This window comes from Catharus ustulatus, chromosome 3, assembly GCF_009819885.2.
Source record: "Catharus ustulatus isolate bCatUst1 chromosome 3, bCatUst1.pri.v2, whole genome shotgun sequence".
Lineage (NCBI taxonomy): Eukaryota > Metazoa > Chordata > Aves > Passeriformes > Turdidae > Catharus > Catharus ustulatus.
This window is the reverse complement of record NC_046223.1, coordinates 116,903,514-116,973,769: the sequence shown is the minus strand read 5'-3', so window position 1 is coordinate 116,973,769 and position 70,256 is coordinate 116,903,514. Positions and strand designations below refer to the sequence as shown.

The window sequence follows — 70,256 nt, the reverse complement described above, 5'->3', positions numbered from 1 at the left end:
TTCTCCACATCACCACTGGAGCTCCGGAGGGAAACTGCACCTTGTACAGGAGCACTGCTCCAACTGAGCCACATCTGTCACTGCAGGAGGATGCAGCCACCATGGAATGGGACTGCTGCCAACACCCTGCCTGATGGGTGTCAGGTTGTACTCTGACTGTGTCAGGGTTTGGGGTTTGTTCTTTGTAGTGCTGTATTTCTATTTTAATTTCCCTAGTAAAGAACTGTTATTCCTAATTCCCATATCTTTGCCTGAGAGCCCCTTGATTTCAAAATTCTAATAATTTGGAGGGAGGGGGTTTCCATTCTCCATTTCACAGAGAAGCTCCTGCCTTTCTCAGCAGACACCTGTCCTCCAAACTAAAACAGCAACTTTTCATTCTTTGTCCATATATAAGCCACACCTGATTATAAGCCGCACTTCGGGTTTGGACCAAAATTTTAGTCAAAATGGTGCGGCTTTTAATAGTGAAATTACTGTACTTGAAGGGCTCTGCAGTGTTGAAGTGCAGCCCACAAGAGGAGGGTGATCAAAGCTGTACAAGGTTTAAAAAATATCTATTTTAAAAATCCAGTTTGTACAACCTCAGTGATGAACCATTTCCCCCCTCTGACCTGGCTGGTTCTTAGATCTGGCTCTGAAAGGTGGAAGTTGTGTTGTGTTAACTGGAGAAGTGGTTGGGGCTTCATAAAATGCAGGGAGAAGGGATTTGTGGGGTAGATTTTGGATTTCAGGGAAGAGAACAGCCTTGGTGTGGTCTCAAATTCCTGCAGATGTCCCATGGTTGTCTTTTTTCATGAAATCACAGAATCAGTAAGGTTTAGAAAAGACCTCCAAGGTCATCAAGTCCCACCTGTTTTGGAAATGCTTTGGTGAAACACAAGAGGCTCCAGAAAGACCTTCTGGCACCGGTGGGATTTCCTCCTTGATGTGGCTGTGGGGATATTGGGGTCTCCATGAAACACCCTTTACCTTCCACAGTATAAATCCTCTGGGGAGATCTTTATCTGCAGGGAAATGCAGAGTGTTTGTTCTCCTGGCTCTCTCATCCTAAAATATTGGGATGGGATCCGACTGAAAATTCCAGGAGCCTAAATTCAGGGTTGAAGATGGTTTTCCTCACTGAAGATGCACCAGAGCAGCCAAGAAGCCCTGATGGGGCTGGAAGGCAAAGGGAACACAGGTGATTTACACTTTTCTGTCCAGCAAGCAGAGACTGGGTGGAATATGGACTCAGTGATCTTTGTGAGTCTCTTCCAACACAGGATATTCCATGATTTTATTCTATCCCAAGGCTGGAACACGTTTGGGAGAGGAGCTATGAGGATAAACCCTGGAGAGGGCAGCTGGGGTGGTGCAGACAGATGTGGAGAGGCAGGATCCCACCCTTAGGGGATCCTCACCCTTTTTCAGGAGAGACAGAGACCTCTGAGTTTCTGCTGGGGAAGGAAAATACAGTCTGGCACTGAACCCTTGAAAGGTTTCCGGCCCTTGGATTAGGTGACCTCAGAATGCCTTTTCCATATCTGCTACCACAGATATAAGGCTTACTTGAGTCTGCTGGGAGTTCTTGGACAGAACTACTCTTTTTTTTCTATTTTTTTAATAGGGAAAACCTATTTGTTTAGTTGTTATTATTCCTATTATTACAGTTGCAGTGAATTCATTGCAGTGAATCCTGTAAAAATTACCAGTGCTAAATGGAATTTCTACTCAAAATTATCATGTTTCTCATCCAATAGCTTTGAAAACATTTACAGTCCCAATCAGGCATTTAATTCTCCATTTATCAATACAAAATCAGTTTTGACTCTTTGGACATCTCATTTTACTCTTTCTCCATGACAGTCTGGGGTTAGGCACAAGGCTTGTGGCTTGTTGCTTACAATCAAATGTCACATTATCATCTCCCCTCTCCAAACCCCTTGCAGGTCAATGGTCCTGGCATCCTGTGCACCACCAGGGCCCCTGAAGGAGATATGGGAAAGGAGGACAGCTGTGGTTTGGATTAAACTCTGGTGTGATCCCAGCTTTCCCCCCTCAATGACCAAAAAAATTCAGACAGGAATCAGTTTTCTTCAGAGCAAAGGTGCTGTCCCTTGCAGGTGATGCCTTTCCATCACCTCTCCCTGAAAAAGTGTGAATGCAGATCTGTTTTGATGCTCTGTAATGCCAGGTTTCCATAATATTCATTATGAAATCTGGAATTGGATTTTTTATGGAAAACACCTCGCTTAGGAAGGTGACTTTGTTTTGGAAGTGACCAGCTTGGCATGCCTTGAAATCATCTTGATTTCACACAGCACCAAACTCATTCATGGAATCCTGGAGCCACAGAATGGTTTGGAAACCTAAAGCTGACCCCATCCCACCCCTGCCATGGGTAGGGACATCTTCCACTATCCCAGGTTGCTCCAAACCCCATCCAACCTGGCCTTGGACACTTCCAGGGATCCAGGGGCAGCCACAGCTTCTCTGGGAATTCTATTCCAGGGTCTCAGCACCTTCAGAATAAAAAAACTCACAATGTTCTATCTGAACAAATTGAAAGGTTCAGGCTGATTTAGCTTGTTTTGCTTTTCAGGAAGGGAAAAGGGTTTCGTTTTCAGTCTCAGTCTTGATGCCAAAATTTGGAGTTGTAAGGACAACTTGTGGCTTGAATCAGTTTGCAGCTGAGGTGAAAGGAAATGGTGCACCCAAAGAAATTCTGAATCAGGTGTGTTTGTTCTGAAAATGCATTTTGAAGAAAAGCAACGACTCTCAGAGTGTCTTTCCATGGGAACAGAAAGGTTTATATGCTCTTGGGAAATATTACTGCTGAACTCCCATTTTTTGGTCCCCAAAATCCCATCCCCACTGCAGAAAAAAATAAAGGGGACACAGAATGGGACAACTACAGCATCCCTTTGGGTTGTTCCATCACCCTAATGGGAATTTCATCCTCCCCTTCCCGTGCTGCTCATGGGAAAGGTCCCAGAGCTGGAGGTCCTGCCATGGAAGGAGACCAGGGAAAGGACTCAAAAGGAGGGGGGATGAGGCTGGAAGGGGCAAAAGGAGGGGGATGAGGATGAAAAGGGCAAGGGGAGAGGTGAGGTGTATCGATTGGTGTGTGAAAGGCTTCCCGGGAGCCCCGTTGCTGAGAGACAGCCCTGGGAGATGCAAGGCTGGAATTAATAACTGCTCCATTGGGGCCCTGTTTGCTCTCCTTGCCCAGAGCCGGAGGACTTTGGTCGCAGCTTATCGCCCCGCAGAAAGCCCCAGGAATGCAGTCACAGGCAAATGTGCTCGTTCACACGACATCTATTAATCAAGCTGCTCCCCCACCCTTTAACCCTTCGCAGCCCAGGGAGGGGGAGGAGGTGAGCATGGCTCTGCTTTGTCTAAAATCAGGGTCCCAGGAGTCTCTTCAGAGCAACCAGGGATAGGGGTAAATTACTCCAGTTTAGATTTTGTCCCCTTACTCTGCATCTAGGCTTTTCCTGAATTCTTACAGAATTTGTTTTGGTAGTTGCACCTGAAGACATCCAGTTGGGGACAAGCATCTAATCACTCCAAAAAAGCCTTGAAAGCCCCAAATATTGGCACTAAAAAACCACCACAGCCTTTTCTTCCTCTTGCCTCTGTTTCATGCTGGAGGTGCTGCTTGCTCTCACACCACCGTGGTTCTGCAGCTCCCCTGAGCTCTGCAGCTGCACACATCTGTAATGGGATTCTGGCTGCCCTGAACAGCACACAGCCCATCAGACACAGAACACCACAGAAAAATGCCTCTGCTGCTGCTTGGAGCAAGTAGGATCTCCCCCAACTTCACAGAATCAAAGAATATCCTGAGCTGGAACTTGGCATCTCCACAGTAACACTAACCACACTAGAATTATGGAATCATTAAGGTTGGAGAAGATCTTTAAGATTATCAACTCCAACCATTAATCCAGCACGTCCTGAAGTGCCATGTCCCTCTTGTTTTGCTGCCAGGTGTTTTAGTCTCTGAAATGTGCAGAGAAGTGTGTTCCTGCCTTCAGACACGAGGCTGGGGAAGATTTTCAGGCTCTTGACCTGTAAGCAGCTCTTCAGTCAGTTTAATTAACCAGAGAGGCTCTCCATGGTGAGGAAAGAGGCAGTGGCACCCCCTGAGGACAATTTAGTGCCCCAAAATTAGGCTCCTGCTCTGTAACATCCCCTGGAATTCCTCACCTGCTGAATTAAGTGTTGTAAACTGGCTGCAGTGGTTACCCTGAGATGTCACCTCATCCTTGTCCACACCCTGAAATCCTGGGCTTGGATCAAAAACATCCTTCAGGGAGGTAGCAGGGATGCTCCAGTGCTGGGGAATGCCACTTGTACAGAGGGTCTGGAATAACATCCCAGGAGAAGCAGCTGGGACAAGAATCAAACCCACCCTAGGAATGGGTGAGCAGCACAATGAGCAGCCTCTGGTGTGGTGACCCAGAGTGGAGGCTGATGCTGCTCCTCCCTGTCCTCTGTCCCTTTTTCCTGGACAAACAGTGCCCAGAGATAAGGTGACCATTTGTGAAAGGGGTGGGGACTCAGCAGCCTCAACAAGCGTGGTCAGCTCTCCGTCACCTCGAGTTTTCCACCCTGGGGACCCAGCAGCCTCAACAAGCGTGGTCAGCTCTCCATCACCTCGAGTTTTCCACCCTGGGGACCCAGCAGCCTCAACAAGCGTGGTCAGCTCTCCATCACCTCGAGTTTTCCACCCTGGGGACCCAGCAGCCTCAACAAGCGTGGTCAGCTCTCCATCACCTCGAGTTTTCCACCCTGGGGACTCAGCAGCCTCAACAAGCGTGGTCAGCTCTCCATCGCCTCGAGTTTTCCACCCTGCTGCCATCTCCTCATCCAGTGCCACCCCAGGAGCCCTGCTGGGTGACAGGGTGAGGCTCTGGATTTTGCCCCAGGCTGGAGGATGGCGTGGGTGACTTTTAACCTTCCCCCACCAGGAAGGAAAGATGGATTTTTGTGCGTCATGTCCTGAGAAGTTTTTAGCCCTGGGTCCAGTCTTGTTGGCTTTGTGTCAGGAAGGAGGAGCATGAGCTCAAGGATTTTGAAGGAAGGTAGAAGGCACCACACCAGAAGTGGGATCTGGGGTATTTTTACCTGCTTTGGGGTTCCTTGACTAATTAATGGAACCTCACAAGGCAAAGGTGCCAGGATCACAACCCCCTTCTTGCCAGAGCAGGTTACACCTGCTTATGTGAGAAAAAAACAACATTTTTATGGTCTGGCAAAGTTTGGGGTTTTTTCTAGCTGCCAAAGAATGAAGCACATCTTTTGAGATTGAACCAGTTCATTTCTGATGCATCACCACATCTCAACCTCTGTTTTAAGCCTTCAACATTTTCCCCTCCAGATCCAACTGTACCTAAAATAACAGATTTCTTGTGGATTAAATCAACCCAAAAGATGCACTACAGCTTCCCATGGGTCTGTTTTCTATGGGATCAGAGTAAACCCTTTCTGAACCATCTGCAGTGGGGACATCACGTGCTCAAGGCCAATATTTTGGCTGTTTTGTCCTACTCCTACATGGCCACCTCTCCTGCTGCTTTTCCACAACATATTGAGTAGGATTTGCCACCTGTCTGTGCATCAAAGGGACCTGGTGGGGTCCCTGCATGAAAGGCAAGCACTGATCAGAACTGATTCCTCATCCCATTTCTTATTCCTGATGCCTCAGTGAACAGAGAAAAATAAATACAAGCAGGAAAAATAAAAATATTACAAATTCTGCAGCTCAAACAACCTCCAGCAAACCAGGTATTGAGAGGGAAGAGGGAGAAGAAATAACCCACAAAGCAATTTGACACTTTTACCTGTAAATAATTATTCATCCAAACTCCAGTGATAAGGATATGACACTCTCCAAGCAGATTAAGACTTCACTGGAGTAGAAAACCCTTCTTGCTTCCCCTCTCCCCATATTGTTCCCAAAGAGTTAACAGCAGAGCAGGTCTACAATTACCCGGGAAAAATGGGGTGTGATTGGGGCACTAAAGAGGTGGAATTGATTTTTTAAAATTTTTTTTTTCCAGGCTTTCAGCTCTGGAAGCCCCTCCCTGACTTCCTGGTAACTCATGACCAGCAGGGTCAATAGAGCAGAAATCCTTCTAAAGGGCCAATCTGTATTTGAATTATTTAAACAATGTAGTACAGCCAAGTTAAATGGGGCTTATCAAACGTTACACCTCTCCAGGCACAATTGGAGACAGAAGGATATTAACAGCTGAGCACTCCAGAGATGGCATGGAGAGAGCTGGAAAAAAAGGGGAAAAAAAAGGGGAACCAAACCAAGCTGAATTGGACAAGAGGAGAAGCAGGTGCCTGCCCAGAAATGTGGTTTTCGTTTTTTTTTTTTTTAATTTGGAGAGCCTCCATTCTGATCCTGGATATTGGCATTACCATCCTAACAAAACTCCCCCAGTTTGGGGGTATTTAACTCCTTAATCTGCATCATCTCTTCCCTTTAGGATGAGAGCACCTGGAGGATACAGGTTTTTTCTTCACCCTTCTGGAAAGGAAAATAAGGAAGGAGCTGTTTCCATGTCACACAGGCTGGGGTTTATTATCCCCAAGTGTGCACTTTGCCCAGGGGGGGCTGGGACACGGAGCTGCCTGCAGGGCACAGTGGAAAAAGAAACAGGAAAATAATAATAGTGAGAGTAATAATAGTAATAATAGTAATAATTGTGACAGTAATAATAATAATATTAATAATAAATTACATACTATCATTATTATCATAATCATCATTATAGTTATTACTATTATTATATTTTCCTTCAAATTTGACAACAAATTTTCATCAGCTGAGAGAGGTTAAGGACCTTGCCAAGCAGCCCCAAAAGGTGACTAAGAGCATTTTTTTCCCATAAAATCATAGTTTGCTTAGGTTTGGGAGCTGAGAATACATCCAGAAAAACAGTTCTTGATTTTCTTATGAATGTGGAAGTAAACAAGAATCCACCTGGGTGTTTTCCTGGCCATTTATCCTGCTTTACCCAAAAACTTTCTTGGTGTTTCACCGGATGTGCTTTGGGAAGCTCAGGGGGTCCCAGGTGGATGCAGGGGGTAAATAGTTCACAGGTAATTCATGCCCTGACATTTTCACATGACTTATTTGACCTGGAGAGAAAACAAATGTGTTTGCAAGTAAGAAACAAACTGCAAACAGAGCCCGAAGGAGCCTAAATTCACTAGATGATGTATGGATGGGTGAGAAATAATTCACCCACATACAGCTCTGTGCTAAGGAGAGAGGGGGAAAGGATTTGTAAGGATTCATGGATCAAAAATGTATAAATATTGGTTAAGTGAGCCACAAAGGTTTCAGCAGAAAGCCTCAAGTTTATATCAAATGAGAAAAGATGGGGGAAAAAGATTAATAACACTGGCTTAGGGACACACATCCCTCACTCACACAGCTACTGTGCTACCTCTGAGTTAATTAACCCTGTTAATTAATGGGGGTCCACCCCCTGAGAGCTGATTTTTGTGCCTGATCTGAGCTGTCATGGCCAGGCTGGACCTTCAGCTGGAACGTGCAGCCAGAGCTGGCCAGGAAAACCCAGAGGGAAACATTTCCTGCTGTGAAAGGCTCTCCCATCCAAACTGGAACATTTCAGGAGTCATTGCTGATTTCACTGAGGTTGGGTTTTTTTTTTTAAGAAAAATAATGAGGGGAAGGAGAGGAAAGTTTTCCTGACTCTGTTCCATCCTTTTTATCAGAAGTTAGGACTATAAGAAGGTGCCTCGCGGCTCAAATCCAGCCCGGTGCTATCTCAGTATTTGACATTATTTGTCATTTGGGGAAGAATTTCAAAATGTTTAGATTTCGTTACGGTTCAAAATGAAGCCCCAAACTCAACCTTTCCTCCCCCTCCTCGCCAAGCAGCGTTTGCCACCCTTCCCCAGCCACATTTTCAGGGACTGCAAATCCCAAAACGGATTTTTTGGGGACAACATCCAAAACACAACTGGGCTCACTCGGATCCCTCCCCAGGCAACTTCTGGCTCCTTTCCATGGGGGAGTTCTGTCCCTGCCAGCTCTGGATGTCACATTTCCAGCGGGTTCCTCCACCTTGGATGTTTTGGTGAAGGTCACCCTTCCCCAGCCGCGTTTCCAGGGACTGCAAATCCCAAAACGGATTTTTTGGGGACAACATCCAAAACACAACCGGGCTCACTCAGATCCAGCCCCAGGCAACCTCTGCCTCCCCTCCACAGGGGAGTTCTGTCCCTGCCAGCTCTGGATGTCACATTTCCAGCGGGTTCCTCCACCTTGGATGATTTGGTGAAGGTCACCGCGGCTTTCGCACGCTGCCTGAGCCGGGCGATGCTGGGAGGGGACGGGACGGTCACAATATTGGGAAAGCTCAGCCCAAGCAAGCTCAGGGTTTATAAACTCCTGGCCTACCCTGCAGGCTGCAAGGTCGCCCCTTATCTGAGTTTGCAGAGGGTTTGCAAAGTGCTGGCGGCCCTCCAAATATGTTTGGGAGTTTTTTACTCGAACCTAAGGCTGCCGGACTCCCATGTTTGACATTTTCCAAGTGCCGCGGGACGGCGAGGGAACAAAGTGTGATTATGGCAGGCGGCTGGGATGGGGACAGCGCTGCCTGAGGCTTTCCAAGAGCCACAGCAAGTGTGACAGCTCAGCAGCCCCACTGAGCCACCTTCCTCAGGGACGCTGCAGGGTGGAGGGGGTGTTGGGCAAAACCAGTGCTCGCCCCTTGGAAGGTTTTAAATGATAATGGAATAATAAAGTTTTGCAAAGTGAAGTTGTCTCTCTGCCTGGTCACCTCTGCTTTGCTTGCACCATCATTTTGTGAGACCCTGCAAGACCCCATGTGCTGCTCAGCCTCGTTGCACAAAGAAATGAGACCAAAAGTGGCCACGTGGATGATTTGGAGACCTAAAGGAGCTCGTGGATTTGAACCAGGGTTTATCCAGGTCTGCATTACCCCTGCATTGGCTTAATTAATCCATCAGTAACAAGGGTTCACCGTAATTCACTAATGGGTGTGCTCAATATTGCACAATAATGTAAATGAGTTGAGGTGTCCTAATTCTCAGCTGGGAATATTTTGTTATTTGGGGGGAAAAGGGAAGAGAGGAAAACTGCACTGAAGACAGATAAAAAGGCAAACTCACTCGTTGTTTTATTTCCCCTTTTTCTTCCTTTTATCTCACTGGAAAACTGAGTGTGCAGGACAGGGAGTAAAGGAAAACAAAAGAAAGAGGAAGGAAAACCAAAAAACAAAAGTGAGTGTTTCTCCTCCTTTCTCAAAAAACAAGTCCAGAACATTTCTTCCAAAACTGTTTTTCACCCAACAGCTGCCTGCTCTTAAAAATAAAAATTTTTGGGAGGAGGAATGAAAGGAGAGGCATGGCTGGGGAGAAACAGGATGTGCTCAAATACAAATTGCACTGGAAGTGCAGAGGGGGTTATTAGTCAGAGAGGGAGGATTATTTTACATCTCGACCACCTCCACAACCACGCGTGCAAGCGCCTGCATGAAATGTTGCCTTAATCATCCTGGTCAAAGTCCTTTGGCTACAAGCAAGGCCTTGTTGGACTGGGGATTAACAGCAGGGAAAAATAATAAGGGATTCTATATATACAATTTTCTGGCTTTGGTTGGAAACCCCAGGGTCAGAGCAAAGCTCTGATTTCAAACAACTGCATTTTGAGTGATCCTGTTTATTCCAAGTGTCTGCTGAGGCTTTGACTCCGAGCTATTAATACAAAATAAATAATTTTCGCACGAGCTGTTTTTACCTCCCTTGGCAGAAAAACGAAGCGGAGGCGACACGTGCGAGCGGCAGAGAGGCAGCGAGGTGGGGCCGCGGGTTTCTGGGGTTTTTTTGGCTGTTCAATGACACATGGAGCACTGCTGGCTGAGGATGCTGAGGAAAGCCATCAGCCAGCCCAGTTAAAGATGTTTCTGAACACGTATGGGATGGAGGGGGGTTCCCAAGGTGTGTTTGGTTTTATGGCATTTTAACTGCTGCTGTGCGCAGTGTGTGAGCCCAGAGGATGCAGATGTGCTGGTACAAAACCCTGGGGTGTTGCAGATGCATCCACAGGATTGTATTTCTGTGGGACTCCATGAAATTTTTTTTTTTTGGGAAACAGCATCCCTCCACAGGGATCCCTTTAAGAGTCTCACTCCCTGTGACTGGAATTGGACCCAGAGCATTTGGATGCTCAGAGCTGGGAGCAGGAGGTCAGGAGATAAAGGCAGTGGATCCCTGCTCAGCTGTGCTCCCTGCAGATGCCAGGGATGAGCTGTATTTGAGCCCCCTCCCATGCCCATGGTTGTGCATCCCAATCACACCCCACTTCCCTTCTCCAGCAGCTCCTTCTCTGCTCCCCTTTCTTGCAGGTTGATGTCCTGAGCTCACCAGATCTCTGCAGCTGGGTGCAGGACTTTAGGTCTGTGATGGAGTGAAATGGGAGGGATTGTTTCCCCATGGACAGGAAATAATCCTGCAAAGCCTCTGCAGAGGCCACTTGGCTTCCTGGGATGTACCTGAAGGGCAGTCTCCTGCTATTGTTCCCCAAAAAGCACTTTAAAGTCTTTGTCACCTGTTGTGCACCTCGTAATGAAGGGGTTTTGTGAGGGTTTAGGGGTTCAGAAATGAGAGTGGGTTTGGGGGCAAGGTGAGGAAAAGGCAGCTGGTGAAATGCCAAACCACTGCCCCTCAAAATCCCAGCCCTCAGGAAGGAATTGTTCCTTGTGAGGATGGAGAGGCACAGGGTGCCCAGAGAAGCTGGGGCTGCCCCTGGATCCCTGGAAGTGTCCAAGGAAAGGCTGGACAGGGCTTGGAGCAACCTGGGATAGAGGAAGGTGTCCTTCCCCATGGCAGGGGGTGGAACTGGGTGAGTTTTGAGATCCCTTCCAACCCAAACCATTCATGATTCTGTGATTAACCTGTGTCCATGTCAGGAATTCAAATCAGCCTGGGAAAAGAGGGAATCCTGCTCCCACATGGCCTCTCCATCAAAATAAGCCCCAGAGCTCTCCCATCTCTGCTGGCTGTGGATCAGGGAGGGATGCACTGACCCTGGGGTGTTTTCCACGCTCAGACTCACACAGGTACAAGGAAGGACCTTCAAAGCTGCTGGGCCAAGGCGCTGGTGTCCAAGGCTCCTCCAGAGCAGGGGAGGGAATTGGCTCTGCAGAGATGGGGGAGGCACTCACTGGAGTCTGGGAGTCTGCAGGGAGAGCAAGCAGCTGGAAAACTGCCTGGCATTCATGGCTGGGTCCTGTCCCTTTGCTGCTGGGTTTGAAGGGTCTGTTGAACTGTGTGCTGATCAACAGAGAAAACTACCTTAAATTAGCAGGTTATGGAAAAAATATAATTTTTTTTTTAAGATGTATGGTCTCCAAGACAGGACTGTGTCCCACAGGGTGTAAAATCTCTGTTAAACTACTGGGATGCAGAAGCAGACAAAGCTTTAGATACCCAGGTGCTAGTTAAGTGGAAAAAAAAAAATTAAGATAAAGATTTAAACACATTCATATCAATTCTGGTTCTGGATACCCATCACTAATAACTTTTTATAGGCAGGGAAAGTTCACCAGGGGAAAATCACTGCAAGATCAACTCTGTCTCTTCTTTTTCCACCTATAACTCTTTCCAGTTTGGAGGAAGGAAGTATGAGCACAGTTCATCACTGTCACAAGTCACACATTTCAGTTTCCCATGTTTGGCAAAGTCAGGGCTTGGCTTAACCCTGGTGCAAAGCACCAGTTTGATTTCCTTGTCACCCTTGGAGATTCCAGCTGTCATGTTAATAAGGTCTGGATCTCAAACACAGCACCTGGACACACAGTAATGTAACTAAATACCAATAAAATCACGTGGATCCTGCCCATCATTCCTGACACAGCTCAGGATCTCCAGTGTGCCAAAGGAAATTCAGGAATAACCCAAACCTGGGGTCCCACCAGCACCCAGGCAGGAGAGCAGAGGGGCCAGCTGCCTTCCCATGAGCCACAGGCAGCTATTAAAAACCAGATTTGGGGCTCCTCTAAGTGTGCTCAGGCTGCCTTGGTTTTATTGGCATCACCCATCTGCCAGTAAACGTGATAAGAGAGGCTGATTAGGCATGGCCATCAGACTGGGCTCAGAACAAGTCTCCAGCAGGGCTGTCTGAAGGCTCCTGGCCACATGTGCTTCCCATGCCACACTTCCAGCCCAGGAGGCTCTAATGAACATTGTCCCTAGACCTCACTGTTTACTTTTAGGCCAGCATCAGAATTAAGACCAATTTAGCTGCCCCTTCTTTTCCTTTGGTTTTTTTCTCCCGGCTCAGTCTAAACATGCATCTCGAGAAAGAGACTTTTTTATTGCCAAGACAACATGTGATAAGGAAAGATCATCTGTCTGCAGGAAAATGACTTCTGTGGGGTTCAGCAAGTGGTCCCAAGGGGCTGATTCCAGCACTGCAACAGCCCCTGGGGAACATTAAGGATAAGGCACTTTTCTTTTATAGTTTTTTATTTCATAGCAATAGTCACAGCTTAAAGATAAGGGCAACATACATTTTGTTTGACCAGGCTCTTGTTCCTTGGTGTGGGGCTCAGAGTGAACTGGCATCCATCAAACTCTTTTGTGATTTACATGAATACCTGATGCTTCTGATAAGGGAAAGTGTAAGTCAACACAGTTCTGTTGTAATTGGGTGTTACCTGTTTAGATACTGAGCTGCTATCTTGGCATCAGCTCACAGCCAGCTCCACTTTACCTTTCCTTGCTAGGTGCACAGAGAATGTCTCCTGCTTCTGCACTGGCCCCAGGTGTTGCAAGAAGCTGCCTGGGTGTTTTCAGTCTCCTGGAGGTGTCCACAGGATGCTGAGGCTGCTAAAAGTCTGTGAGCATCCAAACAGTGACCAGAAAAAAATGGCAAAATTAAAATCCCCATTCAACCCCCCAAATCCCCACTTCTGGTGCAGCACAACCCTTGGCACCTCTCTGTGTGTTCTTCCAAAGATGTGTTACCACATTCTTATTTTTTCTGATGTAATTATTTACCTTAATGAGCAATATTTCACGTTTATAGTATAAAATAAATATTCCTAAAGTTTGTGTGACTGCAGCAATCTCTGCCCTTCAGCACACCAGGACTCCTTTGCAGCAGAAGATTGGGATTCTAAGACAACTCAAAGCTTTAGAAATCTGCAACCTAAAATCAAACCAGAAACAAATCCCAATAAAGGACTTGATGACTTCCACAACCCAGAACTTCTCAGAGGAGAGACTGTAGCTCCTACCCCCTTTAATTATATGTCAACTCCCCAGGAGAAAACTGCTTTACTTCAACGAGCACCTGGACTTCCATACCAAGCATAACTTGAAAAAAAACAAGGTAGGGAAGACCACAAACAGCCTGAGTCTCCTATCTAAAGCCTCTGAGGGCCAGAGGATTGAAGAAATTCAATGTAAATCACTAATCAAACCCACTCATTTTGGATAAGGAATGACCAGAGGCTGCCCAGGGTTTTCTTTCTTCCTGACATCTTTAGGAGAGCTGAGCTCAGGAGCCTGAAATAGAGGAACAGTGTGGAATTTGGTCAGGTTTTAATCCCAGCCTGCCACAATTCTGATCTCCCTGGCCTAAGTGACACAAAGCCCAAAGCTGCAGGGCCCTCTCAGCAGCTGCTGGTGAGGGGTCAGGACACCACATCCCAGTGAGATGCAGACTGGGCAGACCCCCAGGGCTGTGAATGGATATTTGGATGCTCCTCCCTCCCCAAATCCAAAAATTAATCTGAGTGATTTGCCAGCTCCCAATTGGAAGGATACAGGAACACCCAAAGGTCTTTTATTAAACCAAATTTTCCTCCTGGTGTAGCAGCATCTCCTTGCCAAGAATGGGCTGCTCATGGCAGATCTCCCCAACCCCAGTGAGAGTTCATGTGTAAATTCTTCATGGCAGATCTTCCCTATCCTCAGTGAGAGTCCATGTGTAAATTCTTCATGGCACATCTCCCAAATCCAGTGAGAGTCCATGTGTCAGTTCTTCATGGCGGATCTCCCAACCCCAGTGAGAGTCCATGTGTAAATTCTCCATGGCAGATCTCCCCAAATCCCAATGAGAGTCCATCTGTAAATTCTTCATGGCAGATCTCCCCAAACCCCAGTGAGAGTCCATGTGTAAATTCTTCATGGCACATCTCCCCAAATCCCAATGAGAGTCCATGTGTAAATTCTTCATGGCACATCTCCCAAACCCAGTGAGAGTCCATGTGTGAATTCTTCATGGCACATCTCCCAAACCCAGTGAGAGTCCATGTGTAAATTCTTCATGGCAGATCTCCCAAACCCAGTGAGAGTCCATGTGTAAATTCTCCATGGCAGATCTCCCCAAACCCCAGTGAGAGTCCATGTGTAAATTCTCCATGGCAGATCTCCCCAAACCCCAGTGAGAGTCCATGTGTAAATTCTCCATGGCAGATCTCCCCAAACCCCAATGACATCCCTGTGCTCATCCTACACATCCACATGGTAGCAAAATTATTTTCTGCCAGCCAACCCAGGGCTGGATAAATGAGAGGAGAGGCAGATCTTCCTTCCCTGACATGGATCCAGGTGTCCAACAAGAGTCAGACTCAAAGCCTGACCCCTCCTCAGCCTCCCCAAAAGCTCCTGCTCAATGCAAAGCCTCGATGGTTCCTCCTCTGGGGTATTCATCATTGAAAACACCATTGTGGGCACCCCTTGGCAAGGGGAGATCCTGGCTCTGCTGCCTTCAGGTGTCCTTGGAGGCTGGGGATTTTCTACACTGCTGAAATTCTGCAGCCCATGCAGCTGAAAAGGTTGTATGGCTTGGGTTTATGAGTTTAAAAGAATTTCTCGGCCGCTCTGCTAAGAGCAGGATTTTATGGTGGCACTGAGAAAGGCAGATGTGTAGATATGTATTTATATAAAATGCTGACTGTGCCAGCACAGGAGAGCTCAGGTTTAAGAGGCAATTTCCTGGCTTAGTCTAATTCTCCTATTAGATGTTTTCCTTCACACTAAGTGAAATTCTGACTGAATTAAAGACCCGCTATTCCTCTTATCTGCTGCTGCTCTTATCTAACTCTGAGGAAAGGCTGGGAGCAGAGACAGCCTGGGCTTGCCATTTTACAGCTCTCCTTCCCACTTTTCCCCTGGGCTCACATCAAATGCTTGGAAGATTTGTTAAAAACCAGCCTGTTATGCTCAACACAACCATACAAAGGGAACAGCAATGGAAAAACCACAAAGTAGATCCATTTCCTGAATATATTTTTTTTCTTGGGTTGGTTTGGTTTTGTTTTTTATTTTTTTTTCCTAGGGGCATCTCCCAAAATCTCCTACAAACCCCAGTGAAATTGTCTTCCTGGAGCAGGGACCATCTTTTCCATTAAAAGATCCAGATCTCTTTACTTGAGTGAGTCTCCAAGGGTGTCCTGAAAAGGGAAAGAGTAAAAAACACCAACCCTGCTCATTATTTGTTGTCACTGTTCTGTCTGAGTCCTGAGCCAGGTTGGTACATCCAGCAGGACCAAGACATTCCCTGACTCCAGCACTGACTCACTGCTTAGCCCTGGGCAAGTCCCTTCACTAATTCTCATAAAATCATGAAATAATGTGGGTTGGAAGGGGCTTTTGAAAGGTTTTACCCCTTTCTCAGCAAAGTCAGTCTTGATTATAGAGTTTGCCAGTTTTAGGGGAGCAGGATGTGTTGGTCCAGCACCAAACACAGCTCATCACAATTCCAGCTGATCCTCTTCATGAAGCAATGCTTGTGCTTAATTAGGGTAGCCCTTAATGAAGAACCATATTTTATCCTTGGGTTTTTCACCAGAGTCTTGTCCTGCTGTTTTTCAGTTTAACCCAGTTTTCCTCTAAGTCCTCCCTTGTCCCAAGCCACCCTCTGTGCTGGAGTGTCCCAGGCTTTGCAGTGGGGCTGGCTCTGCACTTCTCACCCAGCGTTATCAGGGCTGCATTTCCACCGTGTGACGTGGCTGTTCCCAAAATTCCCAACACACTTCCAGGCACAGCAGTTTTTAGAGCCCTTGAAACCAAATGAGCCACTCTCCATTCTGCTCACATGCACTTTTTTATATTTATCCCTAATTCAAGGTTCTGGCAGCCCAACTCCCTGCAGCACCCTGCTGACAAATAAAATATTGTCTGTCAAATAAAATGCACTCCCAAAATGGCTCGTTCCTCACTGGATGTGGACATCCAGCTCGTTGGTCAGCTGGGAATTGCAGCAAACTTTGGAAAAGAAGGATCCAGGGAGAGTTCAGAGCCCCTTAAAGGGAATCCAGGGGAGCTGGAGAGGGACTGGGGACAAGGGATGGAGGGACAGGACACAGGGAATGGCTGCACACCCCACAGGGATGGATGGGATATTCTGCTTGTCCTCCCAGCTCTTCTCTCACCTCCTGAGGGAAAACCCAAGAGAAATCTGCATCCCCTGAGACTGTAGTGAAAAGGGATGTACAGCATCATGAAATGGTGGTTCCTGGATGGACATGGCTCTTCCCACTTGGAACAGATATAGATCTGGCCCAAAAATTCCACCAAAAAAAAAAAAATCTGAATCTCTTTAATGCACTGATCTGATTTAAAAAGAAACAGAAACCTGGAGTCAAAAAGCAGGTGGGTTTTATCACCTCTTTCATTATTTAATTTGGCTGGAATGTCCTTTTCTTTTAAGATGAATGAACCTTCTTGCTGACAGCAACTCCCTTGCTTTTTACTTACAAACTAAAATTGACGGGATTTTAGGGGATTTTCAGCTTGGAAAAAATAAAACATCTTCCTCATTAGAAAGTGTGCTCACCTGTGGTCATGAAAAACTCTGGAAAACCAGAATACCCTTCTGGGGAAGTTACACCATGTAGAGAAGAATCATGGAATGGGTTGGGCTGGAAAAGAGCTCAAAGATCATCTTGTTCCAATGACAAGGACAGTTTTAGGATCCTGGCATTGGCTGAGCATCCCTGCAGCTACATCAGGGCTTGGAGCTCTATAAAGTTCTGGTGGGTCAGATTATGGGCACTTTGGTCAGTGCCACCCCCGTGTTGGATCATCACAAACATCACCTCAGTGACAGTTGAGCAGGGAGAAATCTCTGCATTCCTGGTATTTGCTTAATAAAATTCTTTTTTTTAAGCAGGAAATTAGTGGTTTAATCTCTACACAAATATCCTTCCAAGAACAGGGGTAAGGGCTCAAAATCCTCCATCCAGCACAGCATGAGTTGGAGATCTTCAGAACTTTCCTGAACAAACTTAGATAGTTTTATTAGAAAATAAAATTTGCATTTCTTCTAGTTTCATCACACAGACCTGAATAAAGAAATACAGAAGCCAACCATATATTTTCTTTAGACAAGGCTTATCCCATACAGCTTTATTTCCTCCCATCCTGTGGAATATTAAGATTTTTTTCTTGCCCCAGCAATAGCCTGTGCTTGCTGGAAGTCACCTCTGCATTTCATGGGCTCTGCCCAGCCCACAGGAAATTAATGAAGTTTAAATGAGGAGCTGCTCCCTCTTGCAGCCCTCTGAGCCTTTTTTTGATTCAGTAAAACCCTGGCAGAGCCCTCCTGATCTAATCACGGGAGCTTGCACTGGGTGATCCAATCACTGCCAAGTTTCTGGAAGTTGGTTTCTCCTCTGATGAAACATTTAAAGGTGTGAACTTTTCAGGGGCTGGCTGATGGCTCTGGGATCTCATTTGGGGAAGGCAGGAATAAAATGCTGTGATTTTCTACAGATTTGAGCTGTCTTCAGCCCCTCTGTGAATCCTGATAGCCTGTGCTTATTTCTGCTCTTACCTACAGGTCTGCACCTCTCTGCCAAGCCTGGCTTGAAGGAATCAGTCAATGCAAATCATCTGGAGGGATGTGCAGCCAGCACATTTTTAAAATCTGTTATCTGCAGACAGATAACACCCAGACTCTTCTCCAACACCTTCCCCAGCCCAGATGTGCACAAATTTACAAAAAGCAGTGGCCATAAACTAAAACACAAGAAGTTCCACCTCGACATGAGGAAAAAATTCTTCATGTTGAGGGTGGGAGAGCACAGAAACAGCTGCCCAGGGAGGGTGTGGAGTTTCCCTCTCTGGACACGTTCCTGTGTCACCTGCTCCTGGCTGGGGTGTTGGACCAGTGATCCCCAGAGGTCCTTCCAACCCTAAAAATTCCATGATTCTGTGGAAGTTGGGCTGAGAACTGATGATTTCACTTCATGGGAGAGTGCAGGCCTTCTGCTCTGCCCACTGTTTTTCCAGCACTGTTGCCCAAACACGTTGTACCCTCAGTCTTTCACATCCCAAGGTTACTGCACCATCCCACCGTGCAGGGAAGAGGCTCCCAGCAGATAACATCACCCCAGTGACTCCCAGAGCTTCTTGAGGTGCTGCTGCCCAGTGTTTGCTCATGTCCTGGCATTGTCCCCAGCCCTGATAACTCCTCTGGTCCAGGCTATCAACTCATCAGCACAGGGCCATCACCAAACCCTAGCCCTGATAGACTTATCCCTAATCCCATTCATGTTTTGATCAGTGGATAAATCCCCGTTTGTGTGGCCAAATCCCTCCTGCCTTGTCTGGGGGCTGGGTGTGGGGATGAATGTCCCCAGAGCCCCCTGGGCTGTGCCACCCCAGATCTGAGATGTGGAGAGCACATCTCAGTCAGGGATCAACCCACAGCCTTTATCACCTTTATTTGAGCAGATGGGCAGCTGAGCTCCCAAAAACAGTGCCATGGCCTCTGCAGAATCAATTGAAAATTGAGCTGGGAATTCCCAAACCTTAAGGACACCCTTCTCTTCCAACACCACCAAGTCAGGATGTTTTTGTGCTGAGCACAGAAGCCTTGGCCAGAGATATTTTCCATCTAAATTCCCAATATCTTTTTGAAGACGTGACCATTTGCTAAGCTTTATTTACCCAGCAACCCTCTCCCAGTCAATGGGGAGGAGATAAGGACATGGAGAGATCTTGATCACATCAGGACAGGACAACAATGGGGTGGAGAAGAAGAAAGAACAAAAAGTAAAAATAAAAGCTCTTGATGATCCAGGCTCCAAGAGAGGCCAAATCTGAAGGGAAGAGTTCTCCCCTAAATAATTCTCTTTTATTTCTTTCACAAATGTCAGTATAAGGCATTTGGGCTCCAGCATCAAACCTGCAGCAGAGAGAAAAAAAAATTAGAGAAGGGGGAAAGAGAAATCAGAAAAAAAAAAAAAGAGAAAAATAGGAAAAAACTCTATATATTTTCCTTCTTTTCTTTATCCCCTCCCAACATGAAAAATATTAAATTGGCCCAAAATTGGAAAAAAAAAAAAAAAAAATTCTATCACCAACAGAAGATGTTTTCACCACATGGTCAATATTGGTGGTCAACTACAAGGGAAGAACACAAAGAGCATTTTACAAAAATTTCTGCCCTGGAAGCCCTGCTGGATCCTCTTCAGATACTTCCCAGTGGTGTCCAAATTATTGTCAGGAACTGGTGGAGAGGGACAGTCCCTGGAGGTGCCCAAGGAATGACTGGAAGTGGCACTCAGAGCTCTGGGCTGGTGACAAGAGGGGGCTCAGTCAGAGGTTGGACTCCATGGTTTGGAGGTTTTTTACGACTTAAATGATTCTGTGATTCCATGATCCTCTGATGTGAACTCGTGGCATCTTAATTCACATCACCTCTGATCTGATGAAATCCCAAGGACAGGCAAAAGGCAGGAAACGAGGCCCAAAGATGTTCTGCACACAACCAACCCCTGGGAAATTGGAGATTCTGGGGTGTCATCAAAACATCCCTGTGATTTAATCCAAATGGGACATGGAATGTGGAAATCAAAGGAGCACAGAACCACGAAATCACTGAATGGTTTGGGTTGGAAGGGACATCAAAAATTATCCAGTTCCACCCCTGCCATGGCAGGGACACCTTCCACCATCCCAGGTTGCTCCAAACCCATCCAACCTGGCCTTGGACACTTCCAGGGATCCAATACTCTGTTATTTCCAAGAGTTTCTTGCCTACAACCTCAAGGACAGAACCAATGTCACCTCTCTGTGATGCTGAGATTTGCTCAAAGAGGAGCCAAGCACAAGAAACATCAGCAAGGGGTGATGGTAAAAACAGGAATCTGATAAAATAAAAAAGCACTGGGGGCTTCTTATATACCCTGGTATTTTGGTAGAGATTTATGATTCTCATATTTTTATTTTTCCATGAAAGAGAAAGAAAGAGTTAAACACAGCCCTGCTATTTTTTGGCTTTTTTTTTCCTTTTGTGTATTTGTTTTTGCTTGCAATTATATAAAATGTAACAACTTTTGCCCCTGTTGTCCTTTTCCCACTGAGCACTGTGAACAGTCAAGGCTTTTTTACTGCAATAAGAAGGCTGAATTCTGAAAATGTTCTTTATTCTCTGTATGAGCCACCCTCCCTCAAAACAAGAAGGAAAAGAATTCAGATTTTTACATCTATAATTAGTAAAATTATCAGAAACATCTTAACTTCTTGCTCAGAGCAGCTCAAGCCCAGCTTTTCTTTTTATTAAAACTGCAATTCATCCAGAAAGGACTTAGAATTTTCTTAAAACAAGCAAACCAAAAAAAGCCCACAATGAAAGTAAAATTCAATTAAATTAATAAGAAAATTGAAAAACAAAACAGCTATTAAACTTTGGATCTTTGTCCAGTCAGAAACAACAAATATTGAACATTACAATAGATTGTTTTTGTATTTCCACTGCTTCCAGATGGAACACAAATGACATTTTTTTTTATTTGAGAGGATTTTCCAATGAGGGGAAAAAAAAGTGCTCCTTAATGAGTTCTACTTTCCTGTGTATTTTCCTGGAGGGAACATTAGACGTGCGGTTTTACCACAGACTGGATGGAAAGGTGCTAAAAATGAACCTTTATTCATTGTCAGAAAAAAAAACAGTTAATCAAGAGCAGGTATTTTGGGAAGGAGGGAGCCCACAGCCATTTCTCCAGGCTGATTTAGGGAATTTTGGGTGTTAAAAACTGGAATATGCCCTGATGCCTCCAGTGTCCTGCTGGAATTACAGTGAGATTTCACAGCTGTTCTGCCAAAAATCCATAATCCTGTGAAAAGGCACAGCACTGGGAGAGAAGGGTCCTGTCCTGCATCTGCTGTCCCCCACAAGCTTTTAATCCCCTTCCCCTTGTCCTCCCAGATAATAAGATTCACCTACCCTGCAGTGCTGCTGGGAGGCTTAGCGTGGTAATCTTTGTAAAGTGCCAGGGGATCTTTTGGAAAAGCGAAAAGAAAAAGAGAAAAAAAATTAAAATGTAAGATCCAGGCTGATTCTGGTGTCATGTGGCCAAGGACTGATTTCCAGGGAGTTACAGATGATCTGTGAATCCCCTTCCAACCCAAGCTCTTCTGTGATTCCGTGGTTTTGTGACAAAGACCAGCCCAGGATCAGCTGTCTCTGTCTGAGATTTCACTTTCATCCTGGGTGCCAGTGAGGGTGACACTGCTGTGACATTTTTCCAGCCCATGGAAAGACCTGTTTGTCCCTCTGAGATGTCTTTGCCTTTCTGTACTGAATAAAATCTGCTTTGTCCACCTTGTCCCTGGTGGGCAGGACGAGATGGGGCTGACTCCAAGCTGCTCTGTCACACAAGTCAAAGGCCAATTTCTGGAGCAGAGAAGGATCCAGGGAGAGCTCAGAGCCCCTTCCAGAGCCTAAAGGGGCTCCAGGAGAGCTGGAGAGGCACTGGGGACAAGGGATGGAGGGACAGGACACAGGGAATGGCTTCCACTGCCACAGGGCAGGGATGGATGGGATATTGGGGAGGAATTGTTCCCTGTGAGGGTGGGGAGGGTCTGGAACAGAATTCCCAGAGAAGCTGTGGCTGCCCCTGGATCCCTGGAAGTGTCCAAGGCCAGGTTGGATCAACCTGGGACAGTGGAAGATGCCCCTGCCCATGAAACTGGATGATCTTTAAGTTCCCTCCCAACCCAAACTTTTCCATGATTCCCTGATTCTGTACAACAGCCAGAACTACACATTCAAGTCCAGGATTCTCCTGTCTCTGGTTGGGTGGCATTTCTGTTCATTTCAACTAAAACCCTCCAAAACTCAAACCAGTGTCCAGGATTCACCCCTCTCCTGCTACACTGCAAGTCTTGGGAATTAAATAATTCCTGACTTGTCCAGTGCATGAAAACTCAGAGGTGCATCAGCTGCCCAACAGATACCAGAGTTTATTAATAATATCAACACTGCAATAATGATCTAAGAACGAGGGTTAATTACGCATAAATTTGGCAACACACCCGAGTATTCTTTCCCCGTGTGCTGCACTGGAGTTCTGCCTGATAACAATATCATTTCCTGATAAAAGGAACTTTCATGTCATTGTGCCTTTTTCAATTACAGCCTGTGGTGTATTTTCCTGCTTTTCCCCATGGATGACAACATGCCACCTTCACCCAGGGTTTCCCATCCTGGCCAGCATTCCTAAGGGGTGTGAAGCCGCAGGATGGGTCCAAAAGCCAAATCCAGACTGGATTGCAGCAGATTTAAGTGAGCATCAACTCTGCTTCTCTCTGGTAGCATCAAAAATACTACCCCAGTCATATTTTTCTTTACAGACCCAAAAGAGGACAAGAAGAAGGAGCAGGGTAATCCTGATGGTAGAAGGAAACTGGGATCTCTATTTGTGCAGCCCTAAGAGTCTCAGTGGCATAGTCAGAATTCCTGCTGCCATGAGTGAGCTGGGGAAGGCTGGAATATTCACTTGGCTGGAGAGCAGTGCAAGGGGGATTTTGGTGGGATATTTCTGGAAAATTGGGTGGATGTTAATTAGGAAATTAAAAAAATCCCATGTTGCTGCCTCAGCTCCAGAAATTGCAGCATAGATGACATGGAAATTAAATATAATCCAAAGGAACTCTGGCAGCACTTTATAGAATCATGGATTTGGGCTTGGAAGTTCAGTGCTTGAAATGTTTAGGTGCATGAAAAATTTTGGCTTCATGGCTTTACTTTTATGTGAATTTTACCTCTTTTCTTTTTTGCTTTCCTCTCAGGAATAACTGGATTAATTCAAACTCAGTGTAGAGATGAGAGACGATTTTTTCAGCTCAGAAAGAACTCAACCACAGAACTCAGTTCTGACACAGCATCTGCCAGGGGTGGGGGATTTGGGTCAGGATTTTTGGCTGCAGTGCACCACTGATTAGTGGTTTATTATTAATTTTGTCTGTTTTTTCTTAGAGTTAGGATTAACAGAAACACGATTGAGACAGTTTTCTTGCATTAGGGCTTGGTTGTTTATTGTTTCTTACTAGAAAATACAGAAAGTTTGACAGTACTTCTGTCTCCTTATGAGAAGTGGAGAAAAATGGCCCCTACTGTAACTACTTCAAGGTCCTTTAAAGCTAAACAGTCTAATAGAGAATTAACACTTAAATTATTTATACTTTTAATTTAATAATTAGATTCCCATGACTCTTAGAGTGACACCAACTAGAGACTACTACTTGAAATCCATTAAGAAGAAGAAAGATGAACAAAGAAAAAGACACTACTCAAAAAATCTCTATTTTGTCTCATACCTATTACTACATTATAGAAACTTTAAATTTAAAAGTCACCACTGTGATTTTTAGCTAATTATTTACATTTAAAAGCCTTCTCCAGGGTTTCAAGTTCAAAGCAGTGTTTTTAGGGGGTCTGTGCTTAGAAAAGCTCTAAAACTCCAGATTTCTGGGATACAACAAGGATTGGCTTTTTAAAATTTTTTTTATTTTTTCAGCACCACCTCCAAGCTCGGCGCGGCATCTCCCCGCACCCGGTGCGCGATGCTCGGGGAGCGCAGGGGCATCGCCTCGGGGTCCGGCCGTGCAGCCCTGCCCTGCCCTTCCCTTCCCTTCCCTTGCCGGCTCCGGCGGGGCTGCCCGGGGCACTGACCCCAGCGCCGGGGAGTCTGGAGCGGAGCCGGCGGCCGCCGCTCGCCGCCGTCAGCCCACACCTCATCAATAGGGGCTGACAGCCCCGGCCCCGCCGCCCCGACGGCACCGCAGCCGGCACGGCACGGCTTGGCACGGGCTGCGAGCAGGGACAGCCCCGAGCGGGGCTGGGGGGAGCGCTGTGCATCCATCCATCCATCCATATATCCATATATCCATCCATCATCCATCCATCCATCCATCCATCCATCCATCCATTCATATATCCATCCATCCATCCATCCATCCATATATCCATATCCATCCATCCATCCATTAATCATCCATCCATCCATCCATCATCCATCCATCCATCCATCCATCCATCCATCCATCCAACCATCCATCCAACCATCCATCCAACCATCCACCCATCCATCCATCCATCATCCATCCATCCATCCATCCATCCATCCATCCATCCATCCATCCATCCATATATCCATATATCCATCCATCATCCATCCGGGATGGGTCTGGGGTGCAGGGAAACCCACAGGGATCCCGGTATTCCCGAAGGGATAGACGCAGCAGCATTGAGAGGGGCAGATTGAGGGGGCTGGAGGGGACCCCACAGTGACAGGTAAGGACGCACAGGGAGTGGTGCAGGAGGGTGAAACACCTTGGTGAGGGAGATACAGACACCTGGGTAAGTGTATGGATAAATAAATGGATATTCTGGCAAATTAGATCGGCGTAAAAGGGAAATAAGATATAGGAATGAGCAGGGAGTTAGAGAGATGTAGGGATAGAGGGATAGAGGGATAGAGGGATAGAGGGATAGAGGGATAGAGGGATAGAGGGATAGAGGGACACAGGGATAGAGGGATAGAGGGATAGAGGGACACAGGGATAGAGGGATAGAGGGATAGAGGGATAGAGGGACACAGGGATAGAGGGATAGAGGGATAGAGGGATAGAGGGATAGAGGGACACAGGGATAGAGGGATAGAGGGATAGAGGGATAGAGGGATAGAGGGATAGAGGGATAGAGGGACACAGGGATAGAGGGATAGAGGGATAGAGGGATAGAGGGATAGAGGGACACAGGGATAGAGGGATAGAGGGATAGAGGGATAGAGGGATAGAGGGATAGAGGGACACAGGGATAGAGGGATAGAGGGATAGAGGGATAGAGGGATAGAGGGACACAGGGATAGAGGGATAGAGGGATAGAGGGATAGAGGGATAGAGGGATAGAGGGATAGAGGGATAGAGGGATAGAGGGATGGAGGGATACAGAGATATAGGGATATAGGGACATAAGGATATATGAATATAGGGATATAGAGATATAGGGATATAGGGATATAGGGACACAGGGATAGAGGGACATAGGGAAATATGAATATAGGGATACAGAGAGATAGGGATATAGGGATATAGGGATACAGAGATATAGGGATATAGGGACATAAGGATATAGGGATAGAGGGAAAGAGGGAAAAAGGAAAAGAGGGAAAGAGGGATAGATGATGGATAAATGGAAACATTGATAGATACGGATAAACACATACATGGATACATGATGGATAAATGGATGTATGGATATATGGATACATGGATAGATGGTGGATAAACGGATACACGGATAGATGATGGATAGATGAATACATGGATAGATTATGGTTTATGTGGATAGATATGGATAAATGGGTGCATGGATAGATGATGGATAAATGGATGTATGGATATATGGATACATGGATAGACGGTGGATAAATGGATCCATAGATAAATGATGGATACATGGATAGATGATGGGCAGTGACACTGACTGAGGTTCCACATTCCCAGTGCTCCAGCCCAGGCAGAGCAGCCTTCCCCGCCTGATGCGCGAGGCTTTTCCAGCCTCTCCGAGCATGGCGAGGGGTTTTCCATCACCGCTCAGTCCCCGACAGCCGGGGTGTCACACCGTTCCACACGGGCGGTTTCACTGTCACTGCGCCCCAGGGCGGTGACAATGACGACAGCAGAGCCACACGCGTGCAGGGCGCTGCGAGTGGGCGACAGGAGCCCGGTGCTGGTGACGCACCCCCTTCATCCCCATCCCCACCGCAGGTGATGCTCGCCCACTCCTCCCCGTGCTGGTGGCCCCGGGGATCCCCCTCCACGGGTGACGTGTGGCCACAGATGTCACGTAGACATCGGTCACACAGCCCCTGTCCCCCTCTGAGCTGGGCTTTCGGGTCTCCCCAGCAATCCAGAGAAATTCAGAGCGCTGAGGTTTTAGGCTCGATTCAGTCGATTTTGGCAGCGCATTGATCCGCGCTGTATTTTCAGTGTTCTCCGGGACACATCTGTCCCCTCCATGCACACACAGTGGCACAGACACGCAGGGCATCACATGCCCTGTGCTTCCCGCTTCCTAGAGATCCCCGTTTCCCAAAAATCCCCGTTCCAGGTGCGTTTGGGGTTTTGCCTGTCACCTTCTCAGCCTCTCCCCAACCTGCTGCATCAGAGCACGGATCGCTGCTCCAAGCAGTTCTGCATCCCATGGATTTATCCCTGAGGAAGTCACCTGTACTTATTTCCACTTGGGGTAAAAAATAAAAGGAGGGGGGAGGTAAAAAAGCAATAATATCATATTTAGGGGTAGAGGGGGTGCTCAGAAAGGATTTAGAAATTCCCCACGATGCTCCTTGCCCACCCTCCTGCCAAGGGCAGTACCTGGCCCGTGGGATGGGGGTGGAGGGCTGGGGGCTGGTGGCATTTTAGGAGCGCTGCCGTCCTGTAAACAGACGTGACGTTTGTTTGGGAAAGTGTCTCTGAAAGGCGTGACCAGGGCTTTTGGTTAATCCGGGGCGGGGGTGGCAGCCACAGCAGGGTCCCCTGAGAGCGGCTCACGGTCCCGCTGTGGTGGGTGGCTGTCGCACTGTCCCCAGTGCTCTCCACAGTGGGGTTTTCCTTGCGCTGGGGTGTCCTGAGAGGTGTCTGTGGGTACGGGGCTCCCAGAGCGGGGAGGAGGGTCCAGGATCTGTCCCCCAGGAGGGCGGGGGGTTCATCCCTCCCCCCAGAGCATTTCCAGCTCGGGATTTCTGCTGGATCAGGAGAGGGCTGGAGGGGACAGCACCCCCGTGTCCATCCCCAGACCCCCAGAAAGGTGGGGACGGGACGGGAGGAGGCGATGCTGGGAGCCTCACCCCCCATTCCCGACCATTCCCCACTCCCAAACCACCCCAAAAATCGGGGCTGCAGCCCGGCTGAGACCCCCCCTTCCCCTTCCCATTGCACCAGCTGCTCTGACACAAACCAGGGGCAGCCCAGAGGTACCCACAGACAGATCCTTATAGATAGATCCCTATAGATAGACACCTATAGCTGATCCACACCGCCCGCAGTGCCACCCAGCCCAAAGCACCGAAATTTTTGGAGCCGATTTCTCCCCTCTCCGCTGTCCCGGTGTAGCCGATCCCCTCTCACAGTCTGTAATTCTCAGATTCCCCCCAGCCCCCTCCTCCAAACCCTTCCCAGCTGCAGCCAAAGCAAGGAATACATTTTAAAAATTAACGCCATACTAATAAAAACCTCAAATACTCCCAAATGGCCAATACGCAGCTGCCGCCGGCCGCATTCATCCCTTTGGCTCTGCTAAAACCACATTTCCCCCGCTGATTTGTCCCTCTATTCTAAATAATTTTTCTTCATGATTCATGATTTTTCAAAAATTCAAATTTTAGCACAGATAAAAATTTAAATTAACTTTCTCCCCTCTCCCCCCCCGCCCAACAATTCCTAAAGTGTTTTCTACTGATTTTTTTTTGTTGTTGTTTTTTTTTTTTTTTTTTGGGAGGGGAAAGGTTTGTTGCTGTTTTATTTTTTTTTTTCCATGCATCAACACCCGGAGCTTTAACTCTAAAACCACCGCAGAACTAAATTCGATACAGGGGGGGAAAAAAGCAAAATAAAACACCCCTAAAAATCAGGCATCGTATCTATTATTTTTTCCTGCCTGAGGCAGAACAGGAGGCTGAAAAGGAGACAGGCAAGGCCGAAGTTTATTCTTCTGGATTAAATTCACACAAATTTCGTTATTCATAAGAAAAAAAAAAAATCTCCACCGTGTGCAGAACAGAGTTTTGGGTTTGGTTTGGGGGTTTTTTGTCGCTGTTCTTTGCTGTGTCCCGGGAGGAATTGTGTCCTAAATCCATCCTCTCCCTGCCGGCTGTTCCTCACCTCTTGGATTTTCGGGATGCGCGTTCCCGGCTCCACCGACCGACAATTCCCGGCAGAAAGAGCCTGGATCCAGCCACGCGAAACAATCCACGGGAATTGCTTTTGTACCTTTTTTCCTGGAAGCAACAAAGCCAAAACAGGTCCTTGAAATCTTCAAATCTTCTCTGCTCCTGGTATTGATGCTTGGGTGGGTTTAATCAGCTTAATTTTTTTTTTTTTTTTTTTAATGAAGAGCTGCTTTTCTGTAGGAATTCAACGAATCTTTAGGAAATCGCTGCTGTGGGAGAGAAAACCGTCAGGAATTTTGCAAAGGAAGGAAAGATGAGTGTCCCGAACCCGGCACATCTGGATAGGCAGCTGCTTCGGGGAAGGGATATAAAAAGAGACATCGATATATTTAATTCTCCTTTCTTCCCCTGTGTGCTGCTAGCCCCGTGCCCATCAGCATATTTTTATATATACATGAATTCATACGTATTTTTAAATATACGCATTTACATGTTTAAATATTATATATTAATTATTTAACATTATAGTTTATATGTTATATATCTATTTTTATATATTTCATAGTTTACGGGAAAATAAACATAGTTACACAGTTACAAACTTACTTTACACATAGTTTATACAAAAACAATACCACGGGGCGCTATAAATTTTAAACAATAAATTAGCACATCTATTTTTGCACACAACACGCATTCCTGTGGATTATAACACACATTAATTCCCGTTTATACTTAATTTTTCTATCGATCTGCATAAAATTACACACTTTTTATTAATTACATATTTTCGCCCGTGTGCTGAAAGTACAAATGCTCACAGTGACATCGTTGCTGATGTTTATTTGTTATGTATTTCCATTATTTTATTTCTATACCGGGCTATAATTATTTTCTTCCCACTATTTGGGATTATCTCCAACTGCATTTTTCCACTTTTTGGGGTTTGGGGAGTCCCTGTATATATAGAATAATGTAAGGACAGAGGATGAGGGGATCCCACATCCCCGGGGACTCATTCCCAACCCTGGAGCATCCCCTGAGTGCTCTCCTCACCTTCCAGCCCCCTTCAATAAATCGCTTCCCCCATCCCCTCTTCCCCACTCCGTCTCTTTCATACGGAAATTTGGAATTTTAATTCAATATTTTCATTTCCAAGCACCAAAATCCGCTGATATCTCCTCTCCAGACTTAAGGTAGGAACCCCAAATTTTCACGGGAAGCTCCAAAGTGTGGGAAATGTTAATGGTGAGAAAGTTATTCCTGGGAAACAGAGCAGTGGGACACCCCCGATGGATGGAGAGAATCTAGGGGGAAACGAGCCCCTGGGAGAGGGGGGGCTGTGGATGGAGGGGTGAATTGGGACCCCAAATTGCATCATCATTAACCTGTAAACCCATCAGAGCAGGAAATGAGTGTCCAGTTTGGGGGGAGCATCCCCAGACTGGCTGGGACAGAGAGGGGACAGCAGCCACCTCCTCCCTTTGTCATTTGGGATCACGATGGGTTGACTCCAATGGGTTTTGGGGGGGTGTCTGTACCTCTCAGAAAAAAAATCTGATTTTTTCTATGAGCCGGGCACAGCCATCCCTGGGGAGCGAGGCTGCCCGGCTGGTGGGGTCGGTTTGAATATCATATTATATTATATATTATATTATATTATATTATACTATATTATATTATATTATATTATATTATATTATATTATATTATATTATATTATATTATATTATATTATATTATATTATATTATATTATATTATATTATATTATATTATATTATATATATTACATATTATTATATTATATTATATATTATAATATAATATTATATATTATAATATAATATATTATATTATATTATATTATATTATATTACATTATATTACATCATATTATATCATATTATATCATATTATATCATATTATATCGTATCATATTTTTATTTTATTTTATTCTGCGCTTTTTAAAAAATTTTATTCTGCTTTTTTTTTTTTTTTCCCTCTTCTCCCCAGCCATGAAACCTGGCGCCCGGTTGATGGTGCAACAGATACCGGCCACCCCCTCCACCCCCCCCTTTCCCTCCCATCGCCGCCCATTTCACGTGACGTGGCCAAACCAGTCAGCGAGTGGGACTGGGCAGCCTGGCCATACTGGGGAGCCAGCGCTGCCCCTAATCCCCCCCAAGGAAGCATCTCTGAGTCCTCTGCCTTCCCCAGAGCGAGGGGCGAGGTTCCAGCCCCCCGGCCTCGCCCCCCTCCACCCCTGTGCCCCCCGGCACTGAAGGTGGGTAGCGCTTCCCTGTCCCCTCGCTCCTCTTCCTCGCTGTCACCTCGCCGGGACCCCAGCGAGCCCCTTCCTAGAGGCCTCCCCAAAAGCTTCCTGCTATTGTCTCCTCGGGCTTGAAAAGTAACTCGATTTTGCCTTTTTTTTTCCTTTATTTTATTATTATTTTTAAAAATTATTATTATTCTCACCACTACTATTTGTCGGGCGAGAGTGGAACTCGCTCCTTGTTCTCCTTGTTCTCCTTGTTCCCCTGCTGTGGATCCTGCTCCTTTTTAGAGAATCCCGTGGAAATGCTCCTTCCTTAGACCGGTTACACACCAACCATCCCCCGGGGGTCGGGGGGACACACACCTCCCTTAAATCCCTTTATTCCCGGCTCGCTTCCATCCTTACCCCTTCCCAGCGCTGCCTCCGGCTTCTCTCCCTCTCCTCGGCCGCCTCCCCGTCTCCCGCTGTCCTCCCAGGGTATCAGCCCTTATCTGCTGGTTATCTCTTCTGCTGCTAAATTCAGCCCAGCGGAGGGGTTCAGCCGGGGGAATCTGCTGGTTAAACCCAAAGCAGTCCCAAGAGTTTTCTCTCCGGCCATAATTCCCGCCCGCGCCCCATCCAGCCCTTCTCCCGGTGTGAGGTTGGTTTTCAGGGAATCCTACAATTCCTGAACGGTTTGGGTTGGAAAAGGCCTAAAATTCACCGAGTTGTGACCCCCCTGCCGTGGGTAGGGACATCTTCCACCAGGCCAGGTTGTTCCAAGCCCTGTCCAAGAGGCTCCCTCCACGATTTGCAGAGAAAACAGCACCTCAATTCATCTCACCCCCTTGGGAATGGGATTTCACCCTGACCCCTTTCCACAAGTGGGATTTGGGGTCTTGCCATTGCACATCACCTGCAAGGCCCCGATAGCATACCAAGGCCCAAACCCACCCCAAATTCCCCCAAATTCCCCCAAATTCGAAACGAACCCAACACGAAGTGAAGCCCCCCTTTCCCCCACCCTGTCCCACCACTCTGGGACGTTTCTCCCCATCCACACCTCCAGCATTCCCAGTCCCCAATGGGTCACCCCACTGTGCTGCCAGCTTCTCCCATTCCCCCACACGGGAAAAAACGGGGGAGATGGATTAAAAAACGCCTGGGAGCGGGAGTTTTGTGGGCGCTGCTCGGGGTCTGCTCCCCACTTTGGGCAGCACTGATGGGGCTGCAGTGGGTAAAGCCCCCCACCCTCTCTTTAACCCCCAGGTCATGCTTGGCCGGGCTTTAGGGGGTGTAGACACGCGTGGGAGGGAGGGTCGAGCCATCCTTCCTCCTTTCCCTCTTTCCCCCCTTCTTTTCCCTAATTTAAGTCCCCCCCACCTCACCCCTGCTCAGCCCCCTCCCGCCGCTCACATCAAACGCCGGCCCCGGAGGCCATTAACAACTTAAAGCACCGATCGTACCTGCGGGACAAAGGTTTTTGCTCCGGGCCAGAGGAGAGAGCATCGCTGTCTCTCACCTTCCCGGCTGTGTCCCCCCTCCTTTCACCTCCCCCCCCTTCTCTAACCTCCTTATCTGCCCGCCCGGGGGGGTCCCGGCCCGGCCGCCGCCGCATCCCGCATCCCGGCAGCATCTCCCCCTGATCCCTCGGGGGTGTTGGAAGGGGCGGGCAGGGTTGGGGGGGGGAAGGGAGGAGGAGACTGCCCGAGGGTTTTAAACAGCCCAGCCTCATGGTGGAGGGCGGGGGGGGAGGGGGGGTGGGAGGTGATGGATGGAACCCGGTGGGAGCAGCTAAATCCAGGCGGGAGCTAAATTTCCCCTCCGGAGGGACCTGGACTTCTTGCTTGGGGTCTGGAAGAGGCAGCGGGACCTGTTGAAGGTGGGGAAGGAGGGCGGTGGGGAAGCGTGGCGGTGCTGGGGGTGGGGTGGGGGGTTGCCGGAGGAAAATCGCATCGCTGGTGGTGTTTTGGTTTTGGCTGGAAGGCTGCGCCCACGCGAGACCGCTCCGGGGAAAAGTGGAGCCGAGGGTTTTCCACGCGCTCCCCACCGCTCTGGATCGCGGCTGGGCTTTGGGGAGGCCCCGCACGAGATGTACCAGAGCTTAGCCATGGCAGCCAACCCCGGCCCTCCGGCGTACGAGGGGACAGGTGGCTTCATGCACAGCGCGGCCGCAGCGTCCCCGGTCTATGTGCCCACCACGAGGGTCACCTCCATGCTCCCCAGCCTGCCCTACCTGCAGAGCAGCGCCTCTTCCCAGCAAGGCAGCCCCGTCTCCAGCCACTCCATCTGGACTCAGCCCGGAGCCGAAAGCGCCGCTTACAACCCCGGATCGTCTCACCCTCCCGTGTCACCTCGGTTCTCCTTCTCCACCAGCACCCCCATCCCGGCCACCTCTTCCCGGGAAGCGGCGGCGGCTTACAGCAGCTCCTTGAACCTTTCTGCTAACGGGAGGGAGCAGTACGGCAGGGGCTTCGGCAGCTCCTATTCCAGCCCCTACCCGGCCTACATGAGCCCCGAGATGGCCACGAGCTGGACTTCCTCGCCCTTCGACAGCCCCATGCTGCACAACCTGCAGAGCCGAGGGACGCCCGCGGCCGCCCGCCACGCCAACATCGGTGAGCACACGGTTGGGACGTGGGAGGGAAGGTTTCACCCCCTTACCCACCAGATTTTGGGGAGCGCACCCCTCTGGGTACAGACCCACAGGGCAGGAGGGGAGAATTTGGAGTATTGGGGTTGGCGCTGTCTGGGAGGCTGGAAAACATTGGGGTCTTTATTCTTATTAATTCTGCAAAATGTTTCGCGCATCCTCAAAGGCCGCAGTCTTCAAGAAGTAAATGAAATTTAGGGCAGGGAATGATGAGCCGAGCTCCGGAGCGAGGGCCCGCTGGCTCCTCGAATAGCTCAGAGGGGATTTAGGGACTTCCAGGAGTCTGATTTTGGGGATGACTCTGGGATGTAGGACCAGGACACATCGACAGCCCCTTCCTGAGCCGGCTTGAGGTGTAAAACTGGGAGAATTAAGAAATCAAAGTTGGGTCCATGAATTCCAAATCTTCCCTTCGGGCTGTTTTACGTTCTGGTCTCTTAAAGGAATTTTTGGGCTACAAAAAGGGAGAGCAGAGAGAAATTTAGAGCTGAGGTGGGGGAGATGATGGAGAAGGATTAAAAGAAATGCATTCACATTTATAATGGCGCTTTTTGGGGAACTCAGGCACATCTGAACAACACTCTGGTATTTCAGCGTCTCCTTATCCCAAAAAATCTCACTCTGATCTCTTGTGCCGAGTCCGGTCTCGGAGCCTTTCATTTCATTAAATTCCTCTGGTTCCTACAATGAATAATTGGTGCGAACGGCTTAAAATACTGCTTTTGTATTTCGTGGAGTGGAAGAGGGATAAAAAGGGGAGAGAAACGCAGGCACATTTTTGCATCGTGGTTTTATAAACCCTTTTTTCCTTCCCGCCTCCTCTCCATGAAGGTATTTCTGTCGGCTTTGGGGTCGGGGTTAACAAAGAAAACACCTCAAATTTGTCTGCAGATCTATTTTACGATTGTGTTCTCTGACCCGAATTTTGGAGGGTGATTTTTTCATCGTGTCCAGGAGGATTTGAGTTGTCTTTAGTATTATTTTAAGATGTTAAAAGAAGGAAAGTTGGGTGTCGGTGAAGGCTTGGCCTTGCCAACATCTTGTGCTTTTCTTTAGGTGCTATAAAATTTCACAAAACGAGGAACAGAATAAGGATAAAATTTTAGCCAGTCAGACAGTGCTTTTTGGGAAGATCGTAGAGGAAAAAATCAGAATTAATTAAACAACCAAATATTAATTTTATATTAGTAAGGACGTATGAGTATTTATATTTTACCATGGTGCCATCTCCTTCTTGTGGGGAAAAAAAAAATTAAAAATCACCTTTTTGCGGTGGTTTCACGAGGGCTCCTCATAATAAAAATAACCTAAACCCAAAATAACGCAAATGAAGAATTGCAGTTGCAGAAACACCCATCAGCTTTTAAAGGGCTGAGCGTGGCGATTTGGGAGTTTTGAGCCTGATGGTTCGTGCTGCAACTCCGCATTTTCATGGCTAAAAACGGGATTTTAAATAGCACGACTGGGAAGAAGGGATGAGCTGAGCCAGTCCAAAAAATGGTTTTTAATGAGGGAGGAAGGAGCCGGGACTCCTGTTCAGGCCAGGTCCTGACTCGGTGCCGGATTCTCGGCAGCGCGGCCGAATCCGCGGGATTCATTAGCATGGGGCTAATTACGCCTCTGCCTTGGAGATGGAAAAGCACTCGCATTTTAAAACAAAAGTACTTTGGTTAAAAATAAAATTAAAAATAAAACGAACTGCCTGCGAGCTGGTGAGTTTTAAACGGATTTTTGGAAGGCAGCTCCTCCGGGAAGTAATTTAAGGTCCAATTTAATGTTCCCACTTCTGAGTCGGGACGCGGCCGCTGCCGGGTCCCTCCTTGAAGCCGAGCGATGCTTTGGGTTGAGAAAAGCACGTAGAGGCTGGCTCTGGGTTCTGAGCAGGGAAAGGCTTTTATTATAATGATTTTAAAGGTAAAAAACCCTGAAAAAGAAAGCGCTGGAAGATGTAGTGGCGGGGACACCGTCGTGGATTGCTCCCATCCAGACTAATTTTAATCCCACATCCGAGCCTGGTCAGCACCTGAGAAATTCCTGGCACGGTGGAGTTGACTTCTTTGCCTTTTCGTAGGGCTAAAAGTAATTTTATTCTCTGCACAGCGAGGAATCTCAAGGTGGGAACGCAATCCTTTTAAATCGAGTGCTATTTGCAGCGCTCTCGGTTTTTTTCCCCAGAGAAATAACCACCCCCTTCGGGTAGTGCTGAATGCAGAGCAGCCCTGGGGTCATTAAAATTTTAATTATTATCATTTTTTAAAAATAAAGATCAGGTATAGGAAGGTGTAGCTGAATATAAAGATACGAATTCACAGTCTATGCAATTGGGCATGACTTTTTTTCCCCCGTTTTATAAAAATATATCCCTGTAACAATAAAGCAACACACAGGGAAAAGAAGGTTAGCGAAAATGCATTCGGAAAAAAATAACACTAAAAGAAATACAAATCTTCTTGTTTTTCCCTAAATTGAGGAGTTTTGGCTTGGGTTAAACTGGGAAGGATGGCTAAAACACACGGGCCCGTTTGAAAAACTTTCCCCGGTGTGAGTTCAAAATGCCAAATTTGGGCTTTTCAGGGTAAGTTTGGTGACTGATTTCATTACCCTGGAGAGCAGGATCAGACCCTGCGGTCGAGGCAGTGAACTTGCCCCAGGCATTGCCTGCGATGGAGTTACTGTGAATTCCCGACTTAATGAGGCATGAAAAGGACCAGCTGCAGAATCCCCTCTCAAAAGACTTCCCCGCCAGCACCAAAAATCTCTTGAAATCGCTCCCAAAATTGCCCTGGAAGAGCAGTTTGGCTCTCGCCCCTTCCCCAGGCGGAGGGGAGCGGGGATGGAGGGGTCCGAGCGCATCCATCCCGCAGCCCCTCGCTGCCTCCTGGATCTTTCCAGGCTGGGGAAGGACGCGCAGATCCCAGGTTGCCACCCCCGTTCCCTTTTATTTCGCTCGCAGCGGGGATTTTACTTTCGCTGTGGCATCGCGGAGGTTGCTGTGGTCGGGGATGAATCGGGGCTGTGGTGCTTTTCGGTTTTTGCTTTGGGTTTTTTTTTGGCTAAATCGAAGTCAGGGCTCCTCAAACAGGCGCTGCTGGAACAGAGCAGCAGCATCTGGGAAGATCAAAGCCTGGAGCAGACACTGGGTTGGAAAATGTCCCTTCTGCTGCTGGTGGGGGAGAGATTGGGAACCAGATCTTAAGCTTTCCCACAGGGATGCTAAGAGATCTGCCCTGTCGCATCCCGGGGCTGACATTTCCAGTGATTCATTGGCATTTGTTACAACCCTCTGCCCTACGAGCAGTCCCTGACCTTCCCCGTGCACCAAAGGACAAGGTGGAGGGTCCCTGCGGGGTGGCAGGCGGTGAGGGGGGCTCAGCATCGTCCTGTCCCTGATCCTGGATGGATGGGACCTTAGGATGCAGGGATGGGGCCACAGGACAGAGAGATGTGAGTGTAGGATGGCAGAAAAGGCTGTGGGACAGCGGGAAGGGGCTGTAGGACATCGGGAAGGAGGTGTGGGACATGGGGATGGGGGTGTAGGATATCGGGAAGGGGCTGTAGGATATCAGGATGGGGGTGTAGAATATCGGGATGGGGATGTTGGACATCGGGAATGGGCTGTAGGATATCGGGATGGGGCTGTGGGACATCAGGAATGGGCTGTAGGATATGGGGATGGGGATGTTGGACATTGGGAATGGGCTGTAGGATATCAGGAAGGGGCTGTAGGATATCGGGAAAGAGGTGTAGGACATCGGGAAGGAGGTGTAGGATATCGGGATAGGCTGTAGGATATCGGGAATGGCCTGTAGGATATCAGAATGGGGCTGTAGGATATTGCGATGGGGCTGTAGGACACCGGGAAGGGGTTGTAGGATATCGGGATGGGGCTGTAGGATATCGGGAATGGGCTGTAGGACACTGGGATGGGGCTGTAGGATATCGGGAATGGGCTGTAGGATATCGCAATGGGACTGTAGGACTCTGCAGTGGGGCTGTAGGATATCGGGAAGAGGCTGTAGGATATCAGGATAGGCTGTAGGATATCACGAAGGGGCCGTAGGATATCACAATGGGGCTGTAGGATATCGCGATGAGGCTGTAGGATATCGGGAACAGGCTGTAGGATATCGGGATGGGACTGTAGGACACTGCAGTGGAGCTGTAGGATATCGCGATGGGGCTGTATGATATTGCAATGGGGCTGTAGGATATTGCGATGGGGCTGTAGGATATGGTGATGGGACTGTAGGACACTGCAGTGGGGCTGTAGGATATCGGGAAGGGGCTGTAGGATATCGTGATGGGGCTGTAGGATATCGTGATGGGGCTGTAGGACGTGCCTGCATTTTCTCCATCCCCCGTTTCGCAAGCGGCCACATTTCTCACCTCAGCCCCGCGGGGTTTGCCCAGGGCTTTGTTCCCCCCTCCGGGCTCGAATCCACCTTCTGCTCTCCCTCCTAATTTAATTGTCACCCGTCAGTCTGGGATTTGGGATGAAACCCGCAGAACCAGGGTTTCTAATCTCTGAGCAAGATCAAGCTTGAACACACAAGTGTTTATTCCCCCCTCCAAGCCCCCAAGCAGTAGAATTTAAATTGTAAATAAATCAGTGATAATAATAAAAATAACGCCATCACGGGCACTCTGTCACCCTTATTAATAATTCAGTTCCTTACTTTAAAATTGTACTGAATTACCAAGCTTAACTAATGTTGCACAGAACATTGGGGTAGAATATAATAGAAATGTTCACAAATTTTTGTGGAGCAGTAAAACTTAAGGCAGTGGATGGTGGTGCTTAATCTAAAATTCTATTAAACCAGGATTAACTATTTTTCATCCATCCATGTGCATTTCTTTATCCCTGTAACAATAACAGCAATATTTATTTATTTATATTTTACTCTCCACATATTTTTATTGCCAGAAATTTTAAGGGAAAGAGGTGAAATTCTTGGAAACAGATGAGGGTTTATCAGGCAGAGTATTCCAAAGGAAACCAGGCCCAATCCTGACACCTCTGTGCTCTTCTGGTGCTGGGAAAACCTTGGCTTGGCCGGCAGAAAGGGGCATCCCAAAACTGGTTCTCCTAAATGCAGAGGGGTATTTTGAATAGGCAAACCATCTCACTCTGAAAATTGAAGGATGTAAGGAAAAAAAAATCAACAAAGCACCAAACAGCAAATAAAATTCCAGACTGGGTGAAAAAGTGGAATTTTATGTGCCTGAAGGTTGGCAGCCTGTTCTTTCGGGGGGAGGCTATTTGCAGGGGCTATGAAAATAAAGGTGCAATTTTAAAGAAAATCCAATTTTAGAAAATGGATTGTGTTGTCCCAAAACCTTCAGAAGTTTTGTTACTCATCAGCGCAGGGCTCTGGGCTGAAATTTTTGCTCCTTGTGCCCTGCAGAGCTTTGAAAACCTACGGGGGGCAAAAAAAAAAGGAATGCAAATATATCAACTTTGAGAGGTTTTATTTCCAAATCTGCACACCAGCCTGGTGTGTCCTTGCCTCTCTGCCATTTCCTTATTGAAAAGGAGGTGCAGAAATGGGATTTTTGGGGATCTCCCCCTGCTCCTGGGGATTCACGGGGCAGAGGAACTTGAAATCTTGGGTCCTTCAAGGCTTTTGCAACCCAAGTATAAAAAACTTAACAAAGAGCTTGTTTCCCCTTTACTGGCTGCAAAACCAGGTGGGAATATACCTCAAAAGCTCAGTCCATAGGCTTAGGAAAGAAAGTTTTGCTAATGCTTGGCGGGAAAGGCAGAAATGCAGATTTTTGCTGCACCAGCCGCGTGTTTCAGGGGTGTGGATCCCAAAAAATCGCAATCCAGTTGGCCAGGCTGGGTTGTTACAGTTCTGAGAGGCTCTGGAGTGGGGAATGTGTGTAATTATGCCTGCAGGATTGCAAAAAGGGAGATGGGAATATCTGGAAATGCCAAATATTCACCTTGCCGGCGGGTCGGAATCCGCGCTGCCGTCTGGCAGGAAGGTGTAAATTCGCCTTTGGTGTGCAAGTGTGAAACTGCTGCTTAAATAACCAGGGAAATAGGTGAGAATTTGCTCTGACCTCACAAATTAACCCAAATTACAGAAGCAAATTTCATTATAAGGTCGGATTGAGGTGTTGTTGGTTTTTTTTTAAATTTTAAGAAAAACTGGCCTTTCTCCTTCACCAGACACAACTCTTGCAGCTGTCTACGATCACATCCCACATTGTGGCAAAATATGAAAAACCTCTCCTGCCTTTCCAAGTTTTCCCCACATCATCGGTCACGGTGACCGGGCCTGAGCTGTAAATACATCTGTAATGACAAATTAAACCCAATTATCCGCCAGGCCTGAGCACTGAGGTCCTTCCTCACGCTTGCGTGCCAGCCCTCAAAAATAATCCCAGCACGAGCGGCGTTAAAAAAACACCCGTGCTTTCAAACCTACTCAAAAAAATGTTGGGTTTGTTTCCATTCTTTCTTTTTTTTTTCCTTTTTTCCCAATTTTTTTTAATTTTCCAGAAGCTCCTTGCAGCAGGGTGGGTTGAGCTCGCAGCATTCCCCGCGCTCTCGCACCTTTCTAAACGCTCGCGGCGCTCGGCGGCGATTTCGTTTTCAATACGATAAGCTCGGGCTGGGTTTTCTCATCCCCCAAAAAAAGAACTGGCGGGTGCTGGGTTTGCTCCAAAAGAAGAGCCAGGCAGAGATTTTTCCAAGTTGGATTCAGATCTGACCCTGCCATCAGCGCTGAAATGTTTCAGCTTCAGGGTTTTGGCAAGACCAGGATTTCTAAGCCAAATTTGGGGCAGTGTCAACTGGAAGAGAAAATAATTTTTTCTTTTCCAAGCAGTGCCCAGTGATTATTTTTTTTCTCAATTATTTGCTCACACAGAGGGGATTTTTGCTTAATGAGGTGGATTCTACCTAACTGTAGAATGAAGTCTTTGCTCAGGGGGAACAAATTGGGTATTTCCAAAGTCTTTTTGCTTTCTGTGTCTTTCTCAGGCTGAACCTGCTCAGGTTTTTAGGATCAGCCATCCCCTAAAAAACAGATTCTATATGGACTGAGACAAAGAAAAAAACAACCTCAAAAATACCTATGTTCACTAGGAGCTGGTGCAGGATCAGGCCCATGCAAATAGATTCCATAGGGGAGAAACTCAGCCCACTGCAAATTACATGGGAACTTACATGTGTTCTCAGGGAGGTGAAACCCCAAAATCCAGTGGGATCTTCCTTTTTTTCCCCTGAGAAGTAGCCACTTCATTTATATGAAGGAATTAATGATGTTTTTTTAATTACTTTTAGTTACGCCTAAAGCTTGTGAGATCTTTAGTAGAAATGCTCACACCAGCCTTGGGAGAGACCCAAAAATGAATTTTGTTTGTGAAAGAGGAAAAGAAATAACTCCTGGAAAGTTAAAAAATTCCTGATTTTTGCAGCAGAGGTGGGGTGAGGGCAGCCGGATGAGGGATCCACAGGGCTGATCTGTCTCCACCAGGGACTGGTACTGGATTGCTTCTGAATCCGGGATAACAACATCACTGCCTGGAAATGCTCCCTCCTAATCCCTGGGAATTAAGTTGGTGTCTGCTGGGGGAGCATTTCAGGAGAGGTCCCGTGGTGGGGGCACCACTCCCTGCTCCTGCTCTCCTTCCCAGAGCTCAGCCCTTTTCCGCTCCCAGCACGGGGGATTTACAGGGAGCTGGGATGGGGCTGGGTTCCCATCACCACCAGAATCCCCTACAAGGTTTAAAACCCAATTTTGAGGGCAGAGATGAAACAGGGAGGGAGAAGGAGACCACACCAAGCAAGATTTTACCAATTCTTCCCTGGTTTTTCCACATGCAGCTCCCTGTGTCCATAATATTTAAGCAAATTCCAGGCTGCCCTCTGACCTCAAGGGCCTCCTTTGGCTCTGCAAACACCTCCAGACAGTTCAGGAGACATCTCCCTCTTGCTGGATTCCCAGCTGCCCACCCCAGCCCTCGTGCTTTGGTGCACCTCAATTTTCCTTCAAGCTCCAGCTTCGGGAGTGCTGTTATCTCATGTCAGGCTCTGCTCTCTCACAAATGGAAAGAACAGTTTTCCTGGACAAGGGAGAGGCTGGAAAACCCTGACTCCTTCATGCTGAAGGCAAAAAAAAAAAGGAGAAAAATCTAATATTTATTATTTAAACTCCTCTGAGTTTCCAAGCCAGACTCTTGGATTTGCAAGCCAGGGAGCCACCATTATTCAACCGGAGCTGTAAAAAAAAAAAAAAAAAAAAAATCAGTGAGGCCCTGAGCCCCAGACATCAGGACTCCTCCGAGTGACGTGTGGTCCCAGATGTCTGAGATTATTTTGGGAAGGGAGTGCTGGCCCCAGGGGCTGCCTGCCCGGGGGACTGGCTGCTGGGAAGGACTCTGGGTTGGGACACGCCTGGCTGGTGTGGAGCATGAGAGGGGCAGCTGCTTTGGGGAGGGGGGGATGGCTCTGGGATGATGCTCTGCATCCTGGGCATGACTTTTCCCATGTTTCATTCCTTCCCTGGGAAACAGAGTGATGCTGGAATTCATCCTGCCCCTCTGGACAGGAAGATCTGGGATTGAGGGTCTTTTCACTTCCCAAAATAAGTAGGACCACAAGCAGGAGGGTGAAATCCCCCTTTTGCCTCGAGCCAGGGAAGGGTCTCTTCTCAGCACTTCTCTTCCCAAACCCACATCCCAGCCAGGCTCTGCCACCTCCCTCCTCACAAATCAATAACAACGGGTGAGCAGGTTAATTATAATCACAGAATAAACGCCGCGGTCTCAAAGTTCACCCAACTTCAGCAGCGTTTCAAAACGAGCGGACGGCGCCAAGAAACTTTCATTGATTCCTCTGGGGCAGGTGTGGGAGTTTGAACCTGTCCCCAGGCTGATCTTGATTCCAGGCCTACTCAATTTTCCTCCTTATCTCGACTTTCCCCTATCTTATAATGCCTGTTATTTTAGATAAAAAGTCCAATCAATTGAGTTAGAAAAACTGCAAGTTATATGTGGCCCTGATAAGTTCGGTACCTGCCGTTTTATTGGCCTGGGCTGCGAAGTGACCTTTGCAGATGCTTTATCATCCCCTCCTCCCGCCCTGCTCGGGGGCTGAGTTGACTTAACGTCCAGAATAACTAATAAAAGAGGAAAAGAGAAGGGCCAGGGGTTAGACAAACTCACTGTCCCCTCTAACGTGATGAGCCGTAGTAAACACCTTTTTGTTTGTCCCTGGCTGGAGTCCTGCTGGGAGGTTGGATCTGGCCTGGCTTGTGCTGGTGCAGCTCCTCTGAGCGGGATTTATCAGCTTTATTGGAGGCAGAGCCTGTGTCTAAATCAGGGAAATTAGAACAAAACTGGGACAGGGGTTTGGATGTGTCAGTATTGGTCAGTGGTGTCGTGCTCAGGGAGGGATTGGACATATTCCATATATTCCATATATTCCATATATTCCACATATTCCACATATTCCATATATTCCTACTCGTGGTATAGACATGTTTTATATTTATAAAGTGAGGGATTTTAATATATCATATGTTTTTTACACATATAAAATGAGTTTTTTAAAATATGCATGTGTGTGCATTTGTGTATATATATATATATATATATATATATATGCACAGACCAGCACAGACCATTCTGTGTGTTCTGTGTGCTCTAAGTTCTACACAGTCACACAATAATAATTTTAATAGCAAAACCAGAAAGAATTGATGGGAGATGATTCCTAACTTGCTACAGTGGCATTCTCAAGGTCATCCCTGCCTATGGAACAGGGTCTGGAACTAAATTATGTTTAAGATGCTTTCCAACCCAAACTATTCTGTGGTTCTAGTACATGCTGTGTGTATATATACAAATATAAATGTATATATATGTATACCACATGCACACAAATATAATAATAACAATATTGTATTCCTACAAGAAAGATTTTGCCTGTTTGCTTTAGAAAAATGTTTGTCTTCCTGATCTGTGGAAAAAACCCACCCCAAACTGGAGTTGTAGGATTGTAGAAATGCATGTTTTAAGATCCCTAGCAGGACAACCACCTCAGCAGTGACTGAGGGCATGTGGATGAGCCTTTGGAATGCCCAAGGTTGGACATTCCCCATCTCCTAGTGAAAACCCAACAAACCATAATCTTCATTCACTGCTGAAGAATCATCTTGGGGTTGTGCAGAGGCAGGAGCTGGGCTCATTGATCCCTGTGGATCCCTTCTAGCTCAGGATATTGTGTGATTCTGTGATAATTGCCAGCCCCTGGCATGGTCCAAGCACATCTCAGGCTGAGCCCAGCACCTCCTGGTGCAGATCCTGGGAAGAAGTTTGGATGTCTGGGGTCTCAGAGCATTTGAACATGGCCAGACTCTGCTGGCTGGGCTTAGGGTCAGGCTGCACCACGTACCCAGGCTCAGCAGTTACCCCACAGCCATAAGGCCAATTCCCATGGCTCAGGAAGGGAGCAGCAGCTTGGCAGGACTCCACAGCACACCTGCTTGTGGTCCCCTGTGGGGACACCAGGAACAGCTGCACACGACCCACTGCCTGTTCCCAACTCAGAAACAGCAGCCCAGGAGGGATCTTGGCACTGTAAATCCCAAGCTTTTCTGATCCTCTTCATTTTTTTCCCCACTGTCCCTTCCCTGAGACCATCAAAGAAGGGTCTCTTATGGGCACATCCACTTGGAGATGGGCCAGATTTCAAGGAGGGCAAGGCTGTGGCTCTTTTTTTCTTTGTCAAAAGACAGAAAGACCATTTTCCAGGTGCCTCCTGCCAAGCAGACCCCAGGCTGTGGCTGACCCCATCTTGCCCATTCCCTGGGCTCTCCACGCTAATCTGAGATTTGTTAAAAAATATTTGGACAGTGGATAAGCGGAGGAATCTCCTGTTTATCAGAGGAGCCTGGGATATTTATAAGTGTAAGAACTGCAAGGAGGAGTAAGGAAGGGGAGGCCACCTTGGTGGGTGGGAGTTCACTCAGGCACAACTTGACAGTCAGCAGAAGCTGCTTTTGGACACCAGGTCGTCAAAGAGGCGGCCAAGAGGCTCCCACCAAGGGATGTCTGCACTGCTGTCTCCTTCAGAGCAGGCTGTGCACCTTTGGGATGTGGGACATGGCTCCTCTGTGTGTGTGTGGACTGCACTCAGCTCTGGGACAGCCATGGCTGGATGGTTTGGGCTCTGTCAGTGCTTCTCCAAGCAGCCAGGTTGGCCATTCTCCCAGCTCCTGCCCCTTCCCAAAACACTGTTGGGATCTGATTTAGAGGAAACCAGCTTGTTTCCACCCACCCTTCTCCCATCCATTTCTTGTCTCCAGCTGTGGCTTCTGAAAGTTGTCACTCCTTGCCATGGGGACAGTGTCACCACAGATGAAAAGCCTTGTTCAAGGGCATCCTATTGCAGAGCCAAGCCTAAACTCCAAGCCAGGCTCAGAATTTGCCCAACCTTCCCATCGTGGCCCTCCTGCACACGATCTCAGCTGGTCCTTTGGCTGCTCCCACCTCCACCGTCCTTCAAAGCGTGGAAAACACATCCACGGAGGAAAGGAGTATTCCTGGCTGCTGGCACTGGTGTGTGCCACAGACCTTGGCTTGCTGCAGGCAGAGCAGGGAGTGCTGCAGGGGAGGGACACAATGTTCTCTTTGCCTTGACGTGAAACATTTGGCCTGGGAAGGGTTGCACGGGAAACGTCTCGCCGCGGTGTTCCGCGAAGCCGGGGGAAAAGCAGATTTCTTCTGGAAAGCCAGACTGTAGGGTGAATGTTTTCTCAGCAATAAGTAGGCTCTTTATGTTTTCAGAGGGAAAATTGTTCGGCCCAGGCGGCTAACTGGGTACACAGCCGTTTTCTCCACCATAGATGTGTCAGATAAACCCTAAAACTTTCTGGGATGGCATCAAGCCATTTCTGTGAGGCTGCACAATGATGCTTTTTTTGCTTGAAACTGTGTTTCTGGCTAAGTGTGGGGAATTTTCCTGGTTCCTCACATCCTGCAGATCCTCAATCACACGGGTGATGCCTTAATCCAGAGCAGAGGAGAGCAGGGAGCCACATTCCCACAGCACCCAGCCCAGTGATGGGCACTGCTCACACTGCTCTCCCTGTGTTTAGATCCCATCAGTCTCTAAAACCCTGGGTGAATTTTCCCCAAATTCTGACCAAGAGGAAATAGGAAGAGAAGAGGGAGCAGAGGGTGAAAAGCCAACGAGCAAAATCTGTTTTTGCAGAATTATTCTTGGCTCCATTAATTCCATCCTCACTTTCTGACCAGCCTGTGATGTCCCCATGGACAAAGGAAAGGTTCACTGACAGCTTTCCTTTGGTTACAGAGCTCCTCCATGCATAAATTTGGGCTTTTAAAATCTGCAGTCACTCTCTGCCCATTCCTTTTTTGTCTCTCCTCTTTTTTTTCCTTCTCTGCCACAATCCTGGACCAAACTGGGCTGTGATCTGACCAGAAACCTTTTCCTCTTAAAATTTCAGCTTTTGAAGTCATGCAATTCATAGAAACACCTCAACCCAGTCCAAAGAAATAGAAGATGTGGCTTTCAGCTCCTCTAGCTGCAGCAAAATGCTGGTTTGAAGGACCCCAAAAAGCTTGGGAGAGTAGGAAGGGTTTCCAAACTGCCACTTTTTAATGGGAAAAGTTTTGGGATTTGGGACAAAGTGGTTGGGAATGGTAAATCCTGTTTGCCCTGCCATGCTGTTGTGGCTGTCCCTTGAAGCAGAAGGAATTCCAGGGTGGGATTCCAGGGTGTCCATGTCCTTGGCCTCAGCTGCGAGTGCCCCTGAGAGTCCATTTGGGGTTTGTGTATACACAGGATCGTGGCTCTCACCTCTTATCATAACAAATCGTTTTAGGAAACCGCTTCTCTGCTGGGAAAACCGCTCTCAGGCTGTGTTTAGAGCCTCTAAGTGGCCTGGCTGTGTTTGAAGGACAGTTCCTCCTTTGCTGAGCTGCTTCGTTGGGTTGAGAAGACACTTCTGCAGGGGGGACTGTTGATATCAAATATCTCTCCAGCTGTAAACAAAACTCCAGTGCTATATTAATGGAAGTCTCTTTCCATCCAGAGAGGGTGAAGGCAGGAGGGGGCTGGAGGGAAGTAGGAGACAACCTGATTGTTCCTCATTCAGGAGGGTCTGACCCAAACCAGGGTAGGGAGGGCTCTTTGTCCCCTTCCACAAGAAGAGAAATTCATAAATTGGATGTTGGCTCTGAACTGGAGGAATCAAAATCCTTCCTTTTTCTGTTATCATTCCTTAAGGTCCTGATCCATCAGGTTTATACATTCAGGGTGATCTGTCCTGTGCAAACAGATTGAATCACAGAATCACAGAAAGGTTTGGGTTGGAAGGGACCTAAAAGAACACCCAGTTTCACCCTCTGCCATGGGCAGGGACACCTTGCACTATCCCAGGCTGCTCCAAAACCCCATCCAACCTGGCCTTGGACATTCCAGGGATGGGTTTGCTAAAGAAAAGCGCAAGGGTTTGGATTTAGGAAGGGTTGTAGTCCCAGGCTGGCAGAGTTGGGGTTTGCAGAGATGATGGAAGAAGTCACTTCAAGCCTCTCTCCAGGCTGATTCTCCTGTTTGGGAAGGCAAAATTCCTGGGATTTTGGTGAGCCAGAGGTGCTGGAGGTGTGGGCTGGCAGGACAAGCTCCAATCTGCTTTTCTGATGACCCCAGCATTGTCTGGACAGGTCGATCTCAGTGGAGGTGAAGAACCCCTCCCAACGGCCAAGTGTCACGAAGGGCCACACCCAAGAATTCTTTTTTTTTCCCTACCAGACCCCTGTGCCCCTCTCAGGAGTCACTCCTGGCTCCCTGGGGACTGGATGTCCCATTGTGGAAGCTATTTCTGACACGAGCATACTCAAGGCCTCACCCAAGATTAGGAGGCTGTTGTGCAACACACAAGTGACATTTCCTGCCCTGGGGACCTTGCAGTGCTCATAAACAGTAGATGTGAGGGGAAAAAAATCTCATTTTACACAGCAAATCCATGACCAGGATAGGGTTGGGACACAATCCATCCTCTCCACTGGTCATTCAGTGAGATTTCACGATCTGCTCCTTCATTGACTAAAGACAGGGTTTTATGAAGAATTAAGCAGAAGGCCATCAGGATTAGCCAACACCAGCCCATAAAAAGGACTGAATGATCCCAAGCTACAAGATAAGGGCTTGGCAAAGCCACGTGGGGAAGCTGCAGGGAGGAAGATGAGGCCACTCAGCACACACGAGGCTCCCCCAGCCGTGGCCCAGCGTCCTTCTCAGCAAATCCAGAGCTGTACCTGCCTTCGGGAGAGGGAGTAAATCTCTCCAGCAGCGAGGCCATTACAGAGGTCACCGGATGGACCCATAAATCTCCATTATCAGGCAGCGGCTCCTGTGCCACAGAACGGAAATCATTGCCCTGAGTGCGACTGGGGGAGCCTTTCCTTCCCCCCTCATTGTTCAGGGAGCCGCTCGGGCCGTTCGCTGCCTGAATAAACGTTTCCTTTCCCGGCTGCAAAGTGCAAGGAATAAGTGTCAGGGGATCTCATAATGCCACGATTTAGAGCTGCAGCCCCGAGCCAGAAGCCAAGCAAGCACTTTGCTGCTTTTTTTTCCTGGGGAGTCTCCTTAATCCCCCGTTATTAATAACAGTGACAAATTAAATAATTAGTGAATTTGAAGCCCAGTGACCTCTGTGCCCAATTTAGATCCCAGCTCCTGTGGGCTCTGAGTCCTGGGAATATTTTGGTTTTCTGGGTCCTGGACACCCACCCACATCAAACTGCACGTGATATTTTCTCATTATTTTGTAGATATTCAGTTTTTTTTTTCAGAGCAGGGGGGATGTGTGGCTTGAAGGACAGCTCACAAAGCTCCTCTTGCCAAATTCATCCTGGACTTCAGTGATGCTGTGAAATTATATATATATATATATATAAAATGTATATATACACAAAAAATAATTATAAAAATATAATTTATTCTAGAGAGAGATCCAGCCCCTTGTTTCCCACTTCCTTAGGGCCCAAACACCCTTTGTTCAATACATGACACCCACCAAGCCCATATCATCATCTCTAAACCAACATCCAGAGTGTCCAAGACAACTCCTGTGCCATCCCAAGGCATTCCTTGGAGCAGGTGAGGATATCTCTCCTCCAGGTGGTGTCTGCCGAGGTCAAGGAGCTCTCCCTGCTCTGCCAGGGCTGCAGGAATGCTTTTAATGAGGTTGCACTCTGCAGATGCCATCTGACTCAGCACTGGGTGGTGCCCAGAGGGGACACACCCATCTGATACGGGATGTGATATGGGAAAGGCACCCAGGAACAAAGTCTGTCCCTTCCCATCTCAAACACCAGTGATTCCTGGTTATGAACCTTCACAGGGATCACCTTTGCCTGCAGCTCAGAGGGGAAAGTCTCACAAATGTTCTTGCCACGGAAACAGGGGTGGATTTTTGGAAATTTTAAGCAGTGAAAGTTTGGATGGAGCTTGGAGTGACCTGGGGTAGTTTAAGGTGTCCCTGTCCATGGCAGGGGTTGGAATGAGATGGGTTTTGAGATCTTCTCCTACCCAAACCATTCTGTGATTCTATGGAAGCCCCTTGAGAGAGATGTTCCAGTCCAAATCTCATGGAAGCTGGGAAATAAAAAAAAAAACCCCAAAACCCAACCCAAAGGCACCAAAGAAACAGGGAAGAATATCAGACAAATGCAGACGGAAAAGGAGAGCAGGTCTACACTGTTTTTTTTGGATATTGATGAGGAACCAACACTGAAAATAACGTGGCACTGGAGCTGAGTGTCCCACTCTTGGGAAATAACACTCAGCATTTGGCAACAAATTATTTATTGCCAGAAGATAGGAGATTGACATTCTTCTAAAACCAGAAATATATCCATACTTGACTTTTTTTTTAGGGACCTTCTTATTGAAAAACTAGTCCAATTCTTGATATTTGAGAGGAACTGTTAGGAATTTTCTCCTTTGTCTTTCATTAAAAACTTTCATATTTTGGTTTCCTGGTGGAAAAATCTCCAAGACTGAATTTTGTAATTAGTCACAAGCACAACTCAAATAATTCAAGTTTTAACTGCTAACTTTTGATTACCTCTGCTCTGCTGAATTCTCCCTGGATTTTGTCCATAACTCTGCACTGAATTATTTTTGAAGAACAAGAGATTTTTAATAGGAAAAAAATTACTGCAAAAATACTTTGGCTTTTTCTTTGGAAAATTATAATCAAAAACCTCAACAACTTCTAAGAAGGAAAAAAAAAATAAAAGTGAAATGTTTTCCTTTCTTGAGATTTTTCAAGGAAACGAGTTCTTTCCTGACCAGCTGTTCCAATCCCTTCTCTTTTCAAAGGAAGTTTATTTGATCTAGATTTTGGCTGTGACTCAATTTGTCATTTTAAGGGGGAAAGTGAGGGTTATGGTATCACTGAATCCATCCAAAAATCGCCTGGAGGGATTCCCTTCTTTTTGAAACCACCAGAATTGCTCCAGGGTAATGAGATTTTCCTAAAATGCTGGGGAGATGCTGGATTCCTGCTTTTCTGGCTCCAGAGCTGCTTGAGTACAATAAATTACTGCTCTCTACCATTTCCTCATGGACACAAGTGTAATCTCCTGCCATTTTTAGCCAGATCTTCTAGGGAGAATTAGGCTCACGTGAATATTTGTCTCTGTTAACTGGCGCCACTTCGTTAATTTTTTTTTTGTCCTTTGGCCGCTTCATGGTTGTGCAGTTTCCTGCAGATTTTCCAAAAATAGTCTGGGGAAAAGAGAAAATAAGGTTATGTCTGAACATAACCCTTGCTAGACAACAGAGAACCCACATGGGATTGAGGCACAACGCAGCAAGAAGCCAAATTTTGTTGGTTTGCTCCTCGGGGAGCAATTGTCTTCCAGCAGGAAGCTGAGATTTTTGTGTAAAAAGCAGGTGGACAAGCAAAAAGTTCTTGGTTTCTGGAAGGGTTTGTATGGAACAGGGAGTGTTTTTCCAAAGGATGATGCAGTGCTGTGCTGATCTTTGAACCTCCTGGTCCTTGCCACAGCCAGAGGGACTGGACTGGCCCAGCCCAGGGCAGTTCAGAGAATGACAGAATGGTTTGGGTTGGAAGGGACATTAGAGTTCATCTCATTCCACCCCTGCCATGGGCAGGGAAACTTTCCATTATCCCAGGGTGCTCCAAACCCCATCCAGCCTGGCCTTCAACACTTCCAGGGATCCAGGGGCAGCTACAGCTTCTCTGGGCTTCACCCCCCTCCCAGGGAACAATTCCTTCCTAAAATCTGATCTAACCTGATCAGCTGCCTGACCTCTGTGCTCTGTGGGGTTTGTGTTCATCTCTGGTCTCAGGAATCTGCCTTGATTGTAACCAGGGTTGTTCTCCTGCCCTGATCTGCTTGCCCTGGCTATGGCCAACCTGGAAAATTGGATAATGTCAGAGCAGAAGGGAAAGGTTTAATTTATATTTCTGTCTCCTGGAATCCATGTCCCAGCACATCCCTGCAGCCATGGAGTCCCTCTTCCCAATAACCCCTGGAGGAGCTTCTTGCAACCTATAAAATCTGAATATTTATCATTTCTTGAAATATCCCTTCTGGACTAAACTGAGAAGCAGAGCAGCAATTCAAGGTGCAACCACCTAATTAACTGAGTCTTTTTTTCCCCTTCTCTCCCATCCTGGCAGCAGAATTTTTTGATGATTATTCCGAGGGGCGAGAATGCGTCAACTGTGGGGCCATGTCCACGCCGCTGTGGAGGAGGGACGGCACGGGGCACTACCTCTGCAACGCCTGCGGGCTCTACCACAAGATGAACGGCATCAACCGGCCCCTCTTCAAACCCCAGAGGAGGCTGGTAAGTCAAACTCACACAGTGGGGTGAGGAGGAGGCAAAGAAATCTCAGCCAGGGGTGTTTCAACTCCATCTGCCCGGCTGAGGTTCCAGCTTTCAAAACAAGCCTGGTGTTCTCATGATTTTGGGATTTGTGGTGTCAGGTCAGCAAAAGCCAATTTGCAAAAGGAATTTTGGCAGCTCTTTGCAGTTCCAGCACAGTGCCAGCTCATCTTCTCTTATCCACAGGGGTCCCTGGTCACTGCTGGGTGAGCCCCTCCCTTCATGGTGATGCCCCCATTGTAGGGCAGGTCAGGGCATCCCAAAGGCTGTGAGTCAGGGTAGGGTATGCACAAGGAACCTGGGAGACAGGAACAGGAATGTTCAGCCTGGAAAAGAGAAGGCTTTGGGTTGATCTAATTGCAGCTTTCCTGAAGGAAGCCTATGGGAAAGATGGAGAGAGACTCTTTACAAGGATGACAGGACAAGGGGGAATGGTTTCCCACTGACTGCAGGTTTAGATGGGATATTAGGAAGAAATTCTTCCCTGTGAGGGTGCTGAGACTTTTGCACAGGCTGCCCAGAGAAGCTGTGGCTGCCCCTGGATCCCTGGAAGTGTCCAAGGCCAGGCTGGATGGGGCTTGGAGCAACCTGGGATAGTGGAAGCTGTCCCTGCCATGGCAGGGGCTGGAATGAAATGATCTTTAAGGTCCCTACAAACCCAAACCATTCCATAATTCTGTGAGCTCAGTGTTGATAATCTGCTGCTCCCATCACAACAGGCTGAGGAAGTTGGGATTGTTCAGCCTGGAGAAGGGAAGGTCCTGTGGAGACCTCACAGCCCCTGCAGTATCTGCAGGGTCCTACAGGGACTGGAGTGACAGGAAAAGAGTGATTGGTACAGCTTTAAAGAGGGGAAATTTAGGTTAGATATTGGGAAGGATTTTTTACTGTGAGGGTGGTAAGACTCTGGAGGGAGGCTGTGGATGCTCCAACCCTGAGAGTGTTCAAAGCCAGGCTCAATAAGGCTTAGAGCAACCTGGTCTAGTGAAGGCAGGGGAGTGGGGACTAGAGGAGCTTTAAGATCCCTTCTAGCCCCTTAAAACCCCATGATCCTACAACATTCTGTGACTCCACACCATTCTGTGACCATGAACCCAAGCTAAAAGCAGCCACCCGAAGGCCAGGTTTCCACACTCCTGGTTTTCCACAAGGCTCCATCCCCTTGGCATTGCTCAGCCCTGTCCGTGCCCAAACCCAGCCGTCCCCTGCGAGTGACAGGAGTGACACAGAAGTGTCACAGGAGTGACACGGGCAGCCACGGGCTCCGAGCGCCCTCTTGTGCAGACAGGATCCCGGCAGGATCTCACCCTGGCACCCAGGACCTTCCCTCTCTCATTTCTGTCTTCTTGGGCTGAGCTTTGACGGATGATGGGTCAGGCAGGTGTGGAGGATGTGGCTTTTCCTTCCTCCACCCCCCACTCTGCTTCCCAGCTCAAAACTTGTATTTTATATGGCTCCAAGCCTGCTCCTTTCTCCTGTTGCCTTCTGAGCCTCACTAAACCAGTTCACCCAGAAAAGGAACTTTGGGTCTGCTCCCTGCACTAATTAATTTGTGAGGCCTCCTATTAATTTATCAAGAGGAGGAAAATGCTGCTGGAAGCATCTCTTTTTTTATCTTCCCCTTGAGCTCTATGAGCAGCATAGCACAAAGCCAGCAAGGAATAATGTAATTTATGGTTTTGTTAACATTTTCTTGGGATAGCCACGATGCCTGGAAGGGCTTGGGAGCTGGAAAAGGCAGGATGGTCAGAGATCCAGACACCTTGGTGTAGGTGTGTGCATGTTCAGGGGGTGTCTAAGCTGCCACTAGAGCTGCTGGAGATCTGGGGCTCTGTTCAGGTGGGATTCTGGAGAGAAGGAGGCTCAGGGGGGGACCTTGTGGCTCTGCACAACTCCCTGACAGGAGGGGACAGCCAGAGGGGTCAGGATCTGCTCCAGGGAACAGGGACAGGAGGAGAGGGAATGGCCTCAAGTTATACCAGGGAGGTTCAGGTTGGACATCAGGAGGAATTTCTCCATGGAAAGGGTGGTCAGGCATTGGAACTGCCCAGGAAGGTTTGGAGTGCCCATCCCTGCAGGTGTCCAAGGAATGACTGGATGGGGCACTCAGGTGAGGATCGGTCACAGGTTGGCCTCGATGACCTTAGAGGTCTTTTCCAACCTTAATAATTCTATTTCATGTCTCTGGTGCCATCTGAGATGGCCCAGGAGAGCTGAGACCTCCTGCAGCCAGCGGAAAGGCAAGAAGGGCAGAAAGAGGCAGGGGCGAAAAGAGAAAAAAACCAGAGAAATAAGAGAGGCAAGAGGAGAGGGAGGTGCTGAGGGCACTGCAGGGCTGAAGGTGTTTCCTTGCTGTGTCCCCACAGTCAGCATCCCGCCGTGTTGGACTCTCCTGTGCCAACTGCCACACGACCACCACCACGCTGTGGCGCAGGAACGCCGAGGGAGAGCCCGTCTGCAACGCCTGCGGGCTCTACATGAAGCTCCACGGGGTAAATCACCTCTCTGGGAGGGTGTTCATGGCACCAGGCTGGGGTGGGCTCTCCACATAGCTCTGTGCTCTCCTGGAGCTGTTTTTCCTGCTGTCCTTTTGGGTATAGTTCCCCTCAAGGTTGTGTCATGTTTATTCCTGCACGCTGGGTGTTTCTTGCTTATTAATTAGGTCCTCTTTGCAAATAAGTCTTAAAACCTAATAAAACCAGGCTCAGATTCTTCCCACAGTAAAAAAGCCAAGTCAGAAGCACAAACTGATGATCTGCAGCTCCTTTCTGGCCCTAAAATACTTAATGCCATGGTGTGCTCTGCCTTTTATTCCCATTTGGATGCATTCCTTGAATCTCTCTTTGACCAGGGCTCCATCTTGTTACTCCACCACAAGTTAGAATTGGGATCATGCTCTCTTAGATGACCTTAAGGACATTCAGAAACCAAATGTGCTTTTCTGTTTGGATCCACAGGTCCCAAGGCCTTTAGCCATGAGAAAAGAGGGAATCCAGACGAGGAAACGCAAGCCTAAGAACCTTAACAAAACGAAGGCAGCGGCAGGTAAGCGTTGAAGGAAGGAATTTGTTTTATTCTGTGTTTTTGTGTGAGATCCAATGACAAAACAGGCCAATTTTTTTTTTAAAAAATGGGGGATGTCCAAATACCTGAATACCCTTCCAACTATTTTAAAATTTAAAATTTTAGAATTTAAAATTTTTACCGCACTAACTTCTGGGTGGGTGGGCCCAGTTCTGTGCTGAAAGGTTTTTGGGAAGAGCCTGTTTCACCCTCTGGTTTTCTCCCAGGCCCATCCAGCAGCGAGAGTCTCACTCCCACCACCAGCTCCACCAGCAGCAGCAGCAGCAGCACCACGACCACCGAGGAAATGCGCCCCATCAAAACAGAACCCGGGCTCTCATCTCACTATGGGCACCCCAGCCCTGTTTCTCAGGTATGGAGGGGAGGTGCTGGCAGTGGGGAAAAAAAAAAAAAAAAAGGGAAATAGGATGGTAGACATGGGGAGAACATCTTCAAAACTTTGCTTAGGTATTTAAAGACAAGCACCTGAAGGAAGGCTGTAGGAAAAGATGGAGAGAGACTATTTGCAAGGCTTCAAAATGGTTTCAAACTGAAAGAGAGCAGGTTTAGATTGGATATCAGGGTGCCCAGAGAAGCTGTGGCTGCCCCTGGATCCCTGGAAGTGTCCAAGGTGAGGTTGGATGGGGCTTGGAGCACCCTGGGATAGTGGAAGGTGTCCCTGCCCATGGCAGGGATGAGAATGAGCTGATCTTTAAGGTCTCTTCAAACCCAAATCATTCTGTGTTTCTAGAGTTAGAAGGAAAGGGAAAGAGGAGGAAAGAGCCTGGCCAAAGTATCCCACATAGGCTGCAATCTCCAGCCCTGCAGCAAATCCAGACACTTTTTTAAAACAGCACAAGACTAAAGGGATTCACACACTAAGGGGATTCACGTGGTCCTCTAAGCTTTGCAGCTTTTTTCACAGCATTCTCCTTTCCCCATAGGCATTCTCAGTCTCTGCCATGTCGGGACATGGATCATCCATCCACCCTGCCATCTCAGCTCTGAAGCTTTCCCCCCAGGCTTACCAGTCAGCCATGAGCCAGTCTCCCCAAACCAGCTCCAAACAGGACTCCTGGAACAGCCTGGTGCTGGCTGAGAACCACGGGGACATCATCACTGCATAACCTGGCCCCTTCCCTATGAACTCCAGGCTGATCTGCTTGAGAGATGAAGAAGATGCCTCATAATCATCAAGTCAATGTTGTCTCCACCTCCCCTGCTCTCCTGCCTTCTCTCCCCTTGTGAGATGTTCCAACAAAGAGGTAAAGAGAACTTAAAGAGGTGTAGGGGAGCTCTTGTGAAATGAACAGAGAAGACTCAAATCTCAGAGCAACTCAAGGATTTGAAGCCTTTTTTCACCACTTTAAATGAGCCTCTCTATTTGACTGTCACCACAGCCAGAAACACAGAGATGGACACAGTTCTTGAGTTTTAGTTAACAATATCTGGCATTTTCAGACTCAGACAATGGTGGAGCAGAGACACTTCTTCTGTCACCACCAATTATTTTCCCAAACAGAAGAAAATGCCTTTGTCTTCTCAAATTCAGTGATCTTCCACCAAATGGAGCCAGTTCCAGGACAGTTTGCTGAACAGACTTCACTAGAAGATTCTTTAGTGGCTTTAGTGAATTTGATATGATGTAGGGCAGAGAAAAACAGAGACATCTCCCCTCCTCCTCAGCTCACACACGTAGAGCATTGCCTTCATTTTCCTAGATTTTCCTTTCCTGGAAAGTTCATGAATGTCCGTATTTAATAGTAACTCCTTTCCTATTTATCACTACAAAATTGTGGGACTGTGTTTCCAAAAGGTTGTTGGCTGAGCCTGGAGTAGGTCTGTTCAAAGTCAAAGGGAGATTTTGGAAGAAGGAGCCTTCTGGAAGAAGGTAGATGAGATCCATGCTGGTCATCAAATCCTGGAGGAAATGGCTGGGCTCTTCCCTGATGGATAGCAACAAGCCAGGCTTAGAGATGATTCAAGAGCACAGCAAGTGAAGGATGCTCTTCTAATGCTGCTGTGCCATTGCTTTTCAGACAGATAATTTAATTATTTTGCCTATTTTTATGTTGGTTTGGATGCCACTGATGAAATCTGACTGTCACTTATTTTTGGCTGTACTGTGAGTGCCCACTTTCCCCATAACAGCTGGCTCATGACCATTTCCCACATCTAATCCTTTAGGATTTCACTTTTTGCAACAAGCAGTGGCTCCAGCCCCCACTGGAGGTGGCAGGGGCTGTTTTCTTTACCAAGCATGTGAACAGACTTGCTTGCCTGCAAGAGAAGCACAACTCCATTGAACAAGACTCGACTGTTTGCTTGCCCATAAGGCTCTCAGCTCCCAGGGAATCCTGGCAAATGGAGTTGGAAGAGATGCTAAGAGCCCATTGACTCATTCCCTTCTCCCAAAGGGATCAGTCCTGCCTAATCCAGCTCTGCCTCTGGTTTAACAAACTCAAACTCCAGCACAGCAGATGCCACAGCTCCCCTGGGCAGTCCAAGTGCTTCAGCAGATGCTTCCCATGATGTTTGCATCAACATTTCCAAGGAAGGACAGCTCTGCCTGTCCACACAGAGAGTTCCTGGGAGACCTCATCCTGCAAGATCCTTCACTCTTATTTCTGTCTGCTCCCAAGCTCTGTTACCCTTCTTGCCTTCCCAGCTCCTCTCTTTTCCTCCCTGCATTCAGGACTCGAGTACAGAAGTGAAAAATCTCCAAGGGGGATTGTGCAGCACTCCCAGATGTGTCTCCCACTGTTTAACACTCCCACAAGGAGTGTTCTTCCACAGAAATAAGGAAGATGGCTTGCTGAAGAGGAGAGCCATGGACAGGTTTGAAGCAAAAGAATGGCATTCTGTTGTTTGAACTCACCCTTTTCCTCCCATTGATGTAAAAGCTTCTCTAAGGAGAAGGATTCAACTGGACTGGTCATGACTGGACAGTCCTGGACCCTCCTGTTCTCCCCATAGCTCAGATTTGCAGGGTTTTGGAGGGGTGACAGAAGCCTCCACACTCCCTAGAGTAAAACACCATGGCAATGATGCCATGGGAACAGCTTGGGTGCTGTTTGCACCAGTTCCCACTCTGTCTTGCAGAGCTAAGGCAGTGTTCAGCCTCATTAGTGCTAATTACAGATGAGGGAAAAACATTCATGAAACATGAATAAAAAGAAATTAAATTATGTGATTTCGTTCAGACTTGCTAGGTTTTAGAGAAGAGGCCAGAAATAGCACTGAAAAATATGAATTTGAGGTGAAAACACCAAGGTGTTTCTCCATTGGCAGGAAGACCTTTAGCCAAACTCCTTTAAATAAATCAGTTGAGCTGTCCTGGGATCTGAACTCCTGGCCATTACACAGCAGCCTGCACCACAAAATGCCACGTGGCTCATGCCAAATTTTGACATACCCAGAACCACCCTGGAAAGTCCAAGAGGGAGAGGATTAAAAATCCAGATTAACCACACCCCCATTTCTCCTTCCATCTGGAGGCTCACAGTGGTTTTATCTTCCCTTCCCTTCTGCTGTGCTCCTCCTCCTTCCCTCAAAGCCAAATTCCCCCGTGGAATTTTTCTCCTGCCCTTAAAACCCACTCAGAGATGCCAGAAAGAAAAATTTCTGCAGAACATATCTGCCTTATGTCCCTTTGGTAGAGATTTATGAACTGGATTTTAGCTTTTCTCAAAGCCTGAAAAACAATTCTTGAAGCAGAGTGAGGAGCATTTACAAGTCCCTGCTAACAGAACAAGACATCTGCTTTCAAAAAGTGAAGCTCTGGGGGCTGTGGGGACAGCTTTAGGGGTAGAGGACAACTCTTTAGGGGTAGAAATTAATTCTTTTGTTCCCCTTTCTGCACCAGAAGCAGAAGTTCAAATACACCAAGTCTTGTGGTTCTTTTCAATCACCCAAAATAATTGCAAAGCTGCTGTTGGCCCAAGAGATTTTGTCTTTTCCAGGCCAATGCTGATATCAGGATGGTGAGACTGACCTCAGAAGCAGCATCACCATTTCAGGTGGGGTGCAAACACACCATAATTGATGGCTCCCCTTCTTCAGAGCTTCTAATGAGCAAATTACAGAATAATTGAACTCAGAAGGGATGAGATCAGGTCTCTCAAGGCCCTGTTTAGGCAACTTTTGAATATTCCCAAGGACAGAAATCTCACCACCTCTCTGGGTTCCTGTTCCAGTGTTTGACTACCTTCATGCTGGAAATGTTTTTCCAAACTAATTATTGGTTTTATTATTGTTTTTATTGCTGGAGAACCCAGTGAGATCCATACCAGGTCCTACACAAATACAGGACTGAGAAATATCCCTTCCCTGAGGAGCAAGAGGGAAGGGTCCACTCTTGCAAAACACCTCAGCACATTTTAAAAAAATGCATTTGTGGGATTTGTTCCCCTTGAGATCATCCCTAATCAGGAAAATTTTGATGCTGAAGGGTTTGCAGCACAAGGTTTGGTTGTATCAAACCAGACCTTGGCCACCAAAGTGAGGTGGCAGATGAGAATCAGTACAGGGAGCCAAGAAAAGTCATTTAACCACTTCTAAATGTCTTTGCTCTTTGTGGAAGTGCAGTATCTCGATTCACTTCAGGTGTTCTTTGTAAATTGATCAGACAAGATCCACAGATCTCTTGCAATCCTATGGGCTTGGATGGAGAGGGTGCAATCAGGAGCAGCTCAGGAATATTGCAAGGGAGCTTTAAAACCAATCAACAACTCTCAATGTAACATTGAAGCTGTGACTATGTCGGGGGTGGTGTTTTGTTTTGCCCTTTTTTTTCTCCCCATGTGTAAAGTTTGAAACTTCCCAGGTCATCTGGGAAGGTCTCATGGAAACAGACACTTATTTGTAAGGGGGAGAGGGAAACCAACCAACTGAACAAGCTGTAATTATTTAAAGATGTAAAAAAATATCTATTATGAAGTAGTATGGCTACCAATCCACGTAACTTCTACACCTTTAGAACTAATGGAAATAAAAGAATGATAATAAAACCAGAAGGTTTCTGCTTGATTCTGTTTTCCCTTGTAGGCTTCTTGGAGAGGGTGGGAGGTAAAAGATGAAATGCTGAAAACATGAAATGCACCTGGAGAAGAAATGGTGAAGTGGGACTTGTGCCAGAGAGCTCACAAGGAAAGAATTCCAGGGAATTTTAAGTCAGAAAAGATGAGATCAGGTTTCTCAGAGCCCTGTTCAGTCAAATTTTGAACATACCCCAAGATGGAAATCCCACCACCTCTCTGAGTTCCTGTTCATTGTCTGACCACCCTCATGGTGGAAATGCTTATCCAAATTATAGAAATTAAGGGGTTGAAAAGGACCTTAAAGCTCATCTAGTGCCACCCCCTGCCATGGGCAGGGACACCTTCCACTGCTCAAGGCCTTGTTGAACCTGGCCTTTGACACTTCCAGGGATGGGGCAGCCACATTGGGCAACCTGTTCCAGTGTCTCAACACCCTCAGAGTTAATAATTTCTTCCTAATATCTAATCTAAATTTTGCCTCCTTCAACTTGCACCCATTACTCCTTGTCCTATATAAAATCCCTATATAATAAATACTAGATTATTAATGAGAACCAAAATCTTTGGTAAATTAATCTCCTAGACCTGGGAATTCCCAAGCAATGAGTCATTGCAGAAGAATCAATCTCGTCTCCAAGCCCCAGAGTCACACAGGGCCCCCTCCTATACACAGGATTTAGGATGGCAACACAGGATGAAAAACTCAAGAGGTGAACAGACCCAGCTTGGAGCAACTTAAAGCCAGGCTGGACAGGGCTTGGAGCAACCTGGTCTAGCAGAAAGTGTCCCTGCCCATGGCAGAGAGGTGACTCTCAGGTCCTTTCCAACCCAAACCTGTGGCTGCAATTTTAATATAAATGACGAAAAGCCCCAGCACTGATAGCACCCTTGGGGGGCACTTAAAAACCATCATGACTTAACTTTTTGGTCCTGGCACTTTTACTCAGCAAGCCTTGTTCAGCCTGAATGCTTCCAGCTGAGGCTGTCAGCAGGGGCTGTGCTCAGCCACCTCCCACTCTGCAGGGACACGGAGGAGTGACACAGAGTGACACAGCCCTCCTTTCAGCACCCAATCACCCTGCCAGGCTCTGCCCAGCTGCTTTCCCAGTCCAACCAGTTCACAGACCGGTACAGCCGGTGAGGTGAGTGAGGCCAGCACCTGGAACCAGCACATCCCTGCCCTGGCAGCCAACTGGGGACTCCCCTGCGATTTGGGGGGGCGGGGGGAGGATCTCCCTCCCTTATAAAAGAAGGGGTGGAAGGGGTTTGGGTGTAGGAGATCGTGCTGGGGGTAGAGGAAGGGCTATGAAGTGCAGAGGGGAGGCAATGAAAAAAAAAAAAAAAAATAGGGGTAAGGTTGCCCACCTGCTGCCCAAATGGATTTACAGTGGATGAGAGCTGCATGCAGGAATGTGGGGTTTTGGGGAAAAACAGTGGGTGCCTTCACTGCCCTAGGGTAATGTGGGTGAGAATGGGGTGGGAGCTCAATGCCTATTGTCTTAGGATGGCTGCAAATCGATGCTTGGCTGGATGTGAGAAGATGGAGAGCTGTGCACCCCCCTGGTTGCATGGGGAGGGGCAGAGCTGCGTGAGCCTTGTTCTTGCTGAAACAAATGGGCCAAGAGACCAACTCCTTTTTAAGGCCTTTAATGATAAATCAGCTTTGAGTGGGGAGCTCAAGAGGTTGCACACACAGATGCTGCTCCCAATGGATGAGCCAAAACAGGAGAAGTGCAGCTTTGTCTGTAAACAGAACTAGCTCTTCTGTCCTTGTGAGAGTTCCCAGGAAGGTAATACTGGTCATTGTTGGCACTTTTTTGTCAGGTGCTGTGGTGTCGTGGCAACAGCACAAAGCAGCTCCAGATGGAAAATTCGTTCTCTGCACTATTTCTTTAACCTGGGAACACGATTCTCAGTTCCAGATATCACTTGGGCTTGTTGTTTTAGGAGTTTTTAATTCTGAAAAGTGTCACCTTCCTCCCAGTGCCATTTCAGGGGAGCAGCAGAGGCATTACCCCACAGAAGGGAAAGGGCACAGGGGTAACATACAGAGACAGAGTGAGGCCAATCATTTAACATCAACAATTATCATTAATTAGGAACCAGAACAGAGTAAGGCTTGAAATTTTAGCATTAACAATTAACATGGAAACTGAACAAACTCAGGTACTTGTTCCTAACGCTCTGTTCTGCTGTGGGCACAAACCACAGGCTTCTGTCTGGGAATGAGCCCAAACAGGGGGAGGATATTTCCTGGAGGCCTGGCTCCCTGCCCCAGGTCTGCAGAGGCACCAGCTCAGGTGGTCATGCTCATGGTGAGATGGGTGTCATGCCCTCAGAGGGCTGGGAGTGGTTTTCCTCCTCTTCCTCCTTGGAGGGGGGAAATGCTTTAGATGAAGCTGAAGTGGATCTAGAGTGAAAATGTGAAATAAGGAGGTACATGGGGATAAGGGAATCAGCTATGTGGGATAAGGATGGCAGATGCTGGTGGTTCTGATGTGCTGGGGAACAGGGCAATCTTCCCTCTTGAGGAGGAGTGTTCCTTTGCTGTTAGACTGCAGCTGGGAGCATAAACACCTTGCAGAGCTCCCAGCACTTCCCATCTCTCACAATGAACCTTGGAGAACTGATTTAGCAGCAGTCAGAGCTCTGAACTTCCCAGGGATGTGAGCTCTGGGCTGTATGAGCTGTCCTGGGGCTCAGTCTGTGCTGCCTGACATGAAGCCAGTGCCTGATAACCAGGGCAGACTCCTTGGATGAGCTGTGCCCAGCTGTTTCTGGGGATCCAAACTGCTGCTGGTGCCTTTGGCAGCAAGAGCATCTCTTTAGCTGTCTCTTGATCAACATAACATGCAGATTTTTTTGGCTAAAACTGGAGCAGGCCTGTGAGTAATTATCACATGCCCTTGAAGGCAGAGGACTAAAGTTGAGCCTTTTACCCTTGCTAAATCTAGTTTTGATGACCAGTCAATATCTATACCTGGATCTAAGATTTAATTTAATGTTTCCTAACATTTTCCTCCTGAGCCCTTCCAAAAGAGATTTGGTTTGTGCTGCAGCACAGGAATAGCTGGCATGAGGTGGGAATGGCTCTTCTGGTGGAGGACTGCAGGATTGTTGTTGATTTTCTCATCAAACTCCCTCAGAGCTGTGCCTCAGAGCCCTGCACTGGGTGCTGTGGAGCTCGAAGCTGAGCCTCTAAACAGTGCTGGTCTCTGGGATTAGTTTGCAGGGAGAACTGGTGTTGTGGGATGAAAGCCAAACTGAGCTTTCCTCAGAAGAACTGCAAGTGTCTGGGGCTTCATGCCAGAAATAACTCCTTATGTGTTGGTGTGACTTCCTGGAAGGAGCTGCAAGATGGTGCTGCCTCACCTCCCCCTCATCCAGAGCCTTCTGCTCCCAGATGCTGTTTGCAGAGTGTAGGAATGCTCCCCAACTGGTTCCATGCCATTGCAGTGGGGTGGAGATGTTCTAATTCCAGGGCTGATCTTTCCATGGGAGCAGCACTTCCCAGGGGGTGTTGGGATAAAGATGGGGCACTGGTCTGTGCTGATTCTGGGTCACTAATCATCAAATCACAGAATGGAGTGGGTTGAAGGGACCTTAAAGGTCATCTACTTCCAACCCCCCTGATGTGGGTAAGGAAAACTTCCACTGGCCCAGGAAAAAAGGACTTTGGGGGATTCCTCAGGCCAAATTCCTGCTTGTAGTGTGAAAACTGCCATTGAAGTATGTTGTTCAGGGCTGTGTTAGATTAAATTATATATATCCACTAGGATGGAAACTCCTCCACCTCCCTGGCCCTATTTATCTTCACAGACTTTGCCACAGGAACTTAAGGAGGAAAACTGGGAGAATGTTTTGTGTATTTCTGAGTTGCAGCTTCCCTTCAAGTCTAGGGCAGAGTGTGACAAAGACCTGCTAATCCCTCCACAGCTGCTGGAGATGCCAGAGGGCCCCTCAGTGAGGAAGTTCCAGCTGCTGACCTCCCCTTTTGTGGGACAAGTGGTGGTCAAGGTGGGGGGGAGCAGCCAGAAGCTCAATGTCAATGACTTGAATGCCCTGAGGCTCCAGGACTCGCAGGTGAGCTGTGCTGCAGTTGGATTTACAGATCCATGACAAGTCTGAGGGAAGTCACCACTGTCCTGCACCTGGGTGACAGAAGGTGAATGATTCCCTGAGGGTTTCACCTGGCTAAATTGAGGTGTCTGTGCTGTGGGTACTTGTCAGAAGTCACACTAGGTCAGTCTTCCTGGGGCTTCACCGGCCTGACACCCCCAGATGATGATTTAGACCTGTCTGGCCAAACCCTGGTGCAGCCTCACCTCTGATTAAAGGTGGGGAGCAAAATGAAAAGCACAGAATGCACCCAGCACAAAGTGGGGAGGGAATCGGAGTGATGATGACAAATTTCAAACCCCTGAGTGTGTGTCTGGTGGGCCTGATGGGAGACACTGGGAGGATTCAGAATTGAGTGGCATCTGAATACCTTGTACTTCAGGCAGGCAAAGAAAGGAATCTGCAATATTCTCTGATGGGAATGGCTTGGATGCTGATGAATCCCATGTTCAGGGTGGGCTGATGTGCCCTCTAATAGAGGTTGTAGAAAATAAGTCACTTGTATGGAAACAGCCAGAGGTTTTATCCCTGGAAATGTTCAAAGTCAGGTTGGATGAGGGCTGAGCAACTTGGTCTAATTAAGATTGTCTTGCCCATGGGTGGGGGCTTGCAGTGAGATGAGCTTTAAGGTCCATTGTAACCCAAGTGTTTCTAGAATGTTGTGATCCTTTATGGATCACCAGCACATCCCACCTCTTTTCTCAGGTTCATGGCAAGAACTTGTACCTGGCATTTGTGGCAGCTGAAGATCCCCTTGGACCAACTGCAGAAGAGACAGCGCTGCAAAGAGGGGCTGCTTGTGGGGCACACTGTCCTGCCCAGGGACAGCAGGGACAGGTTGGTGCTCCACAACCCCATTCCCAGGATGAGGAGCTGCAGGAACCCCAGCACTCAAGATCTGAAGCCCCAGAGGCAGCAGAGGGTCGGGGCAATTGGCTGCGCGTCCACTTCGGCATGTTCGGCAGCGTCCGGGCAAACGAGTTCTCGAGGGCAAACAGAGCCAATAAAAGGGGGGACTGGAAGGATCCTGTGCCCAGGTATTTCCTCTTCTCTTTTCTCCCAAACCAAATCTGTGTGGCAATGCACTTAGCCTTGATTTTTCTCTGATAATTTTTAAGGCATGAGTAAATGTGGGATGTGTTCAATCAGAAAATCCACAGCGGAATCGTAGGATGCAATTGCCTCAGCTCGGCTGAGATTTTTATCTTGGAGAGAGAAGCTTTAGGATTTCAAGCTGAATCATGCCCTAAAAATGCCAGTTTCTCCCAGTTATGTGTTTTTTAAAAAAGGTTTTGGATAAGTTGCAAATGTCTCATAGACATGGAATCACAGGATGGAGTGATGCTGTTGAAGGCAGCAGTGAATTGAAAACAGGGCTGTGGTTTGTGTCCTATATCCCACTGGAATTGTACAGAGCAATGGGAAACAGCTTCCCAGAGAAGCTGTGGCTGCTCTTGGATCCCTGGAAGTGTCCAAAGCCAGGCTGGACAAGGCTTGGAGCAACCTGGGGTAGGGGAAGGTGTCCCTGCCCATTGTGAGGATGGCCCAGGATGATCCTTGGGTTCTTTTCCAACCCAAACTATTTTGATTATTTTTTTTTTATGGATAACTTTATTTCTTTATAGGTGTTTTTTTTGTGCTACTTTTAACACTCATTTCTGTAATTTGTGGACTGTCCTGCTGGGGGCTTGGTCATCCAGGGTCACAGGGCAGCAGAAGGAAAAACTCTGTGGGTTCACCACCAAACTTCATGGCTGCAATCATTAAAGGTGCCACCTTGCCTTGAGACAGTGACCAGCTGCAGAGTATAACAAATAGTTCAGAGATGTTTTTGATGAGAGACTCCCAACTTCCCTGCTTCTCCCAGGCTGGTTCTGCACTTTGAGAAGGGAGGCTTCCTTGTTTTCTACAACTGCCGGATGCTCTGGTGCTCCTCTCCGAGGGCTGACCCTGCTTGTGACATCCTGTCTGTGGAATTCCAGCGTGGCCGGGCGCTGCGGGCCCTCTCTGCACCCGATCCCATCTGCTACACTCTCCTAGACCAAAGATATTTTTCAGGCCTGGGTGAGTTCCAGGGAATAAGGGCAGAAGGAGAAATGGAGGAAGGTGGGTGGGATGTCTACAGATGCAGAAGTGGGGATGTGTGGGCAGTTTTTTCTTTAGTCTAAGAGCGGCTGGTTGATCCAGCTGATGGTCATCTTCAAGGTCTGTAACAATGGGAGAGGGAAGAGAATCTCTTCCAGTCCAATCCCAGCTCTAAGTCTGCTCTTTGGATGCCACCTCTGGTACAGGGAATGGTGTTGCTGGCTGTGATCCTCGAGGCACAAATCACAGGTTGGAGCCAGCAGCCTGTATTCCCTCAATGAGAAATACCCTTACAGTCTCCTTGTTTCTGGCCCCTTGCAGGGAACATCATTAAAAACGAGATCTTGTACCTGGCCAAGATCCACCCATTAACACCAGGCTCCCTCTTGGCTCTCTCAGATCTGCAGCGTCTGCTGGACTGCGCCGTTCAGTTCAGCTCTGAGTGGCTGCACAACAAACTGTGTGGCCAAGGGCTGCACCCCCAGGTGTACCAGAAGGAGCAGTGTCCCCTGGGCCATCCCCTGATGAAGGGCACTTTTGGACCCTCGGGTGGCTTCAAGAGATTGACGTGGTGGTGCCCTCAGTGCCAGCCTGCAGTGTTGCCAGGGGATGGGGATCCTTCCCCAGTCACTGAGTGACCTGTCCTGTAGGGTGCTGCCTGCTCTCTGATCCATATTTCATTGTCCTGTGGTTATTGTGAGGCTGTTGAGTTTGGTTCTTAGGGAGTTGGCAGAGTTAAGCACTCAGTGGAGGTCCCCTGAGTGGCTGCAGAAAGGAAAAAGTAGATTTCCAATTTTTTTGTTGTTGTCGTTGTCAGGGTGGCACAGCAGTGTAAAGCTGTGAGGTGTTTTGGGTGGGAAGTGGTAAAGGGTTGAGCAGGGGATTGCTGTGGTCTGAAGTGACCCTGTCCCTTGACCCTGGAGGAGTCAGCAAAACAGAGGATATCCCTGTGCCTAAACAGCTTGATTAATTAGGAATTAAATAATCCTGCCTCTGTCTGGAGCTGAGTGCCTGTGTGCTGAGCTGTGATTGGGTGTGTTTAAACACATTCCCTGTGTCAGATCTGACAGGAACATCTCCCTCCTTCCATGTCAACATATACAAAATATACTCCAGCGATGCTTGGTGGAGCTCATCTCTGCATCCACAGGCTTCAGCTTTGTGGCAAACTGCCAATCCAGATCTCACTGTAAAAATAAAAAAAACAGTTGTGTGACAGTGTTGCTAAAACTCAGGATCTCCAAGGAAACCTGAAAGCAGAAAGGTTTGGAAATAGAGCTGTCTTTATACACTAGGTGGGAGCTGCTGCTATCCTCTCTCCCTGGATTTGAGTTTATTGTAATAATAAAAATAAAAGCTAGAAGTGGAATTGGTGGTGTTCATCTCAAGTGTGTCCTTTCTGGTACTTTCTTGGTTAAAAACTGGGGTGTACATGGAAATTCCAGTTGCCTGGAATTGTTACCAGCTACGTCTTTGGTGCTGCTTGAAAGGTGGTACCTTAGCTCTGCAAGTGTTCTCATAAATGGGAACTGGGTTTAAAGATGATTGCAAATCAGCTGGGAATGCTGGAGGTAAACACCTTCTGCTTCCTAGGCAACGCTTGCACAGCCTCTCCCCTGTGAACTGCAATGCATTCGAGTTGGTTGCAGGTTATGGGATTGCTGAATAAACCAATTAATGGGATTATGGGGCCAAAGAAGGTGGTTAATGTCCCTGCCAACACCCTGTAGATAAGTGCCCTTCCTAAACAAAGATTCAGAGAATATCCTGAGTTGGAAGGGACCCACCATGAGGCTCAAAGCCCAACTTCTGGAAGAAATCCACTTGCAAAAGAGAAGCCCAAAAGGTGAATCTTGCACTTTGAAGGGTGAGGATGGAGCTGTGTTGGGCTCTCAGCACAGGAAGGATCTGGGCTGTTGAAGCAAATGCAGAGGAGGCCGTGGAGCTGCTCTGAGGGCTCAGAGCTGTGGCTGTTCACCTGGAGAGGAGAAGAATCCAGCGCCTAAAGGGGCTCCAGGAGAGCTGGACAGGGACTAGGGACAAGGCATGGAGGACAGGACACAGGGAATGGCTTCAAACTGGGACACTGGGAAGGAATTCTTTCCTGTGAGGTGGGGTGTGGGGATGGCATTCCCAGATACGCTCCATCCTTGCAACTATCCAAGGCCAGGTTGGACGGCACTTGGACCAACCTCCGGGAGTGAAAGGTGTCCCTTCCCATGGCAGGAGGTTGGAACTGGAAGGTCTTCAAGCTCCTTTCCCACCCCAGCCCTCCCGTGCCTCCATGGCGGCGCCGCTCCCCTCACGCTCACACGAGGGGGTTCGGGGCCGCCGACTCCTTCCCGCTCCGCCTGTGCCGACGCGCGCCTCCGCCAATCAGCGCCCGCCCCCGGCCGTCACACCAGCCGCGCCGCCTCCCTATTGGTTGGCGCTGCCCTGGTGCGAGCGCGCCTTGGCCAATCAGCGCCGCGCCCGCCCCACCGAGCGATGCGCCGAGCGCTGTGATTGGCTGCGGGGCGGGGCTGGCGCGGCCCCGCCCGTGCCCGGTTAAGCGGCGGGTGGGGGGGGCGGCGGGAGCGCGCGGCGGCGGCGGTGGGGTCTGAGCGCGGCCCCCATGGAGCTGCTGCGGAAATGGCTGGGCCACCCCGAGGACATCTACAACCTGCTGCGCTTCAAGATGGGCGGCTACCGCGCCGTCATGCCGCGGATGGACACGGTGAGCGGCGAGGGATATGCGCGGGCGGTGGGATGCGCTGGTGCTCGGTGCTCCCGGTGGGGAGAGGGACACGGGAGGAGGAGGAGGAGGAGTGGGGGGGCACTGTCATGTCCGGGCGCGGGTACGGTGTTGCTATGGGTGACCACCCAGCGTGTCTAGGACACGCCTGGCTTTGTGCGCCTTGTGTGTACCTCGGTGCTTCCCGGTTGCACCGGTTCGGGGCATCCTATTGCATTGCTGGTACCCTGCGAGCATCCCACCGGCTCCGGGCATCCCACCGGCTCCGGGCATCCTATTGCATTGCTGGTACCCTGCGAGCATCCCACCGGCTCCGGGCATCCCACCGGCTCCGGGCATCCTATTGCATTGCTGGTACCCTGCGGGCATCCCACCGGCTCCGGGCATCCCACCGGCTCCGGGCATCCTATTGCATTGCTGGTACCCTGCGAGCATCCCACCGGCTCCGGGCATCCCACCGGCTCCAGGCATCCTATTGGATTGGTGGTACCCTGCGAGCATCCCACCGGCTCGGGGCATTCCACCGGCTCCGGGCATCCCTGCATTGCTCGGGGCCGGTACCCCGTGAGCATCCCACCGGCTCCGGGCATCCCACCGGCTCCGGGCATTCTTGCATTGCTCGGGGCCGGTACCCCGCGAGCATCCCACCGGTTCCGGGTATTCCACGGGTTCCGGGCATCCTGTGCATTGGTGCATCCCACCGGTTCCAAGCATCCCTGCATTGCTCGGTGCCGGTACCCCGCTAGCATCCCACCGGCTCCGGGCATCCCACGGCTTCCTGGCATTCCACCGGCACCGAGCATCCCTTGCATTGCTCAGTGTTGGTATCCCACTAACTCCGAGCATCCCACCGTCTTCACGCTTCCCACGCGTGCCCGTACCTACACGCATCCCGCCGGCTCCGAGCATCCCTTTGCCCTGCTCGGTGCCGTACCCTGCTCTCACCCCCGGCCATCGCTGTCCGTACATGGCAGCATCTCCGGCCGCGGTGGCGGGGCCGGGCCGGGGCGGGTCCAGGGGCGGGTTTGGGGCCGGGGCGGAGCGGGGCGGAGCGGCCGCAGCCCCCCGCCGCCCCCATGGCGGCCGGCTGCCGGGCCGTGTCCGTGTCCGTGCTGCGGCGGGCACTGACCGTGTCCCCGCCGCGGAACGCCCCTCGGGCAGCGGGCAGGCGGCGGGGACAGCAGCGACAGCAGCAGCAGTGCCAGCACCAGCTGTACCAGCTGTACCAGCCGCCCGCCGCCCCCCGGCTCCAACCCCGCTGTGCCCCGCTGTGCCCGCAGGACTCGCTGGGATGCGGCCTCCGCACCTGCTACCGCTACCTCAACCAGACCAGCCGCAGCTTCGCCGCCGTCATCCAGGCTCTGGACGGAGAGCTGCGGTGAGCAGGGGGTGCGGGGAGGGGCTGCGGGGACCCCCCGGCTCTGGGGTGGTGACCCCGGCACTGGGGATGCTCGGGAGGGGGTGGGATGGTGGGGGTGATTCTCCTCCCTGGGAGGTGTTGTGTACAATTCCACCCCAACACTTAGAGTGTGCAGTGACCCTCCCCCCAGTTTCAGGTTTCCCCATGAGCTGGTGGGTGTGATGCCCCCCAACAGCAGAGCTGCCCAAACACCATTTTTCTCCAGTTCAGCTGTTGGGAACACGCTCCCTCTCCCATCAGGAGCTGCCTGGACTCGCTCAGCTCAGCCCCACCCCGTGCAGCAGGACGTGGGGCTTTTCACGTCCCGGCTGGCTGTGCCACATCCCCCTTTCTGCATCTCATCCCTCCCCCCAAACTGGGTCTGTGGGCTGAGCCTGCTGGCCAGCAGGCTGTTAAACACAGGGGCTGGCTCTGTGCCCTCTGTGCCACCCTGGGAATGTGTCCTGGCAGTGCCAACGCTGGCACTGGACAAAGGCTGGAGGGAGGAGGTGAAGAAAAACCTGGGGCTGACCAAGAGCCTGGGAGCTGCTTTTGGAGGCAGCTGCCCCTAAACGTGCTCAGTTGTCACAGGGAGTTTGTTGCACACTCATTTTTTGCTGTGCAGATTTTGCTGCCCTGTGCAGAAAAGCTTTAGATGGGAATAGCAACAGAGGATGTAAAGCTCAGCTGTCCAGGGGACCTCATGCCATGTAATTATTCTCTATATAATTCCTTATATTTATCTGACAATTACTGATTTCAGTTTTTAAATCCCCAGTTAATCCCAAGGTGAGTTGATGATC

At 48.4% G+C, this 70,256-nt stretch overlaps 3 protein-coding genes across 5 annotated transcripts in view; all 3 read left to right on the top strand.

Moving 5' to 3' along the window:
• The first annotated feature begins 32,542 nt into the window (after positions 1-32,542).
• Positions 32,543-55,204, top strand: GATA4 (GATA binding protein 4). 2 transcript variants are annotated; one of them, XM_033055885.1, is made up of 6 exons: positions 32,543-33,068; positions 50,809-50,975; positions 53,381-53,506; positions 53,972-54,059; positions 54,305-54,450; positions 55,022-55,204. In XM_033055885.1, the coding sequence occupies exons 1-6, from the start codon at positions 32,543-32,545 to the stop codon at positions 55,202-55,204; spliced, it is 1,236 nt and encodes a 411-aa protein (XP_032911776.1). The 2 variants fall into 2 exon arrangements, with proteins under 2 accessions (XP_032911776.1, XP_032911775.1); XM_033055884.1 differs by having other exon boundaries at positions 50,806-50,975.
• Positions 55,205-60,196: 4,992 nt separating this feature from the next.
• On the top strand, positions 60,197-66,635 carry NEIL2 (nei like DNA glycosylase 2). Of its 2 annotated transcripts, none has more exons than XM_033055677.1 (5): positions 60,197-60,258; positions 63,053-63,199; positions 63,941-64,272; positions 65,103-65,299; positions 65,642-66,635. In XM_033055677.1, the coding sequence occupies exons 2-5, from the start codon at positions 63,062-63,064 to the stop codon at positions 65,956-65,958; spliced, it is 984 nt and encodes a 327-aa protein (XP_032911568.1). In that variant the 5' UTR covers positions 60,197-60,258; positions 63,053-63,061; the 3' UTR covers positions 65,959-66,635. The 2 variants fall into 2 exon arrangements, with proteins under 2 accessions (XP_032911568.1, XP_032911567.1); XM_033055676.1 differs by having other exon boundaries at positions 60,236-60,258; positions 63,016-63,199.
• A 1,224-nt stretch (positions 66,636-67,859) lies between these two features.
• Positions 67,860-70,256, top strand: part of FDFT1 (farnesyl-diphosphate farnesyltransferase 1) — a 12,136-nt gene continuing 9,739 nt past the window's right edge. The window contains exons 1-2 of the mRNA XM_033056024.2: positions 67,860-68,036; positions 69,335-69,432. Of these exons, the coding sequence (XP_032911915.1) occupies positions 67,935-68,036; positions 69,335-69,432 (200 nt within the window). The 5' untranslated portion in view covers positions 67,860-67,934. The remainder of the gene's footprint in view (positions 68,037-69,334; positions 69,433-70,256) is intronic.

Bases quoted from the DNA above. Each gene is read 5' to 3' on its own strand.
- GATA4 (XM_033055884.1), top strand. From the start codon at position 32,543: ATGTACCAGAGCTTAGCCATGGCAGCCAACCCCGGCCCTCCGGCGTAC. The intron at 33,069-50,805 runs GTGAGCACACGG...CCATCCTGGCAG, and splicing joins CGCCCGCCACGCCAACATCG to CAGAATTTTTTGATGATTAT. The intron at 54,451-55,021 runs GTATGGAGGGGA...CTTTCCCCATAG, and splicing joins ACCCCAGCCCTGTTTCTCAG to GCATTCTCAGTCTCTGCCAT.
- NEIL2 (XM_033055677.1), top strand. From the start codon at position 63,062: ATGCCAGAGGGCCCCTCAGTGAGGAAGTTCCAGCTGCTGACCTCCCCT. The intron at 63,200-63,940 runs GTGAGCTGTGCT...CTCTTTTCTCAG, and splicing joins TGAGGCTCCAGGACTCGCAG to GTTCATGGCAAGAACTTGTA. The intron at 65,300-65,641 runs GTGAGTTCCAGG...GGCCCCTTGCAG, and splicing joins AAGATATTTTTCAGGCCTGG to GGAACATCATTAAAAACGAG.